The 60,948-nt window shown below is 40.9% G+C and overlaps 1 long non-coding RNA gene and 2 pseudogenes across 1 annotated transcript; 2 read left to right on the forward strand and 1 right to left on the reverse strand.

Moving 5' to 3' along the window:
* Window positions 1-7,719, forward strand: part of LOC137088086 (uncharacterized) — a 10,233-nt pseudogene extending 2,514 nt beyond the window's left edge.
* Window positions 7,720-28,459: 20,740 nt separating this feature from the next.
* LOC137088102 (aerolysin-like protein) lies at window positions 28,460-40,345 on the forward strand (annotated as a pseudogene).
* A 1,616-nt stretch (window positions 40,346-41,961) lies between these two features.
* On the reverse strand, window positions 41,962-44,931 carry LOC137088118 (uncharacterized). Its single transcript, XR_010907544.1, has 4 exons — window positions 44,821-44,931; window positions 44,280-44,342; window positions 44,088-44,123; window positions 41,962-43,382 (listed from the first exon to the last, which is right to left on the reverse strand). It is a non-coding gene; the product is annotated as an uncharacterized lncRNA (long non-coding RNA).
* Window positions 44,932-60,948: the final 16,017 nt, after the last annotated feature.

Below are 60,948 nucleotides of genomic sequence, written 5' to 3' on the forward strand. Positions count from 1 at the left end.
CCTCGTTTTTCTCTGGAGACCATCACCTGTATGGACTCGATATGTGCAGGAGACCTTTGTGCCCACATCATACTCAAGCTCCATACACCTCTCAGGAACATGGTTCTCTGGGATGGCATCAACGCTCTTCTTGCGTTTAGTCTAAACCCCAAACACCAAAAATGGGCCAGAACGACATCTCAATGCCGAACTGGCATTTCTCGTGACTGGGCCATTGTGAGCCGGTGGTCGATAAAATTCAGTATATGGGTGCCCTGGAGTCTGAGAGGAGACAGAGCTGCAACCATACACTTGGTAAAGGTGTGAGAGTAAAGAGCTAGGCCGACCAGAATAACCCGATACTGGTACGCTTCGCCCGAAAGCGAACCTCGGGAACTTCCTGTGGGCAGGAGAGATGGAGATGGGGAATATGCATCCTTAGATCTATTGTGACAAACCAGTCCTCGAACCGGATCTGCTCACAATGGGATAGTGAGTGAATGGTCCAAGTACCTCAGATCTATAATGGGACGCAACCCCCCTATAACCTGCCACTGGGCTAGGCACATCACCGTCCAGACCACACCGATGACCTTGGTGGTGGAAAACTGAACTGCAGTCTGTAACCTTTTCCCACGTTACACAGGGCCCCAGCAGATATATTCAGGAGGTATAACCGTGCACCAAAATATTCTGCTAGGGGAACTAGCCTAGAGGCTGGTCTCTATAACCAACCGATCCTCCTGCCCGACCCCCTGAAGCGGACCTGGTTCCCAGAACTTACACTCCACGCGACAGCCCCTCCTTGGCCCATTCCCCTGAGGAAGGAACTTCTTTCTCAGGGACGGGGCACCCTATGGCACCCGCGTCCAGACCTCTGGAATCTTCATGTCTGGTCCCTGGATGGGACACGGAGGTTCTAGATGGACTACCACAAGCTGTCGTACTTTGCACAGAGTCTGTGCAAGAAGGTTCACTGGGGGAAACGCATATTTGCGTAGGTCCCGGGGCCAGCTGTGCGCCAGTGCATCTGTGCCGAGGGTACCCCCGGTCAGGGAATAGTACCACTGGCAATGGGTCGAGTCCGGAGAGGCAAACAGGTCTACCTGTGCGGCTCCAAACTGGTCCCATATCAGCTGGACCGCCTGGGGGTGGAGTCGCCACTCTCCCGGAGGTGTTTCGGCTGACGAGAGAGCTCGTCGGCTGTCTGGTTCAGCGCACCAGGGACATGAATGGCCCGAAGCGACCTCAGCTGCTTCTGACTCCACAGGAGGAGGTGGCGGGCGAGTTGGGGCAGACGACGGGAGCGTAGACCACCCAGACGGTTGATGTACGCAACGGCCATGGTGCTGTCCGTACGGACCAGTACATGCTTGCCACGTAGCGGCCCCTTGAGGCGGCGGAGTGCCAAGTGTACTGCCAGTAACTCGAGGCAATTGATATGCCAATGCAATTGCGGCCCCGTCCACAGACCAGCAACTGCATGCCCATTGTATGTGGCCCCCCAGCCGGTGGCCGAGGCATCCGTGAACAGCACAGCATGCCTGGACACTTGTTCTAGGGGCACACCAGCCCGGAGAAACGAAGTGTTGGACCACAGGATGAAGGTTTGGCGGAAGTAAGGAGTCACTGGAACCCGGTACTGACCGCTCTGCCACGCCCACCTCGGGACTCGGCCATTGAGCCAGCGTTGAAGCGTTCTCATATGAAGCAATCCGAGCAGCGTTACCGCGGCTGCAGATGCCATATGCCCCAGGAGCCTCTGAAATAATTTCAGTGGGACCGCTGTCCTGCTCTTGAACATATTCAAGCAGTTCAACACCGACTGGACTCGCTCCTCGGTGAGGCGCGCAGTCCGGTTGACCGAGTCCAACTACATATCGAGATAAGAGATCCTCTGGACAGAGTTTGCTCTTCTCTCGGTTGACCCGAAGGCCCAACCGGCTGAGGTGACTGAGCACCAGGTCCCTGTGTTCGCACAACTGGTCCTTCAACTGGGCTAGAATCAGCCAATTGTCGAGGTAGTTGAGGATCCGAACGCCGCGTTCTCTGAGCGGAACAATGGCTGCCTCCGCGACCTTCGTAAAGACGCGGGGCGACAGGGACAGCCCGAAGGGCAGGACCTTGTACTGATATGGTTTCTCCTCGAACACAAAACGTAGGAACGGTCTGTGTCGAGGGAGAATAGACACATGGAAGTACGCGTCCTTCAGGTCGATCGCTGCAAACAAATCCTGGGGACGGATGCATTGAAAAATGCGTTTCTGCGTCAACATCCTGAACGGGAGCTTGTGCAGGGCCCGGTTCAGGACTCGCAAGTCCAGGATCGGTCGTAACCCGCCCCCTTTCTTGGGCACAATGAAGTAGGGGCTGTAGAACCCCGTCTTAATATCGGCTGGAGGAACCGGCTCGGATCTCGTCCTTCGCCAGTAGGACCTCGATCTCTGACCTCAAGACATGAGCATCGCTGCTTCGCACAGAGGTGAAGAGGATGCCCTTGTTCTTGGGCGGCCGGCGCGCGAACTGAATCGCGTAGCCGAGTCTGATGGTACGGATGAGCCAGAGAGAGACCTAGCCAGGCCCCCAGAGACCGTACAAGTGGGACCAACGGCACCACAGACGTGCCCGGGGTGGGGCAGCGAAGCGGAGTGCTCTGGCCTGACTCGGGAGGCCCGGAGGTGGCCCGAAGTGTTGCCTGAACACTCCTGGTTTGGACAGGGAGTGGGTGAGAAGGCCCAGAGGTGTCCTCGAGGCCCACTCTGCTGCCCACTGCCCGAAGGCAGGGAGGTGGAGCACTCAGCCCCGACTCGGGAGGGCTGAGGGCGGTCCAGAGTGTTGACTGAGTGTTCCAAGGAGAGGCAGCGTGTGGGTGAGAAGGCCCGGGGCGTCCTCGAGCCCCACACAGCTGCCCCCTGGCGAAGGGAGGGGGAAAATGAGTGACAAGGCCCGTGGGTGTTGCACACTGCCAACCTGACCCTCTTGGGGCCCAGAGAAAGAGGAAACTGCTCTTTTTGTGAAAAGGTGGGTACCGCTGGACTCCGGAGAGCCAGCGGCAGAGGTGTTAGTGTACCAGTGTAGACCCCCCGGTCCTCCTCCGGGGGGTGGGGGAGGGATGCGGACATCATCTCCCTCAATGCAGCTCCTGTTCTCCCTGGTCTGCCCGTCTCAGGGCCGCTTCCCCTTACGCTTGCCGGCAGGCTTGGCGGGACCCTGGACGGGTTGGACGGCCCCGTTGCATCCGGCACCCTGCTTCGTGGGTGGAGGCTGCTGCTTGGGCTTGGCAGGGGCGGAGGCGGAGGCGGACGCCGGGGGACGCCCTCAGCGACGAGCAGACTGGGGAGCTCACCCTGGTCAGAACTACCTTCGTGCAGCTCCATGAGCGCTTTGGCCTGGTGGACCTGCAGTTGCGCCATGGCATGCAAAGCTGATGTGGCTTCCCCACAGGCTGTGTAAGCCTTGCCCATCAAGTCGGACAAGAACTTACACGCCCGGGAGGGGAGACGCGGGGCGGGCCTCAAGTCCACAGCGGTCTTAGGACAAAGGTGCATCGCAACCAACCGACTGGAGGGATCCCCTCGTAGCCCTTAGCCGCACCACCACTGAGGGTAGTGAGGATGGAGGAGTCAGTCGATCGCAGGCAAGCGCTGTAGGGCGCCGCCCACGACTTCGTGAGCTCCTGATGCACTTCCGGGAAGAATGGCACCGGGGCGGGGCGCTGAGAACCAGCGCGAGCCGTCCCGAGAAACCAATCATCCAACCGCGAAGGTTCAGGACGTGGTGGAGGGTTCCACTCAAGCCCGACATTTGCGGCGGCCCAGGCAAGCATAGCCGTAAGCTCCGGGTCGGACTCGGGCGGCGCTGTCACACCCGAAGGGGGCAACGCAGCCGAGTCTTCATCCTCGGAGCCCATTAGCTCATCCCCCGATGCAGCAACCGACATCTCATCTTCCGCCGGAGCCCCGAAAGAGACGACTGGCGCTCCACGCGGGAGGTCAGCGTGCCCTTCCGGAAACTCCACCGGCACAGTGGAGGGGGGAGGGGCCCGAGGAGCCGTAAGACCCGTCGGGTTTGCCCTGACCGTCACCCTCAGGTCCCCACCAATGTCATCAGCCAAAGTAGCAGCCCTCTGCTTTGCAGCTGGAGGACCGCTAGATCGGGGGATGCACGATGGCGCTCCACCTCTTCTGAGGTACTGGTGTCTGGACCGTAGCACTGCGATGGTCATATTCCCGCAAAGAGAACATGACGCATCCACGAATGCAGCCTCAGCGTGCTGAGCGCCCAAACACGTGAGACAACGAACGTGCCCGTCAAGCGGAGACAGAAATCGACCGCACCCAGAAACACACGGTTTGAATGACATCTTGAAAAAGACGCAGGGTCAAACCGTGTTGCTCTTTTGTGAATGGAAACTGCTCTTTTATGTGCTGAAGCACTCAGGGAGATGACTGCGGCTCCGCACAGTACGATCTGCAAGCCTGTGTGAGCTCTCAGTGTTTGTGTGTGTGTAACGCCCAGCGAACCAACAGGTTTTGGATGGGAAACCGCCCACCTAACCAACAAGCTCTTTTAGTGTCACTTTGCTCGGTCTCTCGCTGAAGCGCCCTATCACCCGCACTGGCAGTTTCTCAGCACACTTTGTTTGAAGACTCGTAGTCAACACTCTTCGTAGAAAACAGCAACAACTGCTCGGCTCCGAAGTAGAAAGCGCTGATCTACCATTCCACTTCCTGTTTTATAACCGTGCCGCGGGGCGGAGCGTGGAATGCGTGGATCGCATGCCAAATTTCATTGGCTCATTTTTAAACACTCGAAGTAGGATTGGTCTCTAAAGTAAGATCCCATTCGTCGGTTCAGTTCTGATGTACGTCAACGTGACCGACTGAAAGGGAACATTTGATTTCAGAAAGACTTTATTTACATTAACAAAGCCGACCACTTCAGTTTTTTAGTTTACCTAGTATATATTCATAGCTGCTTTCCCAAAATGGTAACAACCTTTAGCTAGTTTTCCAGTTGGTTTCCTCACCACATTCCAAGATCCTTTTCTGTCCATCATGCATATTCTACATGTCATTTTCAAGCACGTTGTCAACGTCCACACAAACTTAATACAGGGCAAACACAACCTCAGCAAACATCCGATATCTAATGGTGTCTTGTATACAGCTTATTTTACATTAAATTCAATGATAAAAATCTTCTACAATAAAAGCGTTTTCATTAAAAACATTATATTATACCAAACCTTCTGTCAAAAACATAATTATACCAACTTCAAAACCCAAACCTTCTGTCAAAACATTATATTATCCCAACTTCATTATATTATACAGAAAGTCCCACCCCTGACCCGGAAGTTCAACCTGTCAAAAGGTCAAAGTCATAAATCATTTTGACATTAACTGTAGCCTACTTACTACTGATAGGGATGAGTAAATTATCAGGAAATGATCATTTTGAAGTGATTTAATCCTTTAAGTGTGAATTTCAGGGGGATCTTGTCATGGGATCTGAGAGATCTCTGAGTGCAACATAAGTTTAAAAGCTCAGAAATAAATTCTTGGTGCAAGTCCAAGTAGGGCTTTAAAAGTATATAAAAAACCTTGTATTTTGTCCTAAATTATAACAAAAATCTGTTAGGTGGGTTGTTGCCAAATCATCAAAATTTGCAACAACATGTAAGAGTGCATACAATTACAGCAACTGTACACTAATAAATAGCTGACTGAAATCCTAACCTTTATACTAAATCAAATCTCTTTTGTAGAGCCCATCATGATGCCACACTATTAAAACCAGGTCCTCCAGCGCTTTATCGGCTGAACACTGAGCGAAAATATATTGATGGAACTGACAGAAAGGTCAGACAGTGGATATATGGGCAAAGAGACAGAAACAGGCAGAACAAAGTCATACTGATGGTGGGAGAAACCGGCTCTGGGAAAACCACCCTCATCAACACCATGATCAACCACTTACTGGGAGTGAAGTTTGAGGATCAAGAGTGGTATCAAATCACAGAAGAAGAACAACACTAAGATCAATCCCAATCCCAGACACGTGATATCTCTGTTTATGAGGCGTTTGTTAAAGAAAACCCAACATCTCTGACCATCATTGATACTCCAGGATACGGAGACACTGAAGGATTCGAGAAAGACAGAGAGGTATCTGAGTATCTGCTCAGATTATTTTCACATGAGGATGGGGTTCATTCTATTGATGCAGTGTGTTTTGTGATGAAGGCGTCTCAGAATCGTCTCTCTGGAAAAGAGCGTTACATATTTCACTCAGTTCTGTCTCTGTTTGGGAGAGATATAGAGAACAACGTTGTGTTTCTACTCACACAGTCAGAAGGAGGACCTCCAACAAATGCCCTCAATGCCATTAATAAAGCAGAAATAACCTGCAGAAAAGATAAGGACAACAAACCTGTTTACTTCTTATTCAACAACAGACAGAAAGAGAAAAGAGAAAAGCAATGTGATCATAGCTACAGATCATCATGGGAAATGGGAGAGAGAAGCATGAATCAGTTCTTGACACTCCTGAAAGAAGACAACAGAAAAAGTGTTAAGATGACATTAGATGTTCTGAAAGAGCGAACACGAGTCGAGGCCTGTGTCTCTAATCTGAGGGACTGCATCAATGAGATGGAGAAAAAAACTGAAGAACTGAATCAGATTCAGAAAGCTGTCGAAGAGAACAGAGACAAGATAAAGAGATGTGAAAACTTTCAGTTTACAGTGAAGAAAAGTTACAAAGAAAAAGTCCCCATTGAAAATGAATGGTGGTGGAACAGCAACGCCACCTGCTGCTCCGTCTGTGAGGAAAACTGCCATGAGTGGGGCTGCTGGTGGGTCAGTTCCAGTCAACTGTTCAAGTGTTCAGTCATGAATAATTACAAAAAATGCACTGTGTGTACAAGTAAGTGTCATTACAGCAAACACGTCAGAGCGAACAAGAAATATGTGACCAAGACAAAGAATGTCACTATGACATATGATCAGGTCAAACAGGAGTATGAACCTATTGGTAAAAAGCCTGAAATCAGTGGTGACAAAAAAAAATATGAAGATGCCAAGAAGCAATATGAAAGTAGCCTGAAAGAGACTGAGAAAAACACAGAAATAGAAGAAAATCTGAAGAGCAATCTGGAGAAGATTAAAGAAGAAAAGTCCGACCTGCTGAATGAAGCTTATATGACCATCATGAGTCTTTCTAAGATCGCATTAAAAGCCGACAGCGCTTTCACTCTTCATCATCTGGAGTTCCTGATTCCCAGACTGAAGGAGGAGGGAAAAGATGCATGGGTGACAAACCTGGAGGATCTGAGGAAAGCTGGAGAAGAGAGGAAAAACAAGGGGGCTGTAGAACAGCTGATGGGTTTTTTCAGTCGTTTAACTGTTAAAAAATAATGCAACAAATATGAAAATACAAGATGAAGAAGCAGAACGGATGCTGTTTCATTACAGAAAATAAAATGACTGAAAATATGAAAATTGTCATTAAAAATAATGCATTGTATTGAAAATTACACATGATTATTACACTGTAATGTTAGTCTTTATTTTAATTGTTTAGATATGATCATTAACAGGTTTATAATCATGGTAGTGACTTTCAGCAGATGATCAATAATGATAATGTCCTATAAATATGTAAAGCTTGCTCTTACACCGCTGCCTTACAATTCTGGGTTTTCTTGTGCTCGTATGATAAATGTGCTCATATGATAAATGTACTCATATGATAAATGTGCTTATATAATAAATGTGCTCTTATGATAAATGTACTCATATGATAAATGTGCTTATATGATAAATATGCTTATATAATAAATGTGCTCTTATGATAAATGTGCTCATATGATAAATGTGCTAATATGATAAATGTGCTAATATGATAAATGTGCTCATATGATAAATGTGCTAATATGATAAATGTGCTCATATGATAAATGTGCTAATATGATAAATGTACTCATATGATAAATGTGCTCATATGATAAATGTGCTCATATGATAAATGTGCTCATATGTTAAATGTGCTAATATGATAAATGTGCTTATATGATAAATATGCTTATATAATAAATGTGCTTATATGATAAATATGCTTATATAATAAATGTGCTTATATAATAAATGTGCTTATATAATAAATGTGCTTATATAATAAATGTGCTTATATAATAAATATGCTTATATAATAAATGTGCTTATATAATAAATGTGCTTATATGATAAATGTGCTTAAATGATAAATGTGCTTATATGATAAATGTGCTAATATAATAAATGTGCTTATTCTGAGATAATTAACTCGTTAATTCAGAAAAACAGAGTCGATTTTTTTTCCTCAAGTAAATGCAATACGCTTCTGTACCTTGTTACGTCCAAGGACGTATTGATATTTGTTTCTTCCACAAGGAGTGTTATTGGAGTATTTGTTCTTCTCTCTCTCTCTCTCTCTCTCTCTCTCTCTCTCTCTCTCTCTCTCTCTCTCTCTCTCTCTCTCTCTCTCTCTCTCTTCCCTAAATGGTTACCACCTGTTGATTCATCTAATCTGGGAGTTGCCTATGCCCTGATTGGTGCGTGTCCTGAGGAGTCCACTATAAAGCTGCAGAGAGAAACGGGGAAAGGAGAGAGACATGCGGCGGTTGAGGCTGATCCGTTTCTCCAAACCCAGACCAGAGAGAGCTTGGTGCGCTCTTTGTTGTAATGTGTAATGTGTAATGGGTGTCATAGTGTTATAGTGTTAACAAGTTGGTGTCAGATATAATCAGTTAAGATGTTATGGGTAACGTAAGGTGGAGGATACCTAATATCTAGGGGTGTAACGATTCGTTTAACAACGATTCGATTCGTATCACGATTTGAGGTTGTTGATATGATTTAAGGACGATATTGGTTCATTTAGAACGATATGATCTGAAACGATTCATTCACTTGAAATCAATTCAGTAACTTTTTAGCCAAAAATTTAAATCAGTGTGAAAGTTTTATTTCAATCGAATCATTGTTAAACCGAATCGTTACACCTCTACTAATATATTTTCTCCTGTTTAATGGTTAGTTAGGGAGTGAGGGAAGTTATCTGTTGTTTTGTTTATTTTTCTTTAACGTGGGTAATTTAATACTTAATTCCTTTTAGGTAGAGGTATTTTTGTTTTCTTTTGTTTAGGCCCTCCTCCCGAGGTAAAGTTTGTTCTTTTTGTTTATTTTTCTATTTATTTATGAATGTGCTTTATTTCAAAGGAAATTTATATTTAAATTTGTGATCACTGCTTGTGTGGTGAAGTGCAGATTATTGCTGGGCGGTAACATTTGCGATGGAGCATATATAAGGCGAGGTACGGTAAAACGGGTGTCGCATCATACTCTGCTGATCGCACTTCCGGCGTTTCGGTACATTACACGAGGGTGATTTTGGTTGGGCTGGCGTTCGGGTGAGTGCTTGTTGCACCCACGAATGATCAACAACTGCTAACAGTAATTTCGGTTTGGCTGGCGTTCGGGTAAGTGCTTGTTGCATTCGCGGATGATCAACAACGCAACGGTTGTCGTCATTGCTCCGCTGTACTGGCGAACTGCATGTGATTCCTGCATGTGATCGGATAGATGATGTGTTTGGCCCAATCTGGAGTTTAAATCATTCTGTGAGCCTGCCCGTTCCGATTCCAGCCTGCATCCTGTAACCTCGTGATTTCAGCATGGCTGGCACATTCAACACTGCTGTTTTGCTTTAATTCCTTTTTTTTAGTTTAATAATTTGAGTTGTATGTATTAATTGTGCCTTTTTTGGTTTGTTTCTATTTTGCTGTCTATTTTTCTTTCTTGTTTGTTTATTTGTTTTGTATTCTGTTAAATGTATGTTTGGTATTGAGTTTGTGTTGCTTTGGTAATGTCTTTGTTTCTATTTTTGTTTTATTAATTTGGTTTGCTTTTGTTTGTTTTGGATTAATTTGTTTGGTGTTGCTGTTGCCTTTGCAGTTATTGCTTTGCATCTCACTGCTTTGCATCCCACTGCTTTGTATTTTGAATACGTTGCTTTTTTACTACTTTGCATTTCAATGCTTTGCATTTGACTACGTTGCCTTTAATTGCTTTGCATTCGATTATTCTGCATTTAGCGCCATATTTGACTGCTTGTCGTGGAATTCTCCCTTTGTCATGTGATTCATTGAAATGCATTTTAAACGACTATTTTGATTGTTCAATAAATGTTATATATGGTACCCAAGCCTCGTGGTCATTATCTGAGAAACTGAACTTGTGCCCTTTGGGCTTTTCCCAGAGTTAGTTCTGGGTGGCATAGTCGTCTTTAAGAAAGCAGTAACGCAATTTAGAAACCAGTGCTTATTGCTGCTGTAATACCTTCATTGCCACATTTTGGCGCAGTCGGCAGGGTTTCTCATTTATTTATTTGACCTGAGGTGTGGATACCTGTTTTGTTCTGTTTTGGTTGTGTTTTTTTTTTTTTTTTTTTTTTTCCTGGCAGAAGCAAAACAGCAGTGTTTGTTCGTGAACTTGGAGCCTCTCTGCTGGGTAAAGATCCATCATCTACCATAATTGGGTAAGGTGTTTATGATGGAAGAAGAAATGCAGGAACTCCGCAAACTTGAAATTCTAAATGCTAAATGCTAATTCTCTCTTATGCAGATTTCTCCCAGCCCTTCATCCTTGAGGTAGATGCCAGTCATGGGGGACTGGGAGCAGTCCTATCTCAGGAGCAGGGTGGTAAAGTGCGACCCATTGCCTACGCTAGTCGTAGTTTGAGGCCCACTGAGCGCAATTTGTCTAACTATAGCTCCATGAAGTTGGAGTTTTTGGCGCTCAAGTGGGCCATGACCGAGAAATTTAGAGAGTACTTGTTGGGAGGCCGGTGTGTGGTTTTTACCGATAACAACCCCCTTAGCCATCTCTCTACTGCTAAGCTTGGGGCTACTGAACAGCGCTGGGCCGCCCAGCTGGCAGCCTTTGATTTTGAAATCCGTTATAGATCAGGGAAAAGTAATAAAAATGCTGACGCTCTTTCCCGGCAGAATCCTCCGGAGGTGGGTGCGCTGGGTGGATTAGTGCCAGGCACAGTAGTGCCTGCATCTTTGCAGCAGGTTTTGGAGGTAGGACCAATTGTAGAGGTACAACAAACAATGATGGCAGCTTTGCAGAGTCACTCGCTGACTGAGGTTGGTGCGTTGCAGAGGGCTGATTCTGTTATTTCAGAACTCCTACCTTTTTGGAGGCGAAGGGTTCGCCCGGGGAGGGAAGAACGTCGGCCGCTGTCTGCCCTGGCGTTGATGTTGCTTCGACAATGGGATTGTTTAGTGGAAAGAGACGGTATACTTTATCGTAGGGTTTATTCCCCGAATGGGGGAGAGGAAGTCCTACAGTTGCTTTTGCCTACCGCCTTGAAGTCATCTGTCCTCACCCAGTTGCATCAACTGCATGGACATCAGGGTATAGAGCGTACAGGGGAATTGGTTCGGCAGCGTTGCTATTGGCCTGGTATGTCTTCTGATATTGTTTCTTGGTGTCAAGCATGTGAAAGATGCCAGTCTAGTAAGGACTTACAGCCACTAGCTCAAAGTTTTATGGGTCACCTTTTGGACTCGAGGCCAAACGAAATCGTGGCCATGGACTTTACTCTGTTGGAGCCATCCAGTTCAGGAGTTGAGAATGTGCTGGTGATTACGGATGTTTTCAGTAAATATACACTTGCTGTTCCTACAAGGGACCAGCGGGCAGAGACTGTGGCGCAGGTCTTGGTAACTGAGTGGTTTTATAAGTTTGTTATACCAGGTCGTCTCCACTCGGACCAGGGGCGTAATTTTGAGTCCCTGTTGATCCATCAGCTTTGTTCCTTGTATGATGCACGAAAGTCCCGCACTACACCTTATCATCCGGCCGGAAATGGCCAGTGTGAGCGCTTCAACCGAACCTTGCACAATCTGTTGCGTGCTCTGCCGAATTCTAGAAAAAGAGATTGGGTAGCTTGTTTGCCCCAGGTTCTCTTTTCTTATAACACTACCCCTCACCGAGCCACTGGGGAGTCCCCCCATTATTTAATGTTTGGGCAGGAACCACGCTTGCCAGTGGACTTTCTGTTGGGTAGGGTACGGGAGCCAGTGGCTGGTAAGGTGCACGAATGGGTCCAGGAACATCAGGCCGGGCTGCAAGTGGCATTTGAAGGTGCGCAGGAACGGTTGAGGAGCATGGCGGAAAGGCGGAAGGTAACACATGATCAATCTGTCCATAGTGCCCCTTTGACTGAAGGCCAGTTGGTGTACCTTCGGGACTATGGTAATCGAGGTCGCCATAAGATACAGGATCTTTGGAGCCCGGTGGTCTACCAGGTAGTACGTGCTCCTCCAGCAGGGGGTGCAGTCTATTCCATTGCTCCCATTGATGAGTTGAGTAAGGTAAAGACTGTACATCGCTCGTTGCTCAAGAATCGGGTCCATAGGGACCCTCCAGCTATTGTTCCTTCGGGGGAGCCGGTGGACACCCCAGAGGACTCCTTGTTGGAGGAGGAAAAGGAGGTAGATTTGGTTAGGGTGATACCTACTGGAGATCGTGGTGCGAGTGCTGTGCTTGAGCCTGTAGTTTTGCCTTTGCAAAGTGACAATGTTACAATTTTACCAATTTTCAATGTACGAGCAATGTTTTCACATTTCACTTCCATTCTTTTAGAGAAAATCAAGAAAAAAAGTAAGCACTGCATTAATGAAACAAAACCACATAACTGTACTAGACATGCGCAAAATTAATGTAGGAAAAAATAAATATTCTGAACCTCAAGTGGATTTACACAACCTGAGACAGTCAGAAAGCGTAAGGTTGTGCCCCGCTCTCCCCTATATTTCTTCCCCAATAATCAAAGGTTATGAAAAACAAACCCAAACTCTACTTGTACCAAGCAACACAGTTTATTGTATGCTTTTGGTTTTTGAAATGTACTTTCATATATTAATGATTTACTTATGCATTTGTGTGCTGTTTTTATCTTTACAAGCTAGAGGTAAAATAATCTCCATATCAAGGTTTGTTACATCATAGGACAATGATGGGAAAACTAACTTGCCTAACATATCTAACTAACATCTGTAACTTGCCTTTTATCTCAAAGATCATGGAGCGAATTACAATCTCTCTTGTCTGTCAACTCTATCTATGATGTTTTTCAGTCAGGTTTTTAAATCTACATAGCACTGGATAAGCTCTTAAGAGTCTCAAATGATATCTATCAATCACACAACAGATTCAGGATAATCAATGGCTCTGGTCCTCCTGGATCTTAGTGCTGCATTTGACTTAGTTGACCACAACATACTACTGTATTAACTTTATGTAATGTAGCTATGTTATTTATACATTAGATAAAAATATAGTGATTTAAACTTGCATTTTACTTATTGTCACATGTGCTGGTTGCAACAGAGTTGAGGCAAGATGCTAGCCTGACAAGCCAGACCCACATCAAGATGTTTGGTCTGGAAACTCACCATTGACAGCTCAATCCGAGGGGCGGATAAACGGTTGTCTTTCAAACTCCCTCTACACGCGATAGAATAGCGCTACACCAACCAGAGCAACGAAGGTGAAGCAGAGCTCGCTGACAGGTTAAACATTCGCCCGTATTCGGTCGGCTAAACTCCGAACACATCTTCCCTTTTTAAGAATGACTTCAGTGCCGTTCTTTGTTCTTTTCTCAGAGAAAAGCTTAACTCCAAGTATTCCAGAGTCGCGGTCAAAGCTGATTCGAAAGACCGCCGCCGTTCGCCAGTTTCTGTGTTTACTAGAAGCACACAAACGCAATTCGGCCGTCATCATTATGGCCCCGCCCGGCGACTCTATACACGATGTGATTGGCCCGTCCAGATTGTGAGGAATACAGCTCAGAAGGGTTCCTAGACGACACTTGCGGGCAAATTAAATTTGCTGCCGCTAGGGTGCATCTAGATTTCTAGGCTAGCAAGATGCACATTAGTCACGTTTATTAACAGATAAAACATTTAGGAGCACAAAGTGCAGTAGAATAAACATTCAACTTAACATAGACAAAAATGAACAAATGACAACTCAAACTGTGGGCTATAATTACACAGAGAAACCAAAGAGCTAAAGTAAAGCTGCTAGGCATTCAACGTGAGACTCGGGCATCGACGCTGCTCTCATGCTCTTACGCCACACATCCATTTTCTGACACAATGCAAAATCATGAAGAAAAGAGGACACTGACAAGACAGAGCAGTCAGAGCAGGTTACTGTTCATATGAAACAAAGTCTCAGCTCTCAAATTTGGTCAATTGTATTACTAAATTCAATACCGTTGTGGTGCTCTTAAATGTGATGTAACGGATCGTTGTCTCCAGTGTTGCTAAATCCATAGATTTTCCATGGAATTGGGCTACTTTAGCTGTTGTCGCTGGCTGTTTTTCATGTCCGCGGGTTGAAGCAACCCTAATAATGTGATATTTAGTACGAATTTTAGCAGGGGAACCCCGCCACAAATGCAGATTTATCCCCCGGAATCCCTCCGAAATGCAATTAGGCTAGTTTTGTTGTGCAACCCTGGCTGCGTCACCTCAGTTTAAGCATCACAAATTGATCTTCTCTACTTCTTTAATACTATACATTTAAAAATAGTAAATCAATTAATCAATAAAACAGCTGGAGAACAATGTCAGACATAACATTTAGCCTTCTTAGAGCTCAGTAAAGCCATTTATTGACCACAGCGTTACTTAGTTTAGTTAGTTAGTAAGTTAGTTAGTTAGTCATTAAAATTGGCCATATATACATTCTTGTTCAAAATAATAGCAGTACAATGTGACTAACCAGAATAATCAAGGTTTTTAGTATATTTTTTATTGCTACGTGGCAAACAAGTTACCAGTAGGTTCAGTAGATTCTCAGAAAACAAATGAGACCCAGCATTCATGATATGCACGCTCTTAAGGCTGTGCAATTGGGCAATTAGTTGAATTAGTTGAAAGGGGTGTGTTCAAAAAAAATAGCAGTGTGGCATTCAATCTCTGAGGTCATCAATTTTGTGAAGAAACAGGTGTGAATCAGGTGGCCCCTATTTAAGGATGAAGCCAACACTTGTTGAACATGCATTTGAAAGCTGAGGAAAATGGGTCGTTCAAGACATTGTTCAGAAGAACAGCGTACTTTGATTAAAAAGTTGATTAGAGAGGGGAAAACCTATAAAGAGGTGCAAAAAATGATAGGCTGTTCAGCTAAAATGATCTCCAATGCCTTAAAATGGAGAGCAAAACCAGAGAGACGTGGAAGAAAACGGAAGACAACCATCAAAATGGATAGAAGAATAACCAGAATGGCAAAGGCTCAGCCAATGATCACCTCCAGGATGATCAAAGACAGTCTGGAGTTACCTGTAAGTACTGTGACAGTTAGAAGACGTCTGTGTGAAGCTAATCTATTTTCAAGAATCCCCCGCAAAGTCCCTCTGTTAAAAAAAAGGCATGTGCAGAAGAGGTTACAATTTGCCAAAGAACACATCAACTGGCCTAAAGAGAAATGGAGGAACATTTTGTGGACTGATGAGAGTAAAATTGTTCTTTTTGGGTCCAAGGGCCACAGGCAGTTTGTGAGACGACCCCCAAACTCTGAATTCAAGCCACAGTACACAGTGAAGACAGTGAAGCATGGAGGTGCAAGCATCATGATATGGGCATGTTTCTCCTACTATGGTGTTGGGCCTATTTATCGCATACCAGGGATCATGGATCAGTTTGCATATGTTAAAATACTTGAAGAGGTCATGTTGCCCTATGCTGAAGAGGACATGCCCTTGAAACGGTTGTTTCAACAAGACAATGACCCAAAACACACTAGTAAACGGGCAAAGTCTTGGTTCCAAACCAACAAAATTAATGTTATGGAGTGGCCAGCCCAATCTCCAGACCTTAATCCAATTGAGAACTTGTGGGGTGATATCAAAAATGCTGTTTCTGAAGCAAAACCAAGAAATGTGAATGAATTATGGAATGTTGTTAAAGAATCATGGAGTGGAATAACAGCTGAGAGGTGCCACAAGTTGGTTGACTCCATGCCACACAGATGTCAAGCAGTTTTAAAAAACTGTGGTCATACAACTAAATATTAGTTTAGTGATTCACAGGATTGCTAAAAAAATGTTTGTACAAAATAGTTTTGAGTTTGTACAGTCAAAGGTAGACACTGCTATTTTTTTGAACACACCCCTTTCAACTAATTGCCCAATTGCACAGCCTTAAGAGCGTGCATATCATGAATGCTGGGTCTCATTTGTTTTCTGACAATCTACTGAACCTACTGGTAACTTGTTTGCCACGTAGCAATAAAAAATATACTAAAAACCTTGATTATTCTGGTTAGTCACATTGTACTGCTATTATTTTGAACAAGACTGTATATATATATATATATATATATATATATATATATATATATATATATATATATATATATATATATATATATATATATATAGTAACAGTTTACAATACGGTTATATTACTTAATTTGTTAGTTAACATTAGTTAATGCATTAACATGACCTACCATTTTTAAAGCATTTATTAAAGAACCTTGTTGTAAAGTGTACACTATTTTACCATTTACTGATGTGTTACTAACATTTGCAAGTTCATTACATAGCAGTCATTATTGATTTTACTGGACCATAAATGAGTGAAGGCCACTAATGACTTACATTTTCAAAATGTTGAAAACATTTTTTATTACATTACATAACTGGTCAACATTTTCAATCTTTGCCAGCACAAAACACAAAACAAAAATGTCTAAGAACAAAAACTTGTTTCTATGCAGAAACAAACCATGTGCACAATATAAATTCAGACCTGAACGAGGAACACCTGGAATTAAGCATGGGGGAACAGATCTGGATATTTTTTAGTTAGGGTTTTGAAGTCCCTCTTAATGGAAATTAACATTTTTTTGGTACTTCCCATTAGTTTTCATCATCTTGTTTGCAATATTTTCATCAGCCATAATTGCATCTGGATATTTCTGGTTTATGTTGGATCATTTGTCATGGATTTCTGCATATTCCTCTGGTGCTGCAATGGCCAGTTCAGCAATAGCTGCACGCTGCACAATAGTGTTGAAATTCAAAAAAATACACTGAAGCAAAACATGCTCAGCTCAAAGTGTTGGACTATAATTAATAAATGGGGTAAATTGGTATTATCTAATCGTGTACTTAAATTTAACAGCTGATTGGTTGATTGTAATCCATTACATCCATTTCTATCAAAATGATCTGACATTATCAAGATGAGTTTCTTCTGACACAGTTTAACTCTGAGTCATATTTTATTAGCATTTTCTGAACTATAGTGAATAAACTGTGGGAATGTGAGATAATTTTGAAGATGTCTGAATAAATTTTGGTTTGGCTATATATATTTATATATAATCATCACTGTTGGGCACACTGTAAAAAAGTGTATGTTCAATAATTTATGACAACATATGTTTTTACATTGTTTTAACTCTTCAAAATAAGTTAAGAAAAGTTAAACTTTTTTTATTAGTTATATTTTTAAAGTCAGTTTAACATAATTTAAGTTGAAATAACTTAAACATCCAAGTCGATTGTACTGCAAAAGATCAAAATGTGCCTTTTTTTACAGTGCAGAAACCTGATATCTCCATATCATATTGTGTGATGAATAAATACTTTTTATAGTGATGATTGTATTCCCTGTTTAAACTGCATATGTCCCTTATTGTTTGAATTGAACAAATACCTCAAGTGAAATGATCACATAGAAATGGCATTGTTTCAAACTAAGAAATTACAAAAAGTCCCACATCTGTACATGCATGTAAGTTCAGCCTAAATGTTCAGACAGACCCTGTTTACCAGTTTATATTAAAAAAGATCTGTCAATTTTCTCTCAAGCTAATGCTCTGTCGTTAGAGAAGGGTAAATACATGTTTGATTTTGATCCGAAATCTAGTGAAGCATGACTGATTTTGCTTTAAGTCTGAACTGGAATTCGGATGTTCTTATGTGCACAAATATAATAATATACTTATGAACATTAACCGAAACGATGCTGGTTATTGTGCCAGAGTCTGCTGTTGCTCCACCAGGGGAACTAACGGCAGGAAAGATACTGTAACTGACTAGATTAGTCAACCTGTCTTCCGATGTTTAAACTGCTAAAGTCGTTTTATTTGTCATGTTTATGAGTGCACATCCTGTTTTTGAGGCAGACATCAAAAGTTATAACAAATAATTAGTGTATGATTTGTAAATAACATTAAAACATTTATTTGCATGCATATTCAATCATTTTAAACGTTTTGCATAATTTCTATTTCTATTGTATTTAGAAATGTAAACTCAAGCAAAGACAAAGAAATAACCAAAGCAAAATCAAGTATGCACTCCTATTTGAACCTGCAAACTATATGTAAATATGAAATTAGGACTTTTTTCTTGCCCGGAATAAAGCTCTACTGTAAAGTTTATACACTAAACATTTGGGGTCCCACTTTATATTAGGTGGCCTTTGTACTTACATCATCAAATATAAGTACAACTTCTGTTCATATTGTATTGCACGTGTAATTTAACTTGTATGTGCTAATGATTTTACTTGCCATTTCCACACACTGTTCAGGTAAAATGAAGGATAGATCATCAACAAAAAACGAAATACCAATGACTTTTGACATGGTTAGTTACTGGCCTATGATGGTATGCCAGCTCTAAACAGACCGACTGAAATCGCCTACACTGTAAAAAAATTGTTTAGAAAAAAAGTTTCCTGGTTGCCTTAACATTTTGAGTTCATTGAAATTAACATTTTGAGTTAATCCAATGAGCATTTTTTGAGATTCGACAACCTTTACTAAAATATTATTAAAAGATTTTGTAACAAATTGTGTAATTGTGTGTTTTATTTCTGATGACACAGTGAAACATGCCAAATAGTGCTATTTTCATGATTTATCAAATTTTTTATGTGGTTCAAATACAATAATATTTTGAGTTTCTATTTATTAAACCAATTTCCTTCGTTGTATCAACTCAAATTTTTAATTTCAATAAACTCAAAATTTTAATGCAACCAGGTTACTGACTTTTTTAAGTTAAACCAACAAAAACCAACAAAAATTGTTTACAGTGTAGGACATTTACACTCTAAAAAATAAAACATTGGGTCAACAAAAAAAAATATGTTAACGTTTTCCACTAGAATTTTAATGTTAAGACTACTGGCAGAATTACATTAATTCTAAACGATATTTTGAGTATGGTGAATTACCTTTTATGCAACAATAAAACACATTTTTAAGTAACATGAACTTAATAATTTTCTACATGAATGCAAGTAATTAAGTTGATCCAACATAATGTTTTAAGTTAGGTGAAAAAGTTTTTTGGCCACATGAGCTTAACATGAGCTTAATAATTAAGTTGAGCCCTGTCCTATAGAAAATAATTTTTCCTGTGTTTTCCAGGAGGCAATTTTTTAAATATAAACAGACACCATTAATGATAAAAAAAAATTTCCTAATGATATTCAGGCTTACCATGTTTTTGCTCTTCTGTCATGACCGTGAGAAAAAATCTTTAGCCACACTCAGCCTCCCGTTTTATTCCGACGAAGAAAAAAAAACATATCGAACGTTTTATCGAACGCATTTTTATTAATAGCCTATTGATTACATGTCTATCTCGAGACATGTCGTTTTATCGCCCAGCCCCACTGTAACCCATGTGTTTAACTAATTATCACATTCATGGTCTTAACGTTAATATTTAACCTTATGAAATATTGTTCTCCAAAATAAATTCTTAACAGACGAGAGCAGGCTGTAAAACACACTTTTTTGTGGTAAAATACGAGCAGAAGGTTAAAAAAAAAAACGAAATTTGGAGAAATAAATAAAACGAAATTTAGGAAAAAATAAAACGTAATTCATAGGGCCCTACATAATTCTGACTGGTTTTGAGCAAGTATCTGAACAAATAGTGTAGCTAAGTTAGCTCAATTAGTGACAGGCTACAGCTATAACGTTAGCTAACTTTACCTCCTCGGTACACAGACTAGTTATAACGTTACTATCAACACTTACAGATTTCAGTATTTGGTTACAAGTATATTTGGCCACGGGCCAAAAAAAATTGCCACTAGATGGCGGGCCAGAATATAGTCAAGGGATAATTTAATAAATAAATAAATAAATAAAAATAAGTCAAAACATAAAAGAGGATTTGAATAAGCCCATTATTGGCATGTTTGATTGCTCTTAACGAACTATGTTTTATTATTTCCACTTCCCATATTGTGAATTATAAATGTATTTTAATTTGATTGTTACACATGGAACCTATTGTAATACTTATTTGACGTCATGTAGCATACTTTTAGCTCAGAATTATTCCTTGGCATCCTCACGTAGTAAACTGCATTTTTTTGCAATCGTTTGCGTTTTTGGAGGCAAGCTAAACTCTCCAAGTACAGAGTGATGTTAACATTTAAGATAGCACTATCAAAGAGTCTAAAGAGGAAAGTTAACAGCGAAAACAGGGCATACAATAAGAATGGGAAGACATCTGTGCATGCATCCTACCTGGTTTTGTGAATGCAAAGCTGGTGTGTCTAATCTGCAACGAATCATCATTTTGGTTGAGGTTGAAATTTCAATGCTAAGTAATATTGGATCAATGTTGAAAATTCAATGCTAACACCATACTGGACCAATGTTGAAAATTCACTGCTAAATAATATTGGATCAATGTTGATAATTCCATGCTTTTCAGTGTTGAAAAGACAAACATTGAATCAATGCTGATGTTTGGTCATCTTAATTCTCCACCGGTGAGGCTTACGGTCAATCTATCTGTTACATTATTCAACATGTTAAGGCAAGTCCAAATCAATTGGCTACATTTGTGTAAATGTTAGCACATTTATTATCCTCAAAGGATACGATGAGTACACCAACGAGTGTGTGGATTAACAAAGAATACATAAATGTAAATTTTGTAATTGTAAGCCTTTCTTTAAATTTTTCTGGAAGAGTTAAAATTGTATGTGTGTTTGATGTCTGACTCTTCCAATAAGAAAGCTGTAAAACTATGAATCTTTTTAAAAGGTATATTATTTTCCTGCTTAATGTCTGTGTTTCATGTTATTATAATAAAAAATGCAAAAAACAAATAAAAACAAAGAACTTCTACCATAAATTTAGTCTATCAGTTTTAAATAAATAAAAATGTAGCCTATTATTATTATTTAAATCATGTAGATTGTACATGCTAGTACATGAATGTACAAGTTAATAAAGAATTTAGAATATGTGTCCCTATCGAATGCGCCACAATCCAATCCAGCAGGTGGCGGTAATGCACCTTCAAGACATCCACCAATCAGATCAAAGCAAGCGCAGCTGAACAGACTTCAATCGCGAAAAAGAGACACTGGACAACGACCATGTTTTTTAGAGGTAAGTAGGCCTACAAAAATATATTTATACAATTCATCTCAATTTTTATTTAGTATTTTTATTCATCTTTATGTTTTACAACTTGTGTGCTTCTGAGAGTTTTAGTGAACTGCAATGTTAATAATAGTCACATGAGCGCCCTCGTAAGTTACACAACCAACGGCCAGGATAATATTAAAACATTGAGTTTCAGTTTGTTTTTCACCAAACCATATCATATTTGTATTCATTTTTTTTCCTTAAGATTGGCATATACACTGTGAATTGCGTCCGAATTCTGACTCGTGCAACTCTTTTTTTTTTTTTTTTTTTTTGGTCGTGCGTCGTTTGTTGTGAGGTGTTCATCTATTTTATGAGATGATTTTTGTATTAAGATGATTCATCTGTGCGTGCAACGAGTAAAATTAATGTGCGGCGCAGATCCACAAACGTATCTTACTCGTTGCACACACAGATGAATCATTTTGAATCATCCTATATTCGTCCAGTGTATAAACGAGAGGCGATCGGAAGGTTAGATGAATTTCTGGCTTGTCAGTAATTGTGTTCGCCACTCGTGAGAGTATCTCACAGCTGAAGCAGAACTAGAACTGATTGACCTGTTAGCGCGGTGAGGGGAAATACAATCAGCTCGTAGATCTGCCTCAGCTGCGAGATATCATCACGAGAGCAGATCACAGTTACATCCTTACAGTTTAATCTTTAATGCAGCAAGAAAAAAGAAAAGAGTGAGATTTTTAAGTTCTGTAGGCAGCTCTGTCAAACTACAGAAATTTAGTAAACAATTGTGCCTCCAATTAGTGTTGTAAAATGGAAAAAAAATCTCTTCCAAACCACCATGTAGCTTATACAGCTCCTCTTTTATTTTCTTAATTTAGCTATTTGGTCATTCATTTACTTGTTTCATTTTCACACTTTATTTATTTACTATTAAATACAATAATATTATTAGATAAAACACCGGATATATTCACTTTGCTCTTTCATTCATTGTGCGTCTGCAGGTCCTTTAAAGTCTATACTAAAATGCATTAAATAGTCCTGAATTTAATGTTACCGTGTTTTAACTGGGATAAAGATTTTGATAAAATTTCAAGTTTCACTTCATTTTGTAGTAGGCTATATTTGTAATGTATAATTAATCATATTTCCAAATATTTACTAACTTCTTGTTGTTTTAGATGCTGTGAATGCTGATAATAAGAGGCATCAGAGTTTATCTTTGCTGGAACGGTGCAAAACTGGCTCCATTACAACCTGAAAGGCTTCGGGGCATTGCTCATGGTGGAAACCCCCTGAGTTTGGAGTATTATTCTTTCTTCTACCTTCTTTCTTTCAGTAGTACTGTGTCATTTCTGTATTTATTGGCAAGTTTACATTTGTATTTACTTCCATTTTGCAGATGCACGTTGTCATGTTTTTCCAGGCTCTTCTCATTTGTGTCATAAATTCAGATGTAATTGTTTCAAGTCAATGTGAGATTTCCTGTTGTAACTGTGGGGGCATAAATAAAGACATTTGCATGTAAACTGAAGGATGTTGTTTACTTTGAGTGACTTTTTGATGCAAAATCATATCGACTGCAGCCACACATGGTCACTGATTAAAATGAATAAAATAAAGAGACAAATTAACTGGCATAGAATCCTGCTGTACATAAAGCAAGATTGATCTATTTTTCATTGTTGAATTAACATTATTTCAGGGTGCAAACCTGATGAAAAATCAATGTTATATTTCAATATTGATTCAATGATATTTTGATTGATGCATTAACATTGATTCAACATTGATTCACTTAAATAAGTGGTTTAATTTTAGTTGTTAAACTATTGATTTTAAGCCCATCTTGATCTATTTTTCATCGTTGAAATAACATTATTTCAGGGTGCAAACCTGATGAAAAATCAACATTCTCAACATTGAGATCTCAACATTGATTCAATGATATTTTAGTTGATGCATTAACATTGATTCAACGCTAATTCACTGTTTGTCTGCTATCTGGGTAGCGATCTATTCCACAGACTCTTGAATGTCTTTCAGAACTTTTCAAATTGAAAGCTCTGAATTTATCCTAAAATAAAACATTACTGCTGAAACGTTGCTGTATTTTTTTAAAGGCAAAATCACAAAAGACAAAATTGATTGAATGTTGATATAAATTCGCACTGCCCGCTCTGAGCGGGGCTCAAACTCGGGTCTTTTCTGCACGGGAGTTTGACGCTCTAACGATGAGACTAAATGCTGCGTAACTTTCCACTGGCCACTAGACGAACTGATCGTCTCTTGAAATAACGGGAGTTTACCTGCACAGTTCTCATTAACTCGCCTCCGTTACACTGACAGATATATCAGAACCAGCCGCTATCAAAAAAATCTGCCAGATTCGGCAGATGCGGGCGCGCCGCGGGCCAGATATTACATTTATGTCACAGGCCGGAGCGGACCGCCACTTAGCGCGAGTCCCGCTCCTCCCCTAGTTTCCACCCCGAGGAGGTCCCAGAAACACCCCAATGACCAGACAGACGAGGACGGGTAAGTTAAAACCAATATTTATTAATTTAAAAGAGATTTATGGGAAAGGGGAAGGAGGGATACTAAAAAGGGGGACGCCAGTCCTCCAGGACTGGGGCCTTGGGATCTGAGTCGCTCCTGATTTTCAACAGATCTTCCCGGTCTCTTCTCTCTCTTCTTCGTACAAGCCGAGTTTTGCAGGTGACTATGCAGGCGGTACACTGGGCTCTCAGCTTTGGGCATACTGGTGAGTATACAGGCGGTACACTGGGCTCTTAGCTTTGGGCATACAGGTGAGTATACAGGCGGTACACTGGGCTCTTAGCTTTGGACGTGCAGGTGAGTATACAGGACAGTACACTGGGCTCTTAGCTTGAGACGTACAGATGAGTATACAGGACCGTACACTGGGCTCTTAGCTTTGGACGTGCAGGTGAGTATACAGGACAGTACACTGGGCTCTTAGCTTGAGACGTACAGATGAGTATACAGGACCGTACACTGGGCTCTTAGCTTTGGACGTGCAGGTGAGTATACAGGACAGTACACTGGGCTCTTAGCTTTGGACGTACAGGTGAGTATACGGGCGGTACACTGGGCTCTTAGCTTTGGGCATACAGGTGAGTATACAGGCGGTACACTTGGGTAGATACAACTCACAGCTCCGTAGTCAGACAGATGTCGGCTTTAGTGCTTCCTCTGATGCAGGGCTTTCTCTTCGACCTAAGGAGGGATCGCTGACAACGTTTGCACAGCACAACACTATAATTCTTCAGGTGGACACACATCAAAAGAAAGACTCACCCACTGTACTCCACACACACTCACGGTGAATTAGGGTCAGGATCACCACGTTGGGCCGGGAAATAAGTCCTGGATAGTAGAAAGGGTCAGTGCAGAGGATGACCATATGAAAACGTCAAGACCACGATCTTTCAGCACACTCCTTCCTCTTTTCAATACGTTCCCAATGACTTCTCAATGTAAACAATCTCTCCAAGGCAGTAACCATACATATCAACACAGTTGTTTCAACAACGAATGCTTCAAACACTTAGCTCATGTTTTCTTCAGCCCAGTACTTTGTTCTCACTTCGCCCAGTCTGTATCATCCGCCTCAAGACGTACCTCCGCTTTATCGATCGCTCCGTCTCACCCACCGCGGTCGCCCAAATCAACTTCACTCACCCTGCAGCGTTGGCCGGAATCAACTTCACCCCCCCGCCCCCGTTTGCCGGAATCAACTCCACCCTCCCCTGTTCTCCCATTACCTTCTTTATATGCCTCCTTTGCTCTAATTTGTCCAACCATCGATCGCCACGTCCATGCGCACACCTGTTCCCAATAACACTCCCTTTTAGTTGCCCGGAGCTACCGGAACTAGTCGCGTGTTCCATGGACAATGGTCCGGGCGGACAATTTCCGCCATTTTAGGTTCCGCCATTTTAAGTTCCGCCATTTTAGGTCACTCCGTGACATCTACATTTACATTTAATCATTTAGCAGACGCTTTTATCCCAAGTGACTTACAAAAAAGGGTAGAGCAATAGAAGCAACGAAACAAACAAGGCCAACAACCTGTAAGAGCTGTAAGAAGTCTCAATTGATTAGCACAGTACACAACATTTTTTTTATTTTTATTTTTTTAGCCAGCCACAACAAATACTCACGTACGGAAAATACAGAACACTGGATTTTGATAGCTATGATAACAACCCATTAGGACTAAGGCTGATGCCCCAACTGTTGTCGTTAATGCGGATTCAGTGGCCCAATGGGTTGGTTTTGTAGATGACATGTAGATGGAGAAAAGAAGTGGTCCAAGGACTGAGCCCTGGGGAACCCCAGTAGCTAGATGATGTGACTTAGACACTACACCTCTCCATGACACCCTGTAGGACCTACCAGAGAGGTAAGACATGAACCACTGGAGGGCAGTTCCTGAGATCCCTGTCTTCTTAAGTGTTGACAGGAGGATCTGGTGGTTAACTGTGTCAAAAGCAGCAGATAGATCCAGCAGAAAGAGCACCGAGGATTTGGAAGCTGCTTTTGATTGAACACAACTCGCTCAAGGGTCTTTGCAATGAAAGGCAGAAGGGATACCGGTCGGTAGTTTTCTAAAAGTGCTGGATTCAGAGAGGGTTTCTTAAGCAGTGGGGTTACCCGAGCCTGCTTAAATGCTGTGGGAAAGGTTCCCGTGTGAAGAGAAGTGTTGACAATGTGAGTGAGTGCAGGAGTGATTGAAGAAGAAATGGCCTGAAGGAGGTGAGTGGGTATAGGATCAAGTGGACAGGTAGTAGGGTGATTTGAAAGGATGAGTTTAGAAATATCTGCCTCGGAGAGCGGAGAGAAGGATGGAAGCGTGTTCGTGTTAGTTGTTGAGATGTGCTTGTCAGTTTGTGATGAGGAGAACTGTTTGCTGATGAGAGCTGTTTTGTTTGTGAAAAATGATGCAAAGTCATCAGCTGTAAGAGTTGATGAAGGAGGGGGAGGAGGAGGACAAAGGAGAGAGGAGAATGTTTTAAAGAGTGTGCGAGAGTCAGAGCATTTGTTGATTTTGTTGTGGTAGTATGTTGTTTTAGCAGTGGAGACATTTGTAGAGAAAGAAGAGAGAAGAGACTGATACAAGGTAAGGTCAGTATAGTTTTTAGATTTCCGCCATTTCCTCTCTGCCGCCCTGAGTCCAGAGCGATGTTCACGGAGAACATCAGACAGCCAGGGGGCAGATGGGGTGGGGCGGGCTGGTCTGGATGAAAGGGGGCAAAAACTGTCTAAGGAGGGTGTTAGAGTGGAGCAAAGTGTGTCGGTAGCACTGTTAGTGTCCAGTGCTGAGAACTGAGCAGGTGGAGGGAGTGAAGATGAAACCATAGTGGATAGGCGAGAGGGAGAGAGTGAGCGTAGATTACGCCGAAAGGTAATCTGTGTAGGAGTGCGTGTTGTATCAGGAGTCAGTATGAGGTTAAGAGTGATGAGAAAGTGGTCTAAGGTGTGTAATGGAGTAACTAAAGTGTTGTCCGTGGAGCAGTTGCGTGTGTATACGAGGTCTAATTGGTTACCTGATCTGTGAGCAGCCGTAGTAGATACTAACTTAAGGTCAAATGAATTCAGTAGAGTGCTGAAGTCTGCAGCTAGGTGTTTATCAAGATGGATGTTGAAGTCACCAAGCAGAATCAGTGGAGTGCCATCCTCAGGGAAGCTAGAAAGTAACACATCCAACTCCTCCACAAAGTTACCGAGGTGACCTGGAGGGCGATAGACCACTACCACATGAATTTTAACAGGGCGAGTAATAGTGATTGAGTGCGATTCAAATGAACTGGCCGGTAGAGATGGTAATGGATCAAATTTCCAATCATTTGAGATAAGCAAACCAGTACCCCCACCCCTCCCAATAGGCCGAGGAGTGTGTGAAAAAGTTAAATTGGTTGAGAGGGCTGCAGGAGTGGCAGTGTCCTCTGGTTTGATCCAGGTCTCAGTTAGGGCCATGAGGCTGAGCTGAGAATGAGTCCCAATAGATGAAATAAAGTCTGCTTTGTTTACAGCCGACTGGCAATTCCAGAGACCAATTGGAACAGAGAGTAAAGTAGCAGAGGATGTTAGGATATAGCGCAAATTAATTTTATCATTTTATAATATTATCGCTGGCGGGCCACTTTTGGCCCGCGGGCCGCCAGTTGCCGACCACTGAAGGCTGTCACCAACTGAATCCTGAGCGAATGCGAATATGTGTAATTAAGCATAAAACTACTTACCATTCACCACATGCTTCACTCGTCTCGTTGCATGGCCTTGCGCGCGGAAACTGTGGGCTAGCTGTTTGCACGTCATCAAATTGTTTTTTACATTAACAGAACTTAAAATTAAATTGTTTCTTGATTAACTGAAAATGTTAAACTCTGACAAGTCATGATAGTATATTTCATCAATAGGCATAATTTGTGTGTCATCCCAACTCAATAAAATAACAATTACAATTAAAAAGTCTAATAGTTTCTCAGAACTTGATTTTTTATTTCACAACAATATATATATTTAAGTAATGACTAAAGGTCCTCTGAATTAGTTTTTAGAGTGTAGAAAACGTTGAAAACACATTGTAGTTGACCAAGCACAAGCACAGAGATTCAGAACAAGCTCAGAGCCAGTGAACAAAAATGTTCCACTGTAGAGCCTATTTGGTCACAAAACTTGTAGGTTTGCCACATAGTTAGTTGCCTATTGCCACAGTAGTTTCCTGTTATGAACGGCAAGAGATGCAAATTAAACGAGTGTTGCATAAACAAAATAATTATTTGTCACGTTCTTGCCCTGTCATAATCAGTTAGAGAAGGGTACATACATTTTTGATTTTGATCCAAAATCCAGTGTGACTGATTTCATCTGAACTGAAATCAAGTCTGAACTGGAATTCGGAAGTTCTTATGTGTATCGCCTGCCCCCTTTTGGAGCTCTATATAAGCAGCAGCCCGATCAAACACGTCTCAGATTTCTGACTTGTACCAGCAGAGCTGATCTTGAGAAGTTCATCTGACTAAAGTCGTTCATGTGAGTATATTTCGGTGAGCATTTATGATGTGATTAATGTAGCTAAGGGCTTGGAACTGTGCAGGAGGTTAATACAGGACTAGTAATACAATATAAAATAAAAAATAAAAAACTTTGGTAACACTACAATAACGTTCAGTTGTAAGTCATTTATAAGTGGTTAGTTAATGATGAACTAATCATTTACAAAACATTCATAAATGATTATCAAATGATATGCTAAAATTTTATGAATGTTTTGTAAATTCCGTTACAAGTCATTTACCATTTAGATATTAGATAATTATTAGATAATGATAAACTAATCATTTACAAATCATGATTATACATTCATAAATGATTAATATGCTAACGATTTACAAATCTGTCATAAGTTAGGCCTATCTTTAAAAAAAATAGTGTTTCATAAAATTATCAAACAGATCCTTAGTAAATGGTTAAGTTACTAGTTAATATATTATTAATCACCGAAATGTCAATATACCATTATCTCAATAAATTGTTAATCATGAACAAATGATGATCAAGCCATTAGTAAATGATGAGTAGCCCATATAATGTATTGATGCATATCCCAATATATCAGATCAAGACGCATTAATTATTTGCATTTGTAAAAGTAGACATGATTTTATAAATATGAATAGGCTTTTATTGCAAAAACTGACCAAAAACAGTATAAAAGTATTAGCTCATGTTGCATTCCAAGTTTTCTGAAATCATACGATATCTTTATGTGAAGAAGAGTTGACCTTAATGTTTTAATCATTGAAATGATGATCCCTTTATGAACGCATATTTCTCATTCAAATAATACTCCTGTCCTGACTCTTTAGCAGGACGCAATCGGTCACATGACACACGAGAGCCAATGGCATTTTACAATCAAAGCTGACGTAATGACGCAATTGGTCACGAGACACACGACGGCTAATGCTGTCAAAGCTGACGTGACGTTTCTTCCAGACGGCAAATTTTGAAATGTGTTAATCATTAATCATCGGCCGGTGGATGGACTCGACGCTGCTGATCGCTTCTGGGGATTTACTTCACACAAACCAATTGTTTGGCCTCGGGACACTTGGAATATTTGTACTTTTTGAATAAATTGTTCCTGCAGTCGTATCTGCCTGTTTCTTTTTAATATAAAACACAAACGAGTAGGTTTAGGGAAGGGATTGGTTAGCCTATGTGACGAATATGAGTTAAATGCTTTCAGTAATTAGATCAATTACTTATTTACACCAAGGGGGTAATCTAGCACTCGGAAAGCTTACCTCCCATAGGGGCGGCCATTGCTAACCAAGCCTGCTGTTAGCATCCCATTGACTCCCATTCATTTTTGAGTCTCTTTGACAGTGAATAACTTTACATCTGAGGCGTTTAAAGACTCCATTTGTCCATTGTTTACTTCTAAAGAAACACGACAATGCATAAAAGGCTCCATTACCTTGTATCTTACACTACAGTATCGCCCCGCAGAGGCTGTTTTTGTAAAAATAGGCTAAGGATTGCGTCATATCCAACGTGACTCTGTCGCACAGTTGAGAAATTACCATATAGACAGGAGGAAACGCTCAGAAACAATCTTTAACTATCTATGAGACAGTCGGGGGGGCGTGGAAACATAAAGTCCGATAATGTCAAGGGGGAAGAATGGGGAGAAGCCGATAGTGAGCCAAAAGCAGCGGGAGAAAATATTTAAACAACGGGATTCAGATTTCACTTTCCACAACTACTAGAAGACCTCCAGCTGTCAGACAGGAGGCTCACGTCACATCTACGTCCTCAAGCTCAGTCTGAGCCTGCGCAGTTCGCTCAGCCATCAGGAAGTGAGTGCCTCTGATTGGCCTCATTTTTACGCCGTTGAAGTCAATGGGCACGCTCTGTCCATTTCTTTTACTGTCTATGATTTACACATTTCAATTGCAACAGGTGAGGAATAGCAGAATTTAATATTCACATTTAACGTTACATTTTTTGTAGCAATCAATGGACGCATTTGTAACGGGTGAGAAATATCTACAAATGATTTGTAAAACATTTACAAGTAATGAATAGTCTATGAAAGATTATATGTGCATATATATTCTGTGTATGTGTTTTCTGCAAACTGTCCTTCTGATAACATAAAAGGGGAACTGATGTTTGTTTCCTGTTTTGTCGTGTGCATGTAGAGCGCACACCCACCCAGCTGTTATCATCAACTGCAGAGCTATCTGTTCCTGGTTCATTTCTATCATATTATTGACATATATGGAGTAATCTTTCTGTTTCCTATGTAGGGTGCGTCCAACTATTAGGGCGTGGATTAATGGTATAAATATCACTGTTTTCCTGTTGTACTTCGAGAGCTGCATTCTGAATAAACCATATTGACTCTACTCGTGTGGTTCATTGATTTGCACTCTCCCAGGATCCTGAAGCTGTAACTGATTGCTGAGCAGAGACTGAGACACACAAAGACACAGGAACAATTTCCTACAGTGTTTGGTGACCCCGACGTGATTCATCCAGACAGGTAAGAGATGAATTTGATTCACTACCTGTTCTGGTTGTATCTCGAGAAACTTAGGGAAAAAATGTATACTACTTTTGTATAAAGAAATACATAGATTGATTGAACTGTGTGTGTCAGTGTCTGGCCAGTTAATCTTTGAAAATGGGGCAAACATATCCAAAGCCAGAACCAAGTGAAACTCCTAAAGTATATATTTGGATAATTTAGCCGGCTGGACAGAGGGTACACAATGGCAGAAATACCTGGGTTTCTCCGTAGTGCATTCGACCTAATTTATGGTAAACAGGGTGATCCAAACTGGGATTATGATTATATGAAAGGATATGACGTGTGGTATAAAATGCTGATGTATGGAGAGACAAAACTCGGGCATACGTGCCAAGAGCCGTCTTAAAAACTGTTCCTAATCCAGAAAAATTCAAAAAGAAAAAATCCACGACTGCCGTGTCAGAACATTGTACTTTGCCACGGGAAAATCCTCCACCTTATGTTCCACCGTCTAATTTGGCGTGCGTTTCGAAAACTTTGCCGTCTGCACCCCTCCAGGTTTCAGAGAAGCCTTGCGAAAACAAAAAAGAACAAAAAAATAAGAGAAATACCCAAAATTTATCCCTCACTTCCTACAAGTGAAGGGACCAATTCGGACAATTCTGAGTGTATTCATTTTACAGTGCAAATTGGGAGACTCTTACAATGAGGAAGCATTGATAGATGAAGTGCCAGTGTTAGCACCAGAAACTGATAAGATAGAGACAGTAAAAGAAGAAAAGAGAGATGAGACTAGGAAGACAAAAAAGACGCTTATTACCTTCAAGTGGCGTGATCAGGCGCCCGAAATGATCACAGAATTGGAGAAAACGTTGAAAAAATAGTTGCTAAATCTAAAGGCAGCGAACCAACCGTGACTTATCACAGGTCACTAATTGTAAACAAGAAAAGGATGAACCGCCAACGCAGTTCATGAAGCGATTTATCGATGTTTGGATGAATGTTGGTGGGATGGATTTAGATGTTAACAAGGAACACCCTATGTTCTTGTCTACTTTCATGGCTAATTGTACTCCCGCCCATCAGGATACAATAAAACATTACCTCAGTGATAGAAGTACGCTGAAAATTAAAGATGCTGCAGCCAAAATTCGAACGTTAGAGTCTAACGGGTTGTTTCAGACCCAGGGTGTCAAGAAAAATGTTGCCTGTGTTGCAGTCCGACCCCAGAATCAGGGGCAGGGCCAGAATAAGGGTAGGAAGCCAGGTAAATGTAATTATTGTCAGAAGCCAGGACATTGGTATAGGGAGTGCAGGAAGCGCATATCGGACGAACAAACCGGCGCTGTCCTAAAAATGGGGAAGAGCACACTGTCTGTGCCCATGTATGGTGCTGAACCTGGTTTTCCGGGTCCTCAGCAATATGAGCAAGCAGGGCATAGCAACTATGGCCCCCAGCGCAGTACTGGGCCTGCTTACGCCCCCCCTCCTCAAGATACAGGAAGAGGGGGGCCCAACCGATATTACCATCACTAGGGCCGCCCACAGAGCACGCACCCCAGCGACCGCTCCTGCAACGAAGCTTTATTGTCTGTCAATTTTGACTCGCCACTCAATAGTGACGTGCCAACTGTCGATTTGAATGTGAATGGCTCCATATATAGCTTCATTTTGGACACAGGGGCTACAATGTCCTCGCTGGGGTCTACCTATGAGGGACCTGTCTCTGGACAAACCATTAGCTCTGTGGGAATTGATGGGGTCCCCTTTCAAAGTCACTTAACTCCTCCTTTTCTAGTATTTTGAGCTGATGACCCTGACACTCGATTAAGACATCGTTTTGTGTTTATGGAAGGGTCCCCTTTCAACCTTTTAGGAAGGGATTTAATGTCAAAGCTGTGTTTAAGTTTATGTTTCTCTGGCTCTAAGCTAACTGTCAATAGCTATGCAACAGAAAAATACTTGTTTGATGGCAATTCATGGGTCTGTAGTTCCCCATAATTTTGCTTGCATGTCACAAACAGGGGATCAAATGTCAGACGACCTTGGGCTACCTGATCATTTATGGGCAACACATAAGAATGATACAAGGGTTTGTTGATTCACCAGCAGTCTTCACACAGGTAATCAGGGACTGCTTGTCTGATCTTAAATTGCCCACAAATTAATGCATGTTGCAGTATGAAGATGACATCCTGGTTAATGGTGAAACCGCTGCAGACTGTAGGGAGGCTACTGTCTGCCTTTTGCAGCGACTAGCTGACTGTGGTTTCAAGGTGTCAAAAAAAGAAGATGTAGTTCTGCTTATCAGAAGTCAACTATTTAGGCCATGTGCTTTCAAAGGGCCAAAAGCTGTTTTTTACCAGAGCGAATAAAAATAATTGTTGACACAAAACGAACAGCCACTAAGCATGCGTTAATGGCATTGCTTGGTTTGATTAATTATTGCCGGCAGTGGATTGCTGATTGCACAATTGGATGTGCTAAGAACGGGATGGGCGTTGTTATTGATAATAATGGCCGCGTTTGTGTGCCAGCCTCGTGCGCTTAGTTCCTCATTTGGGAATTTCATGGTGTCACACACCGCGGCCAAAGAGGGGTATATGAGGATATGTCTAAATTCTTATGCATACAAGATTTGGCAGCAAGCAAGCAAGAATACAAGATACGTTAGGGAGATGTGTGACATGTGCAATGAATAATACCACAAAACCAGTAGCAAAGCATCAGACTTTACCGCTACCAGATAGCCCGTTACAATAATGGCAAGTAGATTTTACGCATTTACCTAAAAAAGGTCCATATAAATACTTATTGGTATTTATTGATAAGTTTTCAAGATGGATTGAGGCTTTCCCGTGCGCTAAGGAAGATGCAAAGACAGTTGTAACACATCTCATGAGGGAAATTATACCCAGATATGGTATACCACTCGCCATTGACTCAGACAAAGGCCCTGCTTTTGGGCAGGGCCAACAGAACCATTAAGGACAAATTAAGAAAAGCAATGCATACAGTAGGCCACAGTGACTGGCCAAAATTGTTGCCCGTTGTCCTAGCCGAGATGAGAATGGCACCCCATAAGGGTCTTAAAGGATGTGGCGTTGGATGTGACGTGCCCCTGCTCTAATATGCTATATAAGTTATTATGTGAGGCCCTCCATGAAAACTGGAGGAAGCTGCATTCGAGTTCTGCACCACTGCCGTTAGACCCAACAGACTCGTTCAAAATTGGGGACGAGGTGATGGTCAAACAATTCTTAAAGATGGGGGATTCTTTTGAAGCTACAAAATATAGCTCCCCAACAAAAATCGTGGCGGTAACTCGAACTGCAGCACTAACGGAATCTTTTCCACAGTGGATCCAAGCTTTCAGTACTGAAGAAAATCCCTGGACAAACTGCTAACTATAATTGTGTGTTACAGGTGTCCCAGGACGTGTGCATTGATGGAAATGCAATGGCAATAATTGTAGAGAAGTAACTATGTCTGTCTAGGTACTGGAGCTGTCCGATACCTTAACAAGCCACTTAGGTAGGGTTTCCAAAAAGACCACTACTGCGTCAGGGGGCGGAGAGGCTGGAACAAGGGGCCACTTAGGTAGGGTTTCCAAGAAGACCACTACTGCGTCAGGGGACGGAGAGGCTGGGGCGGTGCGTGACCTGGACTGACTGGGACTGACCACGATTCTTTGCTTGGCTGACTGTCTGTTATTGCATAGCAGAGGAGCTGAACACGCAGCGCTGCTCATGACATAACACTCATCAGCACCAATATCCTTTTGATTTTATTTGCTTTGAAACCATTATTACTATCATTGTTATTATTGTTGTATTGATATTATGCATATTTTTAGAATGCAGCTGTATTATGTGAGTGTAATTACTCTCTGTATGACCTGTACCTTGGCTGTAAGGCCGACTGATAATCTGTTTTGGCAATATGCCAACTATACTGCTCGGGATGTCACCAATGACTCCTGTTATGTATGTCAACAAATAATGTCATCTGTTGTCAGCATCTCCATGCCCGTATTAGACCAGTCTGCTTATGATCATTCCTGTACGTTTCTGTATGAGTGGCCTGGAGGAAGAGACTATGCATGGCTGCCCAGAGCCCGCTGCGTTGACCATCGTCAGAATGGCTCCAGGACCCAACACCCTTTTTTACCTGAACATATTGAAATTAGAATATATATTAAATTATCGACTGGCAAAGTTTGTCAATGACACCACTGATGGTATGACAGGGGTGAGAAGAGAACTAGGTGCCCTGCGCCTGATGACCACGCAAAACCGCCTGGCATTGGACATGCTCCTGGCTGATAAGGGGGGCGTCTGTGCCATGGTGGGGGATCAGTGCTGCACCTTTGTTCCTGCCGAGGATGAAGCTGAAGGAGCCGTGGGCCATGCTGTGGAAGAGCTGAGAAAGATGGCACATAAGCTGTATGGGGATGAAACCAAAGAGAAGGATTGGGGTTGGGGGCTGATGCATTCTTTGTTTGGTTGGGTAACACCCTTTGTGCCAATGTTGATTCCAATACTGCTGATTTTATTGGCCGTGTGTATCTTTGGGCCATGATTAATGCAATGTTTGATGAATAGAGTATATGCTACGATCTCTAGCATGACACCGCCACATCACTATGAACCAATTTCAAAACGTTAAGCTTTCAGCTTAAAAGAGGGGATTGAAAGATTATATGTGCATATATATTCTGTGTATGTGTTTTCTGCAAACTGTCCTTCTGATAACATAAAAGGGGAACTGATGTTTGTTTCCTGTTTTGTCGTGTGCATGTAGAGCGCACACCCACCCAGCTGTTATCATCAACTGCAGAGCTATCTGTTCCTGGTTCATTTCTATCATATTATTGACATATATGGAGTAATCTTTCTGTTTCCTATGTAGGGTGCGTCCAACTATTAGGGCGTGGATTAATGGTATAAATATCACTGTTTTCCTGTTGTACTTCGAGAGCTGCATTCTGAATAAACCATATTGACTCTACTCGTGTGGTTCATTGATTTGCACTCTCCCAGGATCCTGAAGCTGTAACTGATTGCTGAGCAGAGACTGAGACACACAAAGACACAGGAACAATTTCCTACAGTCTACACTTAAGATTAGGGGATGCAGAAAGCATTGTAAATGCAACATCAAGTACAACATCATCATCTTTAAGAGGGGATGAACACTGTGTAGTGTGTACTTTAATGTAAATGCTGACTGGTATAGGTATAGACAGAATCTCCCCTCTCCTGTTTGTCATGGGAATGAACCTGCTCATAACAGCTGCAGGAAAGGAATCCAGAGGGCCATTAATGGAGTCTGGCACCCGCCAACCTCCAATAAGAAGTTTTATGGACGACCTTACAATAACAACTTCAAACCATGTGCAGGCAAGATGGATCCTGAAGGCTCTTGATGATGTGGCAACATGGGCTCGAATGGAGTTCAAGCCAAGGAAATCAAGAAGTATGGTGATCAGAAGGGGGGAAGTGACCAGCAAGTTCCACTTGCGAGTACAGGGGGAAACGATACCATCAATTGAGGAAAACCCAATAAAGTGCCTAGGGAAATGGTATGACGCATCCCTGACCGACAGATGCAATGTTTCTAGGACAGAGAAACAGGCAGATGCATGGCTGAGTAAGATCGAGGGGTCAGGGCTGCCAGGAAAGTTTAAGGCCTGGCTCTTCCAGCACGGCCTGCTACCACGACTCATGTGGCTACTTACAATCTATGAAGTACCTATGACAACAGTGGAAGGAGTCGAGAGACGAGTGAACAAACACCTTCGCAAGTGGCTCGGAATTCCACCAAGCTTCACGTCAGTAGGGCTTTACACCAGGTCTGGTCAGGTACAACTACCCCTATCATCAGTGGTGGAAGAGTTCAAGGTGGCAAAGTGCCGGTTTGTGATGATGTACCAAGACTCCACTGATGAAAAAGTCAGAAGAGCAGGCGTCACGACGAGATCAGGACGCAAAGGGGCGGCTGGCACATCAGTGGCACAAGCTGAAAGCACATTAAAGCTGAAGGACATCATCAGGAACCCATGCGTAGGGAGGCAAGGACTCGGATCCACCCACTTCCAGCAATGGGGAAAAGCAGACCCAAAGCAGAGGAGGGTCATGATTCAAGCTGAGGTCCGACAACTGGAGGAAGAAAGGCGCAAGTCTAGGGCTGTCGAACTCGGTGTGCAAGGTGCCTGGACAAAGTGGGACCTGCCGAAGCGGAAGATCACGTGGTCTGAGATCTGGAGGCTGGAGCCTTTTCGTATCTCCTTCCTGCTCCGTTCAGTGTATGACACGCTTCCATCACCAACAAACCTCCACAGATGGGGAATGAGGGAGGACCCATTGTGTAGGCTATGCGGAGGGAGGGGAACAATGGCACATATACTGGCAGGATGCAAAACAGCTCTTAGCCAAGGAAGATACAGGTGGCGACATGACAATGTCCTCAGTGCACTGGCTGACATCTTGGAGCGGGAGAGGCAGAAAAAGCGCCAGACCATTATAAGGCCGGTAACAGCCATTCAGTTCATCAGAGAGGGGGAGAAACCACCAGCCCCCAAGAAGATTAAGAAGAGCCTCTTGCAAGCAGCACAATCCTGGGAGATGAGGGTGGACCTGGGAAGGAAACTTGTCTTCCCCCAGGTTGTGCAAACACAGCTGAGGCCAGACATGGTCTTATGGTCGGAGGAGGCAAGGAAGCTAATCTTGATTGAACTGACGGTTCCATGGGAAGACGGGTGCGAGGAGGCCTACGAGCGGAAAGCCACCAAGTATCAGGACCTCGTTGAGCAGTGTAGGGCCAAAGGGTGGCAGACCTGGCTATTCCCGGTTGAGGTCGGGTGTAGGGGTTTCCCGGCGCAGTCTGTGTGGAAAACACTCACAGCTCTGGGTTTGGCAGGTAGGGAAAGGAAGGTAGCTGTTCGTAGGTTGGGTGAGGCAGCAGAAAGAGCGTCTTGCTGGCTCTGGAGTAGGAGGGAGGAGTTGAGCTGGGGGCCAGGAGGAGGTGGGCAGTGACTGGCCACCACTGCCGACCCGCCAACTGGAGGGTGTTGTGGTTCAGGGTCGAAACATCCTGTGAAAGTTGGACGCCACCTGACGACATCTCCTGGCTGAAAGCTACTGTCATGTACTACAGTCAGTGACTGAGTTAGATAGCATCAGCTAGATGTATCCAATAGTATCATTCTTTAAAAAAAATTGCTTTAGCATAAATGCATTTTGTGGGTTTAAACAGACCAGCTTAAAAATGTAATGATGCTTCAATAAATTATATATTCATTATTTTCTTATGGTTTGATCATCATTTGTTCATGACTTGAGATAATGGTATATTGACATTTCAGTGATTAATAATATATTAACTAGTAACTTAACCATTTACTATGGATCTGTTTGATTATTTTATGATATGCTATTTTTTAAAGATAACTTATCACATTTTGCAAATTGTTCGCATATTATACTTAATAATCTATGAATGTATAATCATGATTTGTAAATGATTAGTTTATCATTATCTAATAACTTGTAAATAATTTATAAAAACGAATCTACAAAATATACAAAAAAGTAACATTTATGAAATGCATTGTCATGTTTTGTAAATCATTAGTTCATCATTAACTAATCAATTGTAAATGACTTATAACTGAATCTACTAAATATATGTAAAATAATTAACAAATCACTCATTAATCATTAATGAACGTGTAGTCATGTTTCATAAATCATTAGTTAATTATTTACTAATCACTTGTAAATGACTTGTAACGGAATTTACAAAACATTTATAAAATGTTAGCATATCACTTGATAATCATTTATGAATGTTTTGTAAATGATTAGTTCATCATTAACTAACCACTTATAAATGACTTACAACTGAACGTTGTTATAAAGTGTTACCAAACTTTTGTGTGCAGATGAAAAACGCACCTAATGCAATAAGAATAAAAAAATGTATTTGAGAATTTTAGAATTCATGCACAACAGACCTGCTTTTGATCTCTAGTGTTAATTCTGATATCTAATTTTCAGATCTAATTTCTTCAAAGATGTCCTACCCAACAACTCTGGCTTTAATTGGTGGTGGAGGAGGTGCTCCGTTTTCATTTACTGGTGAGAACAATGGTGCCAGTTTAGAGAAGATCTGGGTGTGGGTGGGAGAATGGCAGATTAAGGCTGTCAGGGTCTGGCTCTCAGATGGAAGAAATCAAACCTTTGGAAACCCATCTGGACCAAATCAAGAGTATGCCTTCAAGCCTGGTGAGTCTTTCACAAAACTGACTCAGTGGGGAAACGGAGCAGGAACACGCCTTGGAGCCATCCGATTCAACACCAGTGAGGGTGGAGAGTTTTTTTGCAAAGATGTCAAAATGGGATTTAAATACAGAATATCCCATGGACGTCGGCTCTGGGTTTTGTTTGGGAGTTGCCGGAAACTGTGGTGCAGACATTGACGCCATGGGATTCATGTTCCTCAATTCGGTTCAATCAACAGTTCTCACCAATGTCAACTATCCCACTATCAACCAGTTGATACCAAAGGTGAATGTGGAAGAGCTGAAATCTGTCACTTACCAGAATGACTCCACTGCCAAACAACATCAAAAAATTGAAACCTCAAAGAAGGTGATCAAACAATCCTCATGGTCTACAAGCAAGAGTTTTACTGCAACGTTTAGTATGGAAGTGAAGGCTGGGATTCCAGAGGTTCTTGACATTTCTTCAGGATACAGTTACAGCGTTGGAACAGAAAGCACCTATAAGCTGGATCAAACAGATGAGAGAACAGAAACTCTGTCTACCGATGTAGAAATCCCACCAAAGAAGAAGGTGGATGTTTCAATCACCATTGGCAGATCCACCTTTGACCTGCCTTACACTGGCCAGGTGAAGATCACGTGCAAGAATGGCAGTGTGTTACAGTATGACACCAATGGCACATACAAAGGCGTCACTTACACTAACATCAAAGTCAAGACTAAAGAATCTCATCTGTAACGTCAAGACAGATTCGTCTACATCTTGTTGTGCTTGAGCTTTTCTTCCTCTGTTCCATTTTAAAAGTGCTCATTGCCCCATCATTTTACCAGGAAAAATAATTATATATGTATAGCATTGTCTCTTTTGCAAAATATTCACATGACTTCATACTTCAAGTAATCTAGTCATAGAGATTATTGTAATGTATTATGACAATAACACAATGTATTTTATCATATTAGAACCTGAAATGTTTAATCTAACATTTAATAAAAACATTGTATCAGCCCTTTGTGTATATTGTCTATTTTTAAGTTCAGGTGTATTTAATGTTGTTTTACTGACAACAACAAAAAAAAGTATAAAATAAAATAATTTTAGGGCGGCAGTGGTTCAGTGGTTCATGTAGGTTGTCTGCAAACCGGAAGGTTGGTGGTTCGATCCCCGGTTCCACCTGACCAAGTGTCGAGGTGTCCATGAGCAAGACACCTAACCCCAAACTGCTCCCGACGAGCTGGATGGCGCCTTGCATGGCAGACACCGCTGTCGGTGTGTGAATGGGTGAATGTGAGGCAACATGTAAAGTGCTTTGGATGGCCATAGGGTCTGTTGAAAGCGTTATATAAATGCAGTCCATTTACCATTTAATTTTAGAATTGCAATGTTCTTCTGTGAAAGTTGATCATTTGAACTAAACATTGTTCATTTTTTGGTCTCTAATTGTTAATCAGTGATAAATAAAAAATGGTAATGTGAAGTTTATGCATATAAAATGTTAAAGATTAAGGCTTGTTTCCCAACCCCAACCTTGGAGATAACTAAATTTACTCATCAGCTTGTTAGCAGAGACTCCGAGATCAGAAATACACTATATTGCCAAAAGTATTGGGCCGCCCCTCCAGATCCCTGAGTTCAGGTGTTCAGTCCCTTCATGGCCACAGGTGTATAAATCAAGCTCTAGGCCTGCAGACGCTTCTACACACATTAGTGAAAGAATGGGTCGCTCTCAGGAGCTCAGTGAACTCAAGCGTGGGGCCGTGATAGGTCGCCACCTGTGCAATAAGTCCATTCCTGACATTTCCTCACTACTAAATATTCCACACTCAACTGTTAGTGGGATTATAACAAAGAGGAAGCCATTGGGAACAACAGCAAGTCAGACACAAAGTGTTAAATCCCAGTGCGGGGTCAGCGCATGCTGAGGGTCACAGTGCGCAGAAGTCGCCAACTTCCTGAAGAGTCAACAGCTCCAGACTTCAGTGGCCTTCAGACGAGCTCAAGAACAGTGTAGAGAGCTTCATGGAATGGGTTTCAATGGCCGAGCAGCTAGTTATTTTTCGGGGATTGGGCTTGGTTCCTAGTTCCTAGTTCACTTAATGTTTCAGCATGACAATTTCATGCCCCCTTTCATTCATTGTGATCCCTCCCAGCCTTCCTTTCCCACCTCATCTAACAGTTCCCGAGCACCACCTCCACTGGTTTCCTTCAGCCCCTCTCCATCTCCTACTCTCTCCTGTGAGGATCTACCTCGAAGCCTCAGGTCACCAGCTTCACCCTTTTTCTTTTTTAGCTATTCAGGCTTTCAAAAACTTATCAAAAATGATTTTAAAAAAAAGTCTAAATTTGTTTCAGTGTCTTTTTTTCTGTTCTTTTTTCTTCCTTTTTTCTTCAGTAGACTAATGTGGTGTCAACTAATTTATTAATTAATCACATGGTTTAAGAATATATCCTACACTGCTTCAGTGTTTATTTTTAACATGTGAGTGAGATTCATACAGTACATACAGCTAGCAGTGTACATTTAACACAGGTGGTTTGGCTGTGTCCATCCCCTTGTTTTAAGTCTATTAAGTTGGTTATAACTTAAGAATGAATAAAAAAGTTGCATTATTTTTCAGGTGCGCTTCATTCACCTTCCTGTGCTTGCTTATAAAATATCACATAATTTGTTGTTTTTTGAGATGAGATTTATTTTTATTTATATTTTGGTGTTGATCTACATTAGCTAATTTTTATATTAGTAATGAAACAAACTTTCAGTACAATTAAAATTAATCCATGTAGAATGTAACAAAAAAAAGGAGAAAAAAAACTAATCTAAACATAAAAACAGAAACTACAAAAAGATGACAATTTTGACTGAACATGCAAACACAGTTGCTCATAAAAATATTTGAAAGCTATATGAACAGTACATTATTTAATAATGACAAAATCATTGAAAAACAAAGAGTTTGACCTCATTCTCCTCTGTAAATGAAAACTGTAATGTGAGAGTTTGCATAGCACTAAAAGCTTGAGCAGATCCACCGTAGAAAACCCCAGGATATGTAAGCATATACCGTCTTTAATTCAGGAAACAATGCTTTCAAAGACTGCAGTTTTCTGAGTGACTTTATAGTTTTAAAAGCACACTTAAATTCAGTTTAAAGAGTGTCCACAAATCGACAATAATGGCAGACAGAGCAGTTCAAGAATTTCTAAACTGACTCTTAACTGATTTTTAACTGACTGTTAATAGTGTCTCTGGCACTTTTAATTTCATCCAGAGTCTCCTGAAACTGATCAGCGGTTTCTCTCATCTGAAGAATAAATTTCAGAGTTTCTGATTTGACTTCTTCTACTTTTCTCTTGCCTGCTGATTCATTCATTTCAGAGAGCTCTGTTGAATTACAGTAAATAGTGTAAACATCAAGAACAACAAACAGAGTTGTGACTGTACGAGTTAGGTTCCCAGCCACTCTAAGAGTTTTGGCAGCTCTTGCGGCCACTTTCCCAATTTTAGTAGTTCGAAGTACAGTTAAAAGTGCACTCATTTTTGAAGCGGTTCTCAGGGCTTTCACTCCTGTAAGTATTGCCTTGTTTTGAACAGAATACTTTTGCTCCATCTTCTGAAGCTCTTCTATGGTTTTAGAAATTGTACTCAGATGCTTAATCATTGGGTTGATTCTGTACTGGAAATCATTGAGGATCTTCTCAATAGCCCCACGCTTGTTTGACTGCTTCCACATGTTAATAATATTACTTGTTGCACCTACAACTCCTCCTACTACCCCAACACCAGCAGCAGCCGCTAAAGAAAAGCCAAATGTAAATGGGGCTAAAGCCATACCCAGGACTGTGAGCCCTGCAACTGCTCCTACTGATGCTCCTACCAAACTGCCCTTTGTAGTGGTTTTGTGCATGGACTCAAGTTCATCAGTGATCTTGTTCAGCTCCTTTATTTTATCACTGAGATGTCGATGATTTCTGTTGAATTCTGAGTTCAGTCCCTCAATGCTTCGTTGCAATTCGTCACCAAGAGCTTCAAATTTCCTGAAATATCAAAACGTTTTTTCAGAAGGATATTTTTTTGTCATTTTTATGGTTTTACCAGCCTTACCACAAAGAGTAAATATTCTGTTAACCAATTAAACAATTGCTTTGATTGCCGTGCTGTACTTTTGCAAAATAGCAAACTGAAAACAAAACTTCATTAGAGGCTTCTTTTAGTTCATTCATTTGGCTAACAGAGGCCGTGTTCCAGCTCAGGTTTTTAGTGTCCTTCCCTTGCTAGCGTCTCTCCGTCTCAGATGTACGTCTTTGTTCATGTTACACAACGGCCCTCTACAGGAGGAACCCGAGCTAGTTCAGTCGGCTGAACTAGAATTCATTTATTTAATGCACTGTTCTATATGTATGCTAGGTATGCTGAATAAAATAGTTTAAAAAATGCTCAAACAAAAATGATATGAAATGAAAATGACCATAAAATAATTTAAATACAGTCAGCTTAACGTATCTATAATTATTATTATTATTATCTCAAATGAATTAATCATAAAAAAATTTTTTGCAATAATTTATTGCTTAGTTCATCTTATAAATTACATAACTTTTGATTTTGATTAGTTAAATGCTGTTATAATTATTTATAGTTAAATAATGAGTAATTATGTACTCATATTAATAATAATAAATTGATTACGATAAAAAAGAAAAAAAAAAGAAAAGTCCAAGCTTTGACCAATAAATACTTACTGCTGGTCCATCTTGTCTGGTCGATTCACTGTAGGCCTATTGGAAAAAAGATGTATGTCAATATGTGTTCATCCAAAGTTGCAAATTTAATGTAGGCTCAAAAATAGATTAATTTATCCATTCATATTTGTCGAGTCAGTCATGCAAGTTTTTACTGTACATTGAGAGATTTGAAATTAATTTATGACTTACGCTGCACTGATGTCAAATACTGATCAGAGACACTGATACTGAAAAGAGCAGAGCTTTCAAATCCTACAGAGAGAGAGAGAGAGAGAGAGAGAGAGAGAGAGAGAGAGAGATTGACAAAAATCAGCATATCAAGAGTTTAAAAGTTATGAAACTTTATTTCACCTGCTGAATTACTGATAGTACTACTACACACGGTGTGTTTTAAAATCATTCATTCACATTTTTTTAAAAAGATCCCTTTTTTAATTAAATTGTTTATTTTTTGTTTAAATTGTTAATTGTTTACATATTCACAAAATGTACATTTTAATGAATACTCGTATCATTTCTAAACACTACATTAGTGAAATAAATGAAATTTAAAAGTAGATTTCAACAGTTACCTGCAACAAAATAATTCACTTTAGTTTTTTTTTTTTTTTAAACTCAATCACTGTCTTGTTATCTTAACAACAAAAAATATTTCATCATCTGTGAGGAATATAATCATTTGGAGGCACACATTTGCTAGAAATAAAGAAGTATGAATATTGTTGCCTACCTGGAGTGAGTGAAGAGCGTCTGAAGAGTGATTGGCTCTGACGGAAAAACTCATATTTATATGGTCCATTTATTCTCCCAGAGTTTAATCTGAATATAAGGAACAGCAAACTCTCACATCTCTAATGCTCTACTATTGCGAAACGATCAGGTTTATCTGTTGCGTTTGGGTGACTTTGCTTCCTCTTTCAGTATGCCACATTTTCCAGAAAAGGCTGCTTTTCAAGCAAACTCATTCAGTGTGTCCTGAAATATACAGATAGTTTCTCTTTATGTGTGACTTTTTTTTTCCAGTTCAGAATTTTCTTAATGTCATTATTTACACTATAAAAATTGCCAGGAATTTGCAGGATTAAAGAGAATTTACAGTGAAGTGAATGCATGCTGGGTCATTTTCTAATAAATGACCGTTAACCAACAGCAGAATGGTGCTAATATCTCAGTCATTTACTGCTCTTCTTTAACTGTGAACATGATGAAGTTGTCTTTAATCTGCCACTGTAAGAAATGATATTGTTTAGTGCTGTAGTTGTTTTGAAGTCACCATTATGGAGATCAGTGTTCGGATTGGGATCATGGATTCATTTTCATATTTCTGATCTAGCCGAGTCAGATGTGTGACAAATGAAAAGATTTCTTAATACAATGACAAGCTGGAATATAAAATAAACTAATGGGCTAATTGGCATTTCATTTGAATGTTATTATAGCATAATGTTTACCAATATCTTAGGTCAAATTCATTGTTTTGTAGATGAATATTTCACAATAGCGACGCAGCTGCTGAGATGTATCTATGAAAGTTTGCACTGCATGCTGGGTAATAGTATATATGCACTGTAGAAATACAGTATGATATTCAAAGAGTGCCGTTAAATAATAGCAGTCCTACTGTGGAATTACTGTGAGAGTCATCCAGTTTTAATGCAATGCATTATAATATATTATAAACACTTAAGAAGCTGTGTTCATGGTCTCAAACTTAATGTTAAAAGCCAAACATTGGAAAAACAAGGAGCAGACTAAGCATTGTCATGTTAATATGTTCTATTGCTCATTAACATCTGAACTAATTAGCTGGCTTGTGATGTTACAAAAATATATAATTTTGAATGAAATAATTCTTGTCAATATTGGATCACTCCAAGATGTGGTCATCAATCAATCAATTTTATTTATATAGCGCTTTTACAATCACGATTGTGTCAAAGCAGCTTCACAGTGTCAAACAGGATAATATTGCGACAAAATTAGATTTGGCTGTACAGTCGTAGTGGAGAAAACAGTAATGTTATCAGCTTAGTTTAATTTATCATATAGCAACAATGTTGGCAGATCAGTATTTAAGTTTATAGAATTAAATAAGACCTAATTCATACATTTTATTTGTATAATAAGTTGAATAACTTTAATCATATTTTTAGTGTCCCCAACTGAGCAAGCCAAGCCAAAGACGACAGTGGCAAGGAACCAAAACTCCATCGGGGCATGATGGAGAAAAATAAACCTTGGGAGAAACCAGACTCAGTCGGGGTGCCAGTTCTCCTCTGGCCTATTAACACACCGTGTAAGATTATTATTCTGGCAACCTTACAGGTCAGAAATCATATTAGATTGGAATATTCAAAATTTCAGGGTATAATGGAAGAGACAGATTTATTTGGAAATAAATGATGGGATGGTGCGTCGATTACACAAGAGTATGAATACATGAAAGATCGGAATTATTGCGCCGAAGACGGGTTTTGAGCATGTCGTGCCAGTGAGGCAAATTCGGAGGAGACACCATTTGACACGGCTCAGCAGACACTCCAGGATGAGCTGGTCATGTCCAGGCAGGTCCACCATCCGATCCGGACAGGGCCCAGATCCGGGATAAACCTCGGGATAAACAGAGAGACAACATTAGCGTAGATGCCACTCTTTTTATGATGTAACGAGTACATCAGGTGTTATGGGAAGTGTTCCCGGTTCCGGCTGACCTAGTTAATGCAGCCTAACAATCAGTCAATTGATTTGAATAATGAAAGTTAAAATGTTCTATGTGTATGCCATAGTAAAGAGATGTGTTTTTAGTCTAGATTTAAACTGACAGAGTGTGTCTGCTTCCCGAACAATGCTAGGAAGACTATTCCACAGTTTAGGAGCTAAATAGGAAAAGGATCGACCGCCTGCAGTTGATTTAGATATTCTAGGTATTATCAACTGGCCAGAGTTTTGAGACCGCAATCGACGTGATGGGGTATAATGCGTTAAGAGCTCGCTTAAGTACCGGGGAGCTAAACGATTTAGTGCTTTGTAAGTAATAAGCAAGATTTTAAAATGTATGCGATGTTTAATAGGGAGCCAGTGCAGTGTTGACAGAACTGGACTAATATGATCATACTACCTGGTTCTAGTAAGAACTCTAGCTGCTGCATTTTGGACTAGCTGGAGTTTGTTTATTAAGCGAGCAGGGCAACCACCCAGTAGAGCATTACAATAATCTAGCCTTGAGCTCATGAACGCATGTACTAACTGTTCAGCATTTTGCATTGAAAGCATGTGCCGTAATTTAGATATATTTTTAAGATGATAAAATGCGGTTTTACAGATGCTAGAAACGTGGCTTTCAAATGAAAGATTGGTATCAAAGAGCACACCCAGGTTCCTCACTGACGACGAGGGCTTGACAGAGCAGTCATCAAGTGTTAGACAGTATTCTCGGTTACTACTTGTGGAACTTTTCTGTCCAATAATTAAAAATTCAGTTTTATCTGAATTAAGTTGCAGGAAATTACTATTCATCCAATTTTTTATATCAGCTATGCATTCCGTTAATCTTGTGAATTGGTAGGTTTCGTCAGGGCGTGAGGAAATATAGAGCTGAGTATCGTCAGCATAACAATGAAAACTAACGCCATGTTTCCTAATGATATCTCCCAGTGGTAGCACATACAGGGTGAAAAGCAGCGGTCCTAACACTGAGCCTTGCGGTACCCCATACTGAACTTGTGATTGGTGTGACATCTCTTCATTTACTACTACAAACTGATAACGGTCAGATAAGTATGATTTAAACCATGCCAAAGCAGTTCCACTAACGCCAACATAATTTTCGATTCTATTCAGAAGAATATTGTGATCGATAGTATCAAATGCAGCGCTAAGATCGAGTAACACTAATAGAGAGACTCAACCACGATCAGATGATAAGAGTAAATCATTTGTAACTCTAATTAGAGCAGTCTCAGTGCTATGATACGGTCTAAATCCTGACTGGAAATCCTCACATATACCATTTCTTTCTAAAAAGGAACATAATTGTGAAGACACAGCCTTTTCTAGTATTTTTGATAGAAACGGTAGATTCGAGATTGGCCTGTAATTGACTAATTCTTTAGGATCAAGTTGCGTTTAATTATAGCCAACTTAAAAGTTTTCGGTACATATCCTAATGTCAAAGATGAATTAATGATATTAAGCAGAGGATCTATGACCTCTGGAAGTATCTCTTTTAATAGCCTAGTCGGTATAGGGTCAAGCATACATGTTGTTGATTTTGATGATTTTACAAGTTTAGCCAATTCTTCTCCTCCTATAGCAGTGAATGAGTGTAATTTTTCCTCAGTGACACTACAGCGCTCTGTCTGAAGTGATACTGTAATAGACGGCTGCATGGTTATAATTTTATTCCTAATATTATCAATCTTAATAGTAAAGAAGTTCATAAAGTCATTACTGCTGTGTTGTTTACAAACATCAGAAGCTGAAGCTTTATTTTTTGATAATTTAGCTACTGTATCGAATAAATACTTAGGGTTGTGTTTGTTTTCTTCTAAAAGAGTTGAGAAATAAGCAGATCTAGCAGTTTTTTATGGCCTTTCTGTATGCAATCATGCTCTCTTTCCACAAATTGCGAAAAACCTCCAGTTTTGTTTTCTTGCAGCTGCGCTCCATTTTTCTGGCTGCTGTTTTAAGGGCCCGAGTGTGCTCGTTGTACCACGGCGTTGGATTATTTGCTTTAATCTTCTTTAAGCGCCGGGGAGCAACTATGTCTAAAGTGCTAGTAAAGAGAGAGTCAATAGTTTCTGTTGCAGCATCAAGTTCCTCTTGGCTATCTGTAATGCTGAGGAGATGGAACTGATGAGGAAGATTATGTACAAAGCAATCTTTAGTCGCAGCGGTTATCGTCCTGCCATATTTGAAGCGAGGGGATGGCTTTGCACCCATACGGAAATGTAATATATGTACATATATGTCCCTATATCCGAGTAGTGATGTCATATATGTTTCATATCAGGCAATACATTATTAGCGCATATATACATTCTCACGATATATGAAGATATAGGTTTATACCATGTATGAAATACCCATAGAATAATTATTATATATACATATATTAAAATTATTTATATGATGATTTTTTATATGGTACTGTATGTTAATGCCATATATGTAAACAATATATGTCGAATTTATATATGTAAGTTTATTTAAACATAATATATGCAAACATTCAGTATGCTTGTATTGGATTTTATATGGATTTATATAGTGGTGTTTGAATCCTGGCATTTCATAATTTGGTTTTGGTTCAGGGTTCGGACATTAAAAGCTCCATGTGTGTTTTCCTCCCCGTTGTAAGTGTACAGTTTGAGCATTCGCTTGGTCTCGTGTGAGCATCTAGTTTTGCTTGGGCAGTATACACTCTTTTGTCCATGTGTTTAGGGTTGTTTGTTTAGCATGCGGCTTGTGCTCATCATAGCCATGGCGTGTACTTTCATGTTTTGTTCTGTGTAGCATGTAACGGTTACTCTGGTACATGGGTGACATTTTTCATCCTGTCCTCTAGAGGGCAACAAATGGGAGGAAGTGGTTTTAAGGTTACGAGTAGCATAGAGGAGAGGCATGGCAATGGAGCATGGGTGAAAATGCCTGGAATCACATTGTGTTTGAGAGTTAAGTGAATTGTACATTCTAATGCTTTACAATCTTGTTCAAATGCACATTTTTATGTACCCATAAAAATGTTAATTCATAGTGTTTGAAAGTTTGCAGAGAAGCTCGCAGAGGACTCTGTTATGGGGCTGGAGTGCACTGATACCTACTTCTGACCTGTGTTGGATTGTGCCAGTGCCTAATCCAGGATTTAGGATTGTATATCTTCATTGCCTGCTAGGACTGGGAATTCTACAACACTCAAGAGACTTGCATTGCAGACTGTATATCCTTTTCCCTCTAGGGCATTTTGAATTGTTTGGTACTGTTTTTTGTTTGTGTATCACTAGTATTTTGGGTTTAGAATTGATTTACTGTTTATTTGTTTACTTATAGTGTTGAGCTTTGATATTCACAATGCTGTCTTGGATTTCCATCCACGTGCTAATTGTTACTATGTTATCTCATTCAGTGGTTAAATAGATACAATTTATTTTCACTCCCTCATTGAGAATCTTACAGTTAGTTTGAACACAAACTATTGGCAAAAGTGAATTCCCGTTTTTTTGAGTATTTCTTATTGTATAAAAAACTAAGACGAGCCAGTTACAAGCATGAAGGGGTTTGATTGTTTCGATTGTTTATTTTTGAAGTCTAATAAAAAGCCCATTAACCTCTGCACCCTTGAGTCCTTCATCTCTTGCCTCACCTGACAATAAGTAACATTATAAATATTTTATATTTTAAATGTCATTTGTTTTATACATAGTATAGATTTTAAGACTCTACGGCATTTGACAGTGATAATGATTTGTCACATATATAATTTAAACATATATAATATGTGGACTAAAGATATATGTCAATATATGGAATTTCTGATGCTGTGCATATATGTGCATTTATGTTTTTACTCTATATGAGCATATTAGGATATTTCATATATAAGACCTATATGTCAAAATATGTTTTATACATACATTAACATATATAATATATGGGATACATATATATGTCAATATATGGAATTGTTCCAATTTCTAATATGTTTCATATATGTTTTTACTTTATATATCACATATATCGCATATATTGATATTTCATATATAGACATATATTACATTTCCGTATGGGCAGCCTTAGGTAAATTAAGTATACATGATATTAGGTAATGATCTGAGATGTCATCGCTCTGCTGCAGAATTTTAACAGTATCAACATTTATTCCATGTGACATTATTAGATCTAAAGTATGATTAAGGCGATGAGTGGGTCCCGATACGTGTTGTCTAACTCCAATAGAGTTTAGAATGTCTCTAAATGCCAATCCCAATGCGTCTTTTTCATTGTCTACGTGGATATTAAAATCCCCAACAATTAGTACTTTATCTACAGCTAATACTAACTCCGATACAAAATTAGCAAATTCTTTGATAAAGTCTGTATTGTGCCCTGGTGGCCTGTATACAGTAGCCAACACAAATGTCAGACGGGATTTATCATTTACACTACACAACGTTACATAAAGCACCAAAACTTCAAAGGAATTATATTTGAAACTAGACTTCTGAGTAATGCTGAAAATATTATTATAAATTATAGCAACACCTCCCCCTTTACCTTTCAGACGTGGCTCATGTTTATAACAATAATCTCGGGGGGTGCACTCATTTAAAGTAATGTAATCGTCAGGTTTTAGCCAGGTTTCTGTCAAACACAGCACATCTAAGTTATGATCTATAATCATATCATTGACAACAAGCGTTTTTGGCGAAAGGGATCGAATATTCAGCAACCCGAGCTTTATCAATTGTTCATCCGTATTATATCTGTTGTTTATTTGTTGGACATCAATTAAATTTTTACTGTTGAATGGTTTTGATGGTTTTTTGTATTTACTAATTCGGGGAACAGACACAGTCTCTATATGATAATATCTAGGTGAAAGAGTCTCTATGTGCTGGGATTTAGCTGACTTTGGTGACGTGAGACAGCTAGCAGACGGTTGGTTTAGCCAGTTTGTCTGCTTCCTGACCTGGGCCCCAGTGAGTCAAGGTTTAGCTCTAAGACTATGTGCCAAATTACTAGAGAGAAGAGCAGCACCAGCCCAGGAGGGATGAATGCCGTCCATCTTCAACAGGTCAGGTCTGCCCCAAAAACTTTTCCAATTGTCTATGAACCCTATGTTATTTTGCAGACACCACTTAGACAACCAGCCATTGAGTGATGATAATCTGCTAACTATTTCATCACTCCTTTTCGCAGGGAGAGGACCAGAGAAAACTACGGCTCTTGACATCGTACTTGCGAGTTTACACACCTCTTTAATGTTAATTTTGGTGATCTCCGACTGGCGAAGTCGAACATCATTAGTGCCAACGTGAATAATAATTTTAGAGAATTTACGATTAGCTTTAGCCAGCACTTTTAAATTTGCTTTGATGTCAGGCACTCTGGCTCCCGGTAAACATGTGACTATGGTGGCTGGTGTCTCTATTTTCACATTCCGTGTAATAGAATCGCCAATAACTAGGGCACTTTCAACAGGATCCTCAGTGGGTGCATCACTGAGTGGGGAGAACCTGTTTGATGCTCTAATCGGAACGGAAGAGCGGTTTTTTGATCCGCGACTATGCTTTCTCATCGTCACCCAGCCCTGCTGCGCGGGCTCAGCCGGAACCAAACAATGAGTGTTCACTAAGCTAGTCGCATCCAAAGCAGTATCTAAAGCTGTTACATTCTCACTACTCTCACATAAAGCTTGGATGCGTGTCTCTAAATCTGAAATCTTCTCCGTCAGCCTGATTAATTCCTTACATTTATCACATGTGAAGCCCTGTTCGCCAACGGAGATAGATATGCTAAACATGTAGCATGCAGTGCAAGTGACAATGACAGGAGAAGAAGACATGGCTTACCGTATTTGTTGATGAATCCAAAACTTACCACAGTTGTCTGATGGAGTCTAATCCAACTCACCACAGTTGTCTAAAGAACTCAGAAAACAGGAGACCCGGATGCTGGGATGGAAGGCAACCAGGCTAGCGAAAAGCTAACGTGTGGTATTGATTTAGATTAAAAGCTAGTAATGTCAAATTTAAATTGATAGGCTATATTAAACACTATATGGTGATGAGTAAGTTATATTTAGCAGTGTAGATTACAAAGAAAATATATCAAATAGAGATTCAAACACAGCTATACTGAGCTACAAACACTGTGGTGGCAGCAGCAGCAGCAGCAGGCAGACAGACAGGAGCAATCGATCAGGAACAATCAATCAGCCAGAAGCAATCACACACAAACGCACGCATGCACGAACGCACGCACGCACACGCGTTTTCTGGTCATGTCAAAACAACTTAATTTAATGATTCTGACATTATGTGAACAATATGTTTGTGCTACAACAAACAACTTATAAATAAATTATGTAAATCCAGCATATTTTTTAGTGAGTAACGTTCTATACAGATCCACACATAAAGATGCAACTTGGTAAGCTACTGAAAAGAGGAAGACGAAAATCGAGCACACACAACCTGTTGAGTATTCATTAAGTCAAAGCACACATGCATGTGCCAATTCTCTCCAGCTTTGCAGGAGTTGTTGAGAAAAATCAAATGTACTGGAACTGCAGGGGAATATGCCATCACAAGATGGAACGTGCATATTTTGTGATGCCATTTACTGTAAAGTAAATCCCCAGCGCTGAGAAGATAACCTAAAGTTGGCCTTTGTGCTTTATATTGACGACTAAGAGGTTTCAAATCCTCTTGGGCTTCTCGTAAACATGGGTATTCGGCCATGACCCTGTTACCGGTTCAGCACTGTTCCTTGGTGAAAGTGAACAACATTTAATTTCAGTATGCTTATTGCAATACTAGTTAAATTATAAATATATATTTAAGATAAATTGCAGTAGGCCTACACATTTATACAGTACATCTATTTTAAACCCACTAAGCTGAATCATTTTGCTGTTTTTACACAACACATGCAATCTACTTTAAGTAAGAATAATAATAAGTATGTTTTCTGTAAATACACTAAAATGTCACTAAAAGTAGCCTTCTTACAACTAAGCATATATTTATAACCAAAGTACTTCTAGATACGTTTTAGAACTATATTAAAATGCATTTCAAAAAAGCATGTTGGGAATACAAATATATTATAAAAATACTGCTTGAATCTCAAGTATATTTTTAATATATTTAATACAATGTCTTTTTCACCTGGGTTTAACACTGGGGATTTTGCTGTGTACATATACATGACTGATTAGAAATAATTATAAAATCATATAATATAAACCACACACATAAAACAACACAGATGTATGATTGCTCTCTTAATGTGTGTTTCAAGACCTTCAGTGTGAATGAGAGTATTTAATTAGTCAAATCATACATAGTCATTTGTCAGCAAAAAAAAGACAGTCAAAATGGATTGGATAAAAAAATGTGCAGATCATCATAAGGTCTCCTACTTCCATTTATCATATAAGTACATTTTCCATTTCATCAACATCCCATAATAGTTGTGCCCACTTGACGTGCGTAAATAGTTTTAATTGGAAACATCTTATCTGACTCCCTAAAGTTCTCCCGGCCTAACTGACCGTGACTGCAGGAAGAGTCATTGTTCCTCTCTCTGAGAGAGAAAGAGAGAGAGAGAGAGAGAGAGAGAGAGAGAGAGAGAGAGAGAGAGAGAGAGAGAGTGAGAGAGAGTGTAATAATTGTAAAGTGTAATAATCATCTCAGAAAAAAATTATTCTAACGTCAGGCGCAGTTGAAGTAGTTGATTGTTTACTTACATGTGTAGGTTTAGGGACAGTGTCATTATGCCAACATTATCTTCACAACTTCTCACGAAATAAGAAGTTTATCCCTCTCTTGTAAACATTATAGCTTGGTGCTTGTGAGCGCGGCGCGTACTGTGTACGTCATATAAGGACGCACACTCAGAAGTAATCTGGTCAGGTCGTGTACATGGTGAAGCATGTCGGTGTATTTACGTGCCAATTTTGCTAAGCGTGTTTCATTGTCTCTCCACCATCCTAGTGGATTAGCCGTAGAGTCAATTGGTTGTTCTTGGAGATAGTGGGTTAACTCCGTGTCAGTGCGGGTTGTTCTTGGAGATAGCGGGTTAACTCCGTGTCAGCGTGGGTTGTTCTTGGAGATAGCGAGTTAACTCCGTGTCAGTGCGGGTTGTTCTTGGAGATAGCGGGTTGACTCCCTGTCAGCGCGGGTTGTTCTAGGAGATAGCGGGTTGACTCCCTGTCAGCGCGGGTTGTTCTAGGAGATAGCGGGTTGACTCCCTGTCAGCGCGGGTTGTTCTTGGAGATAGTGGGTTAACTCCGTGTCAGCGCGGGTTGTTCTAGGAGATAGCGGGTTAACTCCCTGTCAGCGCGGGTTGTTCTAGGAGATAGCGGGTTGACTCCCTGTCAGCGCGGGTTGTTCTTGGAGATAGTGGGTTAACTCCGTGTCAGCGCGGGTTGTTCTAGGAGATAGCGGGTTAACTCCCTGTCAGCGCGGGTTGTTCTAGGAGATAGCGGGTTAACTCCCTGTCAGCGCGGGTTGTTCTAGGAGATAGCGGGTTAACTCCCTGTCAGCGCGGGTTGTTCTAGGAGATAGCGGGTTAACTCTGTGTCAGCGCGGGTTGTTCTAGGAGATAGCGGGTTAACTCCCTGTCAGCGCGGGTTGTTCTAGGAGATAGCGGGTTAACTCCCTGTCAGCGCGGGTTGTTCTAGGAGATAGTGGGTTAACTCCGTGTCAGCGCGGGTTGTTCTAGGAGATAGCGGGTTAACTCCGTGTCAGCGCGGGTTGTTCTAGGAGATAGTGGGTTAACTCCGTGTCAGCGCGGGTTGTTCTAGGAGATAGTGGGTTAACTCCGTGTCAGCGCGGGTTGTTCTAGGAGATAGCGGGTTAACTCCGTGTCAGCGCGGGTTGTTCTAGGAGATAGCGGGTTAACTCCGTGTCAGCGCGGGTTGTTCTATGAGATAGCGGGTTAACTCCCTGTCAGCGCGGGTTGTTCTAGGAGATAGTGGGTTAACTCCGTGTCAGCGCGGGTTGTTCTTGGAGATAGAGGGTTAACTCCGTGTCAGCGCGGGTTGTTCTAGGAGATAGCGGGTTAACTCCCTGTCAGCGAGGGTTGTTCTAGGAGATAGCGGGTTAACTCCGTGTCAGCGCGGGTTGTTCTATGAGATAGCGGGTTAACTCCCTGTCAGCGCGGGTTGTTCTAGGAGATAGTGGGTTAACTCCCTGTCAGCGCGGGTTGTTCTTGGAGATAGCGGGTTAACTCCCTGTCAGCGCGGGTTGTTCTTGGAGATAGCGGGTTAACTCTGTGTCAGCGCGGGTTGTTCTAGGAGATAGCGGGTTAACTCCCTGTCAGTGCGGGTTGTTCTAGGAGATAGCGGGTTAACTCCCTGTCAGTGCGGGTTGTTCTTGGAGATAGCGGGTTAACTCCCTGTCAGCGCGGGTTGTTCTTGGAGATAGCGGGTTAACTCCCTGTCAGTGCGGGTTGTTCTAGGAGATAGCGGGTTAACTCCCTGTCAGCGCGGGTTGTTCTAGGAGATAGCGGGTTAACTCCGTGTCAGCGCGGGTTGTTCTAGGAGATAGCGGGTTAACTCCCTGTCAGCGCGGGTTGTTCTAGGAGATAGCGGGTTAACTCCCTGTCAGCGCGGGTTGTTCTAGGAGATAGCGGGTTAACTCCCTGTCAGCGCGGGTTGTTCTAGGAGATAGCGGGTTAACTCCCTGTCAGCGCGGGTTGTTCTTGGAGATAGCGGGTTAACTCTGTGTCAGCGCGCGCTGTTCTAGGAGATAGTGGGTTAACTCCCTGTCAGCGCGGGTTGTTCTAGGAGATAGCGGGTTGACTCCCTGTCAGCGCGGGTTGTTCTAGGAGATAGCGGGTTGACTCCCTGTCAGCGCGAGTTGTTCTTGGAGATAGTGGGTTAACTCCGTGTCAGCGCGGGTTGTTCTAGGAGATAACGGGTTAACTCCCTGTCAGCGCGGGTTGTTCTAGGAGATAGCGGGTTAACTCCGTGTCAGCGCGGGTTGTTCTATGAGATAGCGGGTTAACTCCCTGTCAGCGCGGGTTGTTCTAGGAGATAGCGGGTTAACTCCCTGTCAGCGCGGGTTGTTCTTGGAGATAGTGGGTTAACTCCGTGTCAGCGCGGGTTGTTCTAGGAGACAGCGGGTTAACTCCCTGTCAGCGCGGGTTGTTCTTGGAGATAGCGGGTTAACTCCGTGTCAGCGCGGGTTGTTCTATGAGATAGCGAGTTAACTCCCTGTCAGCGCGGGTTGTTCTTGGAGATAGCGGGTTAACTCCGTGTCAGCGTGCGCTCTGATCGGTAAAGGGGCAGAGATTTCAGACCTCCGTTTATTAAGAAGATCTCCAAGATTTCTCAGACCTCTCCCGAATCATCTCCAGCAGTAGCAGGCTCCGAAGCACCACTAACTCCGCCTCTGTTTCCCTGGTCAGGTGATTCAATTTCCCCCGGAGTGCATCTTTTTTTTTATGTTTGTAAAAAAATATTTTAATAATATGGTTTTGGTGGTTATAGAGTTCTAATGACGGTGTTTAACTATAACCCTCGGTCTCACGGTTATATACAAACTGTCACACCGCTACCTTTAACACTGCACTGGTTACATTCTACACTTCAACAGTTCGCTGTTAATAGTGTCTCTGGTGCAACGGATTTCATCCACAGTCTCCTGAAATAAAGCAGCTGCTTCTCTCAAATGATGTACACATTTCAGTGTGTCTGATTTGATATCTTCTACTTTTTTCTTGTTTGCCAATTGATTCATTTCATTGATCTCTGCAGAATCTAGATAAATAAAATAAGCATCAGCAATAAGAAGTAAAGCAGAGATTCCACTAAATAATTTCCCAGCCACCTGGAGAGCTTTGGATGTTCTTGTGGCCACATTCGTAATTTTAGCCATTCGTAAGTCAATTAAAATTGATGAAATGCCTAAAGATTCTTCTACTGTACCGACAATTATTGGTGCTGGATTTGATTCAGAAATCTGCTGTCTCTTCTGAATCTCTTCTATGATGCTAGAAATTGTACTCAGATTCCTAAGTAATGGGTAGATTATGTTCTGGAAATCATTGATGATCTTTTTAATAGTCGGTAGTAGGTTTTTCTGCTTGATCATGTTAGTTAAGCCACACGCTAGACTAACTCCTCCTCCAACTAATCCAACAACACCAACACCAACAACAAGACTTAACCCAAATGTAAATGGGGCTAAAGCCATAGCCACGGCTGTGATCCCTGCAGCTGCTCCTACTGTTGTTCCAACCAGACTGCCCACTGTGGTGGCTTTGTGCATGGATTCAAGTTCATCTGTGATGTCCTTCAGCTCCTTTATTTTAAGATTGAGAGTTGGAAGGTTTTCGTCAAAGTCTGAGCTCAGTTCCTTGATGCTTCGCTGCAATTCATTCATTTCCCTGAAATAACAAACCTTTTTAGAAGTTTACAGCATTGGCCATTTGTTTTGTCTATGTAATGGTTGCACCAGCCTTACCACAAAGGAAACACTCTATTACCTATTCATGTTCATTGCTTATGTTGCTTGAGTGTCCACTACTGATGGGACCGGTGCAGTAGGTTGAATTTGAACATACTAAGACTTTTGAATATGTTTTATGCACAATTCTATAGGCCTAAATGTATGTCTGGACTTTTGAAAAGAATATAAAGAGTTCAGATGCAAAAGCCGTTAAACCACTATTGAGTGAATGTTCTCCGCTCATAGTATACCCAGCCTGATCTCATGAAAATACATATAGGATGCATTGTATTTATTGTGCGATTCATACAGCAAAACGAGCTTTTATATGCAAATTTTGTGCAGTTTTTGCATGCATGATGCACACTTTATAGCTTGTTATAAGCACATACCCCACACCATTAAAATTACCCAATTGGGGAACAATGCGTATCATATGCATGTAAAAACAAATTTTGGTGTGTATCTCGCACAATAAATACAATTTGTGCTATAGATACACATTTAATGAGAACGTGTTGGTATACCACATAGTTCATCGCTTAAAGGGATAGTTCACCCAAAAATGTGATGTTTATCTGCTGACCCCCAGTGTATCCAACATGTAGGTGTGTTTGTTTCTTCAGTAGAACACAAATGAAGATTTTTACTCAACCGTTGCTGTGTGTAGGTCATATTATCATATGAATGGGTAACAATTCTATCAGAGCAAAAAAAACATGCTTACACAACATGCACAAAGAGCCCTGTGGCTCATGACGACTCACACTGATATCTTAAGACACAAAACGATCAGTTTGTGTGAGAAATTGAGCCGTATTTATATAATTTTTTACCTCAAATACAACGCTATATTCAACAGCCTGGAACGCGCTTCACTTCCGGTAGGGTCAATAATACACAATCTGGCGTCATATACAAGATTCACTTCTGGCGTTGGCGTACACCAGATCATGTATACTGGAAGTGATGTATTTACATGTACACGTCCAGAGCGTATATATATATATATATAGACCTTTCCAGGCTGTTGGATACAGAGTTGTATTTGAGGTAAAAAATGATATAAATATGGTTTGAATTAAAAATCTTCATTTGTGTTCTACTGAAGACACACAAACACACCTACATGTTGGATGCACTGGGGGTCAGCAGATAAACATCACATTTTCATTTTTGGGTGAAGTATCCCTTTAAAATCCCCTAAATCCTTGCCTTAGCCCATTCCGAATTAGTGGTTCAATGGGAGAAACAATGCAATGTGATATTAACGTTTGTTAAAAACCTACATCAAAACTACATCAACTACAATTAAATATGAATTGCTACAATTTAATTAAAAAAATAAATAATAGAAAATGTTGAAATTAAAGTTGGAATTAAAAAGAAGTTGAAATCACCTTTTCTTCTGTATTATGTAACATAAGTTACACAAAACAATAAAAATATTAATAAATGATGTGTGTCTTGTTTATAGTTCATGGTAACTAATGTAGTTATCTAATGTTAACAAATGAAACCTTCTGTAAAGTGTTATAAAAGAATATGAACACAACAATAATCAATTGCTTTGAACAAGAAAATCTTACTGCTTGGACATCTTGACTGGTCAGTTCCCGTCATCTGTATCTGAAATAAAAACATTCAAGGGTTATTTAATGTTAACAGTTTACAGTGCAATGATAAAGTTAGTTACAAGAAAAAGTGTTTTTTGTCACTTTGAGACAGATATATATATATATATAAGCACCTCGTTTGAAAGCAGCTTGTCAATAATTACAGAATGTCAATGATTAAATGTGCAATAAAATTAAAAGTCCATTTCCATTTAAAGTATTTAGATTGAAAGGGTTAACTTTACAAACCCAGTCAACATTTTGAACTCACAGTGGTCACAATGTGAGGTCACAGTGAGCTAAAAGTGTAACCTCATTGGGTCTCTTTGACTAAGCATGTGTATGCACAAATTGCTCGAGGATCCGGGCGAGAGCGCATCTGCGAACAGTGGCAAGTTTGACGAGAGTGACGAAAGGCTGTAAGGAAAGTGTGTGCAGAAAACCCTTATATAGAGATGTGTGGGCACATCGATATGTATACGTAGATGCCTCATTCGAACGCTCTAGGCACGTTGACGAGCCATCATTTTAGAGCGGTCAACACACATCAACACTTCAGATGCTGTCAATCATCTCTCGCATAAAAAAATAAAAATAAAAACACTGCGTCTGCGCAGCCTGTGTTAAACTCTCTAAAACCTTGCACGATATCTTCCTGAATAAACCTTTCTCAGGTGAGACTGAGACATTTGTTTTAGTTTAGCAATTATAATGTTTGGATCTACACAAAAACACGTAACATTTGTTAGTAACAGGCTTCATGGTTCTTGAATTTCAATTCCCAGCATTCAAGAACTGGAAATGAGTGAAAACAAACATTGACCCTTTGAAAGTGTTTAAGTTAAAGTAAATGTATGAGTATTTAAAGAAGAGAAAGCAATCATATTTCTGCTGTTCTATAAAAGCATGACCTTCTGTCAGCGAGTCCATACAATCATTTAGTTTAATAATAATAATAACACGTTTCATTTAATTAAATTTAGTGCAGTGTTCCTTGTGTTTCACAATCACCACATGACACCCAGCGCTGTGAAATAATAAAATACACGAAAACACATCACT

Source organism: Pseudorasbora parva, chromosome 1 (genome assembly GCF_024679245.1).
Source record: "Pseudorasbora parva isolate DD20220531a chromosome 1, ASM2467924v1, whole genome shotgun sequence".
Classification (NCBI taxonomy): domain Eukaryota; kingdom Metazoa; phylum Chordata; class Actinopteri; order Cypriniformes; family Gobionidae; genus Pseudorasbora; species Pseudorasbora parva.